The sequence below is a fragment of the Protopterus annectens genome, chromosome 3.part1 (genome assembly GCF_019279795.1).
Source record: "Protopterus annectens isolate FY-2018-M chromosome 3.part1, PAN1.0, whole genome shotgun sequence".
NCBI classification, from domain to species: domain Eukaryota; kingdom Metazoa; phylum Chordata; order Ceratodontiformes; family Protopteridae; genus Protopterus; species Protopterus annectens.
The window spans coordinates 824,818,369-824,890,457 of NC_056732.1; positions in this window are offsets into that span (position 1 = coordinate 824,818,369).

The window sequence follows — 72,089 nt, forward strand, 5'->3', positions numbered from 1 at the left end:
CAGGCACATGGCATATGATGCATTTTATCTGCAGCCGCAGTTATGCTACCTCTGTACTTGGCTGTGCTATTTTGGTTCTTTGCTCTTTGCATTTCTACTACATCCCCTACTATCTTTGCACTAATATGCCTCCCCATTCCCGTTATGCAGGAGTCTGCATGCAGAGTTATCAGCTGCTGGCGTTTGCCCTTCCTGCATTGATTGGTGTTGATTGCTCATTACGGCTCCATTTACACTGCTTCCGCATTTCCTCGTATTCTCCGCATTACCTTCCTATATCCGTGGTTGTTGACAGTGAGGCCGTCACATGACTGGTTTAGGGAACGTAGTCATCCTCGTGCACATGCATCTGTACGCGCATTCTGTACTCTCAGCGCATCTATTTCCTAACACGCCAGTCCTGATGCTGTGATGTGCATTGTACAGCCCAGATTTGCTGACCTCCAATATCCTTCCTCCTACAGTGGCACACCCCTCTGTGGTTGACATGTATCTCGTGTAGGCCACTCCTCGGTGTAGTACCGCTCGCGTTGCTCCATCCTTACGCCGCGCCGTTTTGCGATTCACTATTATCTGCCTCATTTGCATGGAATTGACTACTAATACATGGTTACGGCGCCCAACACCGCCACCACTCCTTGACAACCATTGCGCTGGGGTTGAAGCTTTACATACATACTATGGTGTGTGGTGGCTGTGCAGCTGATGTGCGTTATACTGCTCTTTTAGGACATTGTCATATTATTTCATTGCTTTGCAACTTCTGTGCACATATCCCGGGGTCTGCTGTACTTTCACGACGTGCCATTTATGTCATTTTTACATTTTGTGCATATTTTCTTTGGACATTCTCGGTGCCTTTCCACATTGGCATATTGCACCTATATGATACCTGACTTTGACAGCCTTCCGTTACTCCTCCGGTATGTTTGGGTAAATGTAAACCGTTTTTTTTGGTTTACATTGCCGTGCCCTTACGCTACGCCTGCGCCACTTCGTGGATCGCTATTTGCCCTCATTTGCATGGTGCAATACCGCACACAGTAGTGTTTTGCATACCTACGCCGGGGGCGGAGACGGTCCGGCGCACGCCGGTAGTGCACGTGGAATTCATTCATACCTGAATCGCTCAGCAGCCATATTTGGCGTTATAACGCCGACGCTATGCTGGCGCCTGGCGCAAGGTTCATGAATCCCGGGGTCTGTCTATAAAGGGCATTGGTGTCCTTTTTCCGGTTTATATCATATGTATGCTCATACACCCTCTGCCTCAATGTACATTCAGTCTTTCCCACATAGTAGGAACCACATACCTTACAATGGGCTAAATAAATCACCCCTTTGGCATGACAGTTGAAATGCCACTGTGGGTAAAAAGTGACTTTTGGGGAATCCAATGTAAGTGTGTTTTGGTTATACATAAATGAGCATTGACCACACATACCACATTTATATGTTCCTAATATTCTGCCCATAGGTTTTGTATTTCCCCTTTCAAAAATATCCTTTAGATTGGGGTTTCTCCTGAGCCCAGACTTTAGTGATCTAGAAAAAAAACCTTCCAGTTTTTTGTCACAATGTTTTGAATCCCCTTAGTATCTTGGTTGTATGTCACTAGTAAATATATACCATCTGTGTCACTATTAACTGATCCTTGGTCCTTGTTTCTGTTGTTATTGTTACTTTCATAGTTTAATAGGGGTATATAATTATTTCCCCATCCCCTTAGAACTTCTTCTTTGATAGTTTTAACCATCCTATCAGGGTATCCCCTGTCACAAAACATTCCCTCAATAAAATCCAGTTCTTTCAACAAGTCATCTTTATTATAAATCATACAGGCTGCCCGTATCATTTGTCCTTTCACTATATTTTCCTTTTGTTTGTAAGGATGGTCACTTTCATAATAAATATATGAGTCTGAGAAACATTCATTTCTATATAATTTTGAAATATATTTCCCATTAGTATTGTCCTTCATAATGGTCACATCTAAATAATGTACTTCGATTTCTCTGGTTTCATGTGCAAACTTCAAAAATTCTGTGGTGTTATTTATGTATTCTATGAAACTTTGTATATTTTGTGGGGACTCTTTCCACAAAATAGAAATATCGTCCAAAAATCTGAAGTAAATCTTGATGTAATCTTTGTACTGTGACTCGAAAATAAAATATTTTTCCCAGTGTAATGGGACAATATTTGCAAATATGGGTCCACATGCCGCACCCATAGCATCCCCATCCATTTGGTGGTATAACTCACCCTGGAAATATATGAAATTGTTTTTTTTAATACCAATTCCATGCTTTCTAAGATAGTCCTAAAATCTAAGTGTTGCAAAAATTCAAACTCCAGTAACATTTCTTCAAACCATTGCAGACCTCTATTGTGGAGAATAACTGAAAACAGGTCATTGACCCTTTCCACAAAATAAAAATATCGTCCAAAAATCTGAAGTAAATCCTGATGTAATCTTTGTACTGTGACTCAAAAATAAAATGTTTTCCCAGTGTAATGAGACAATATTTGCAAATATGGGTCTACATGCCGCACCCATAGCAACCCCATCCATTTGGTGGTATAACTCACCCTGGAAATATATGAAATTGTTTTTTAATACCAATTCCATGCATTCTAAGATAGTCCTAAAATCTAAGTGTTGCAAAAATTCAAACTCCAGTAACATTTCTTCAAATAATTGTAGACCTCTATCGTGGGGAATAACTGGAAAGAGGTCCTTGAAATCGATGGTTATAAACAAAAAGTTATTGTTAAATTCTACTTGTCCTATCTTGTACAAAAACACCACAAATCTTCTAATATGTGGGGGTATAAATCATAAAAAGGTTTCAACTTGTTGTCAATGTATATAGCTAGAGGCTGTGTTTTTGCCCCAGCAGATGATACAATGGGTATGGGAGGAGGGGGGGTTCACATAGTTCTTATGAAATCTGGATATTCTAAAAATGCTTGGAATGTATGGTTTAGATACTTTAAAAAAAGTCATACAACTGTTTTGTTATGGCCCCTTGTAACAAGTTGTCCTCTAGAATAGTGTCTATTCTATGGTAGGCTATATTAACTTGGTTCCAGATACCTGGTTGTATCTACCATCAGTGTTTAACAAATCAAGCATTTTTGCTGAATATTCCCAGTGCTGCATCATAACTACCTCCCCTCCCTTATCAGGTTTCATAATACAAACCTCCTTATTATTACACATTTCTGACATAACTTCCTTCTCATCTTTTGTCAAGTTTACCTTGTTATGCACCTTTCTGCTATTGTAGTATGATCTGATTTCTTTGATACTTTTCCATTTCAAAGTTGTTTAATTCAGGCAACAGGGCGGGATTGTAAGAACTTTTCTTTTTCAACTGGTCCATACTGTCTGACTCATTTGTACCACCAAGTAATACATCCAAATTCATTTTCCTGGCAAACATTTTTATATCAAGTAATGCTTCAGCCATATTTCCTTTTTTGCTAGGAATGAATTTGAAACCTTTTTTGAACAAACTAAAGTATCTCTTATTCAGTTAAATACTGGTATAATTATAAATTTGAAAATTCCCCATCTTATTAATGGGACCTACTACTTGCAATTCATTGTCCATGTTAAAGTTCCCCTCCCTTAAAGGTAAGTTCTCTGTTATCTGTTCAAATAAGTCCTCTGAGGGTGAGGGTAAAACTGGTGTTTCCTCTTCTGGTTCCTCTGTCCCCTCTTGGTGGCTTGTGCATATGTAGGTTGTACTGGCAGATTCCGAATTCTTTCTGATCTTCTTACAGGACCATTGTCTAAAGGGGTGTCTCTATCATTGTTTCTATTATCAGATTCTCTATTTTCTTCACTATTGTACCCACCCATATTAGTATTTCCTCTACCCTTGCATGGGTAAAAATGTTGCCTTAGTACATAAGCTGTGCCCTCAGCAAAGTGTTTAGTATCCTCTCTAGTTTACCCATTTTACTTTTCCAGTTTTTTGCATCCAAAACTTCAACATCTTTAAAAATATAAGGTAAAAAATAAATATTCCTGTATTGTCAAATTCAAAGCTGTAATATCATTCTTTAACACATTCTTTAATTCATTTTAAATTATGCTTAATAATAACCCTCATAAGGGCTAAACCACAGTCATTAAATACATTTACTACATCTTTAAAAAAATCAGTTCCCTCGTAAACATTATTAGGAAATTTACTAATTCTAAGTCCTTTAGGGACTTGTTTAATGCATTCATTTAAAAAACAATTATCAGCCATTAAACTTCTAAATTTGCACAATTTTTCTTTTAACTTACGACACATACCAACATATGTTTCATTACCTTGTGGAGGTGCTGGGTTAAAATTAAAGTTTGTTCTGCCTAATCACGAGTCCATATTAATGTCCAAATACTGCTCTCAACCACTCACTGAATTAGTGTTATGGACGAAATGACTCTGAGTCCAATGTAAAGATTCTGTTCCATTTCCCTGACTAGAAACAGCTCCATGCCTTTCCTGCTGCAGTGTGCCTTGTCGTTGGACTGGAAGTGACATCATCGCGACATGAAGTGACATTATCACACCTCGATTTTCTTGGTTACAGAGTATAGAACCCTCCAGATCTAGAGAAATGCTGTTACCATCATTTTCTTGTGAAAATTTGTTAGTGAGCCTTGTAAGCTCACCCACAAGAGTTTGATTAGCTCTACCAGTCAGGCATACAGTCTGGGACATTCCTCATCTACTGGAAAAAGCCATTCCACTGTAACAAAAACCACCAAGAATTCAAGTGAAATACTGAAGTATAAAGATACCAGTAACCAAATATTCACTTCAGTTGCTGCTCCAGTACCAATAAAGGACTCCCAGTCAATCAAATTCAACACTTTAATATCCAATAAAATATACACGCTTAAAGGATTTAGCAGTTTCGTTTCTAACACACCAGAAACTTCTTCAGAATCACCTGACATTTAATTTAAAGCCATTTAAATATACCCAGCACCTATCTGATTGGCTGTTACATAAAAAAACATACATTTTTAAAAAGACAACACCGACTTCAAATATGTTTAAAAATTCAAGATTTTCATGTCATAACATTTTACACATATAACACATATACATATGTATAAAAAATTTAGAAAATACTTAAAAATTGGTACTGCAGCAGCAACTGAAGTGAATATTTGGCTACTGGTGTCCTTACACTTCAGTATTTCACTTGAATTCTTGCTAGCTACGTTGTTGTCTTTTTATATGGTGTAGATTATTAATGGATTGTGCCTGTCATTGTCTGTGTTTCATAGATGCTAATTACAGGATAAGCAGCTGAATTGCATGCTAATCAGCCAATCTGGTGGAACTATTCAACAAGCTATAAAGCATCCATGTAGACTCCAGGCTGTTTTTTCCTGCAGATTTCAAAACTTTTGGAGTACAGACATGGAAAGTTTGCACAGACAGAATGTTAGGAGTGGCTGTTGCTTTAATCCATTTGTATGTGTACATGCAGAAGTCAATGCTGCTGCTGCTGCTACTGCTGCTACCAACAGGCCTAGGCCAAGAAGGAAAAGAGTTTTCAGGTCCTGTTTAACTTTTCACAACCTACATGATGTGGAAACTGTAGGGCACTACAGGCTGAATAGGGACACACTACAGGAACTCTGTGACCTCTGCTGCCCTCAACTCAGAGCCAGAGCCATCTGAGGGGAACCCATCCCAGTGGAAATTAAGGTGTATGTAGCCCTTAAAATCTTAGCTACAAGTACCTTTCAGAGACAAACTGGGGACATGCTGGTGGTGTCACAGGCATCAGCATCCAGTATCCTCCACCAATTCCTGGATGCTATGCTCCAACATGCCAGTGAGCACATATATTTTCCCTGTAGTTCTGAGGAGAGGGCCAGAAATATGCAATACTTCTACAAGGTAGTGCACTACCCTAAAGCACTGTGTGCCATAGATTGCACCCATGTAGAAGTTAAGGCACCACCTGTGGAACAGGGTAGGCTCTGCATTAACAGAATGTGCTACCACTCTATCAACTGCCAAGTCATGTGCAATGCAAAGGGAATCATCTTGAATGTGTGTGCTAGCAACCCTGGCAGTTGCCATGACTCACATATCTGGCACACCTTACAATTGTACCAGATGTTTGCTAAGAGGGATATCCCACATGAGCATTTACTGGGGGATACAGGCTATGCACTGGAACTGTAGCTGATGACACTCATCAGAAATGCACACACACCCATGGCAGAACACCATAATGATGCAGACGCTCAAACCAGAAATGTCATAGAGCATGTGTTTGGGCTGCTGAAGTCACGGTTCCACTCCACAGATACATCTGGTGGAGCCTTGCGGTACACTCCACAGACATGTACAGAAATCTTCACAGTATGTGCCATGCTCTGCAACATAATCCTGAGGAAACAGCTACAGCAGGATCAGCAAGGGGAAAGGGCACATGTCCTACCACTAATGCCAAGGTCACCACAGCCACAGGTAGATGAGGAGTCAAAGGGGGAACCACCAGTTGCTGTGGGTGTAGGCAGAAATAGGCATGCTCAATATGTCCTTGCATTGGCTAAGAGACAACACATAGCACACTCATGCACCACCTAGGGGCCTAATACCTTCCTCCTACTCACATACATATAGTAACATTGATGCCAGGCAACTCATACAACCTTTACCTTCCCATGTATTGGCTATGTACTGCTTGCATCAGACAGAGTCAGCCCTGAACCAACACTGTGGCAACTGCTGCATTTACAAGGCAAGTCCTGAACCTGGAGTGTACTGTTTAATAATATTATGCATATCCTTGTATTTCATCACTTGGCACAGTAAGCAAGTAAAAGGTGGGAGATTTGTACATAAATTACCTTAACATATGACAGCAGATACTTATTTGACATATATGTGCCCATTAGTAAGTAATAGACCTTAGGCATCAAAGATTCACACAGTTATACCTCTCAAATGTACTGATGATCACTGCATGCCCTCAGTTTAGCACCATAGGTTTGTACTGGAAAATCATTAAAGAGAGAAGTTAGAAAGTAATGATACACTTGCTGTTTCTGACTTCATAACCCTCATGAGATCAAACAGCAGACAGGATGCAAAACAAGGACAGTAACAAGAACAACATATCCTTGTTTGTGCCGGAGCAACTCACGTTTGTTCACCCCAGAACAGTCTATGCTTGTTTGTGCCATAACAGTAACTCAGCTCTGTTCCCCCAACAAAAAACAGTGTACCCTTGTATGTGCCATAACAGTAACTTACCTTTTCTCCCCCCAAAAAGAGCAGTCTATGCTTGTTTGTGCCATCCAACCTGCCCTTCAGTTGCTGGCAACTGCACATCATATTATTCCCATTTAACACACATTTTTATGGCCAATTATATAGAATGGATTACATACAGCATGTCTCAGAGTACTGGTCAGGTAACAGATGAATGACCAAAAAACACAGAAAGGTAAGGAAACAGCTGTATATTTGCAAGTTATAATCAAAACAGGTGGTGTGATCACTAAGTACACTACATCCAAATATAATAAATATAATAAATGTACATATTGTGAAGATGTATGAAGGCTGCCAGCCTAGTTAGATATAATTTTGTAGATAATTCTATATCTTTGTAAATATTAATAAAAGCCATAGGCTTCTTCTCTTAAATATGAGAAGACTGTATTGGATGTTGAACTGCAAAAATGTAACAACAGAGCATTCTGCTGTAAGAAAGCTAAGTCAAGCATTTTATGACTGTTTGATCTCAGGGCTTGGAGCCATGGTGTCTGAACCAGCAGATTATTTCTATTGTTTTGAGACCAGAGTTAATTGCTATATTTTACATATATAATGTCTTTAATTTCAGTGGTTTCCTGACCAGGTGCAAGCTTACTAAGAAATGTAAATGTAGAGTTTCTGTTAGCCTGGGAAACCAGAGAATTATTAAGAATGATGTAATCTAAAATGTGTCGGTAGGATGTATTATCAATTTAAAGGACTTTCTCAGAAACAGAGAGAGAGCATTTTTGGATTTTGTCTAAAGCTGACAACAACTCACCAGTACTCTGCTTTGCTCTATATGTAAATTTATTTAGAACTGTGAAGAAAAAATAGGATAAACGTTCTCCAGAGGTATAAATGCACTCCCAGTTAAAACCACAACCGTGGTTAGTAGAACAATTATCGTAAAATACTGGTAAAGCAAACCAAGGCACAAAATCAATGAAAATATCATAAAAACATTTCATTTGTGTGAGCGCTTTCACGGCTTAGACTTGTCGCTTCATCAGACATTCTAAAACCATTTTGACTGTTACATTTTAAAGAATTCTCTTGCCAATGGCAACACATTAACAATCATTGTTTAATTAATATATTAAAGAGACATGCCACATTTGACAAGCATATATATATATATATATATATATATATATATATATATATATATATATACTAAAACATAAATAAACTTGTGTACATAAAAATTTAAGAATATACAATAACAAAACACTTCATAAGAACTTAACATATAAACCATATATTCTTTTATTTAAGCCCACTATTTTTTAAACCTCCTGTTCTTTAAAATAGGCTTGATGCATATTTTATCATTCAGCCCTCTACCTTTATTACCTCTCATTCTAATGATCCATCTCAGTTCAGTGGATTCCACCTTATTCTCTATGTCACCCCCACGAACATTGTCATAGATTACCTCCAAAACCATAAATTTAAATTTATGCGATATATCATTTAGTGTAATATATTTAGCCAAAGCATTAGTGCATATAGAATTGTTTATACAATAAATATGTTCTCTTATTCTGTCATGAAGACAATGATCTGTTTTACCTATGTAAAAACTATTACAGGTCTGGCAAATAGCTAAATATACTAAGTGGGTGGTGTTACAATCAGCTCGGACCTGGAAATGAAGAAGTTTTCCTGTATGAGGATATAAAAACTGACTCGAACTATCAATAAACTTACACCAGTTGCAGTTTTTACAAGGGAGAGTACCATTTACCTGATTTAAATCAGTATGTGTAGCTTCTTTGGGGAAGCATAATAATCTTTTCAGATTACCTACTCATTAGGTTTTTTAAACCTGAGGAAGAAAGATTATTATCATCGGTCATGAGTTTACAAAATGAACTATATAACAAGTATCCTGTTGATGTGTTAGATGTAAAGTTTTGTTACATCTTGGATTCAGTGACAGCTTTTGAGCGTAAAATGCTCCATCAAAAACAGAAAAAACTGGATAGAGATGCCGCCGATATTGTAGGTGGGCATGTCTTTGCTTGGCCTAAAGCATCAATCAGGCAACCACAAGCACCTGATAATTAAGAAGTTCAACAGCCTAATTTGAACAACTCTGATGAAATGGTAGTAGGAACAACTTTGAATACGGCAATGACCTCTTCCACTTCTTCCATGTCAACAAACATTTTAAAGAACAATGTGGATGCTAGAAGCAAAGTTCCACCCTTAAATACAAGCCATGTTAACAGTGTACATCCGCTTGTTTCTTCAGTGAGCAGTGTCACTATTGAACAAGAGCTACATGGAACTGTTAACCAAAACAAGAATGGCCATTCTTTCCCTTTTCCAATAAACTCTCCTGCCGACAGACGTTCGTTCAGCAGAGGCAGGTCGAAACACAAACTGAATTCAGACATCGACAACCATACCTTAAAGAAAATGTGGCAGAAACCAGCAAGCCCTTAATTTGGAACATTTCTTCATATATATTGTCAGCAGAGGAAATTTCTCTGCTAAACAGAGGTATGAGTTTTATATCCACTCAAGTGACTGATATTACCGATTGTATTGTTGATTTAAAAATGTTCACACGTAATATTATCTTAAAAGTGCAATATAAAAATAATGAGACTGTTGGAAAGGACAATACTCAGTTTAGGAAACCTAGCATTTATATACCAAGTAACATCGCAGCAGTAGAAGTCTTTGAGAAGAAATGTGAAAATTACATTCTTTCATTATTCAACAACAGGAACATGGGGAAAGTCAATTTTAATTTAAACAGTTCAGAGCGCTTAGCGCTTAGAAACTTATCTTCTAATACTTCAATAATTATTAAACCTGCTGATAAAGGAGGTCCAAAAGTGGTGATGGATAGAAATTATTATGTGAGTGAGATGAAGTCCATGCTCAGTGATACAGGGACTTATAGTCTCATTAATATGGCAGACATTGATGTTATTATACAGAGAGTCAATAGTACCCTGAATGATTGTCTATTAGGACGCAGCATTACCATGGAACAATATAAGTATTTTGTATGTGATAAACCCACTATTCCTTGTTTACAAGGATTGCAAAAATTCATAAAGATGCATATAAACCTCCCTTTAGGCCTATAGTATCTGGCAGAGGCTGGTGCACAGAGAACATCCCCAGGATTCATGAAGCTCGGCGCAAGACCGGCGTTAGGCTTGCACCGACCATGCAGCGTGTAAATGGCACAGTAGCGCCATATGCATATTAATGAAGGCGTGCTGCCGCCACAGCCACGTGGATAGGAAATGAGTGCGAGTGCATGGGGCGTGTCGAAGTGCTGCAGGGAGGTGTGGAAATGTCGGCTGTTGACGTGCAACCTAAAATGCTGAATATTACAGTCTGCCTGCAATAGTAATCACACCTGTAAGTGTCCGTGGATACTGAAACATATGCAAAAAATGCAAGACAGTTCTTGCGAACACAAGAAGCAAACACAAATTCACATTAGCGAATATCGAGTCTCCATTCCTCGAACAAATGACAATTAAAACCGTGTGCCTGTAGTCCAATGCAGTGTACATAGTTATACCAAGTGGAAGTGAAACACATCATGTTAGCGCACCAACAATAGCTACATCTAGTGCAATGGTCAGAGTTACCACCTGTCCCACATTGTGAGGGATAGTACACAGCTGGGCAGTTGTGTGCATACCAAAACCATTCTAAGTGTAAAATATCCTGCGACCGTATGACATAATTATGTCCCACATCACATGTAATAGTCACGTACAATAGTAATATCCATATGTAACATATCACGTTACAATAAATAGAATAAGCAAGTATATGAAACAGACGGAGCATATAAACTGCTACAACAATAAGCCAACATGAAGGCATAAAACAAAAGTAGTATCCGTAGTACTGACCGTGGGTATCTGTTGTCCTGTAGAATCCGATTTGTGTCCGGAAAATATCCCATGCTGGCAATATGAAAAGGTGGTAATCCTACCAATGGTCAGAGCAGTCAGCCAGATGGTTATTTCCTTGTTCAATTTTTGGATATCCCTCATGGGATGCGTATCCTATGTAAACAGCAGACCTGGTATCACGACACGATGTCCACTCCTGTAGACATCTGGACAGAAGTTGTATGTGCAGTAGTGGTTTATGAAACTGTTCAGCCTCTAGATGGTCATGCAGAACCTACTACCCAGGATCAAACACCTGCCTGTGATGCCCGTCTCCCCACAAGAATTATCGAGAGAATATATTGTACACAGTCGCATAGTGGCACTTGGAAATAGGGTGATTAAGGCACTGACATAAGCAGGGTACCACCTGACCCACTGTGTGAGGGACAGTCACTGTTTGGGTAGGTGTGTCCTGACCAAGAATGATACAATGGCAAATGTCCTGTGATTGTAGGAAATAACTATGTACCATACGTCATGTAACAGTTGCCTAAAACAGTTATTTCTGGATGTAAAATACGTAAATCGGACAAGAAACAGAATAAGCAACTAAAGTGCTACAGGAATAGGCTGTCATCTAGGAAAATAATGAATGTTCTAAACACTGTACTGACCGCGGGTATGCGTTGGCCTAAACAATCTGGTGTGTCCAGAATACAGTCCATCCTGGACATATGTAAATGCGGCAACCCTACCAATGGTCAGAGCATTTGCACAATAACTGGCCAGCCTCTGAATCACCCACAAAACCAGTGACCTTTGGAGGAAAGGTGTTGAATGACACTTGAATTACCAATGACAGTAATTAAGAGTAATAGACGCATTTAACTGCAGAAAACAAGTATTAATACATATGGCTCTGAATCTGTCAAAACGTTTCTAGTTAATAGTACTAATATTGTAGAAGTGTCCATGATTGTCCCTGATTTGTCATTGCCTTGTCCCTGTCACTATTACAGAGGTCCGTACCCATATGTACACCAACCAACTGTCACATATGTAGACAGAACTATTGCATACCTGTAGGTTCATAGGTTCATAGGTTGGTACTAGGCTATCAGCCCTAGGGCCTATACAAGCCTAGCCATAACAATTCCCTGGCTATTTCTTCCCACATTATTTACTTTCCTGGAGCCCTGTCTAGCAGGGTGACTGATGTGATCCCTGGGGTGAATTTCCTTTCTCCCATCCAATCGTCAAGGTTCCTCTTGAAGAGGTCCAAAGAGGCACTCTGCTTGACATGTATGGGCAATCTATTCCAGAGTCTGGGGAGTCTCTGGGTCAGGAACCTATCCCTCCAGCATGTTTTGTTTATTGTGATGACAAGGTTTAGATCCCTGGAGCGTGTAGCTCTGAGGGATTGGGATTAGTGTAGCATGTCCAACAGCTCTGGGTTTGACATGGCCTTGTATGTTAAGCAGAGATCGCCTCTGAGTAGACGATATGCGACAGAGTATAGCTGGAGTTTTTTAAGGCGGTCAGCGTAGGGCATCTGCTTTAGGCCTGTGATTCTTTTAGTGAGGTATTTCTGAGGCCTTTCCAGTTGTTGCAGATGTCTTGAGAGGTACATACCAAATGGGGCGTTGTATTCTATAATGGGTCTAATGAGGGATGAGTACAGTGGGACAATGACCTCATTTTTTCTGGATGAAAAGCCCTTCGTGATGAGGTGTGCCACATAGAAGGATTTCCTGACTGTTGTAGCGATGTGGTTATCGAAGGTGAAGTCATAAGTGATGTCCAGAATAATATTCATCGTATATGTGACTGAAATAGTCAAATGTAAATGGAAACACCAGTGGAAACACTCCCCCACCCTGTATTATGTAGTGGAACCACCCCCTCACTGTATTATGTAGTGCCAACATAATAATCTGGTCAGAGGTGGCCAAACCCCTGCATCTGTAAACACAGGTAGAATGTTAAAATCGGGACCAACTCCATCCATGTGCTAAGTGTGACATTAGAACAGGGTTAGGGAAGTTCCAGTCACCAGTCGGACAAGCCTAAACCCGGATCACCACATGAACACCCTGACAATCAAACACACATATGTGCCAGGACTATAAGCTTTGGAGTTCTGAATATCCTTGGAGTGAGTAAACATGCAGCATGGGTCCAGAGCAGTAGGGAATAGGGAATGTCGTATGTGTAGTAACGTGGTTTTCCCAGCAGGAGAATGAATGCTTGCTGTGTAAGTGAAGCGGTGGGGCATATGTTAAGGTAGCTATGAACCATGGTTATACATATAAATGAAGCAGAACACCAATAGTGTAGTGGTTAGAGCATCCGCCTAACGTAAATGCATTCCCGGTTCAAGTACGACTATAGCACATATCACTTTCTTGTGTAACGAATGCCTCTGTGCTGTAAAGCCAACATTTAAGCACGTAAAGGTGAATGTGTGTTTCACATGGGGACATTAACCGGATTCCATCAATCAAAGTGGAACTGTCATAATGAATAAGGCACACCTAAGCACAAAGAAGTGGCAGTAAACATATGTAAATCACAATAAGGATATGCAAGTACGCCTGCGCATGTGTAAGCAGCTCCCAGCATAAGAAATGTATGTTGTTTTGTTCAGATGTAACTTATATATGTATATATAGCTATATAGATGTTTGTATAGATATATATCCACAGACATAAAATAAAGAAATACATGAAAAGAAATAACAATTATATATATATATATATATATATAGAATGAACGCCGAAAGGAGAAATCATACACACTGGTTGTGAAGGGAATCTAGAGCAACTAAGGTATTATACAGTGCTTGCAGTGTATGTCAGATAAAGCTGCCCAAGAGTGAGCAGAGCACCGCTATTCACACCAGAGGCAGGGTTATACCAGTGAGCATAATATCGTTGAACTGCTACGTCAACATTACACACAGATGGAATGTAGTTCATGTTGTGACCACCTACACTTGTAACCCACAAATGGCCATAATCCATAACATCAGGAAAGGCATGTATGTGCAAATAATACACGAGGTGGTACAAAATGTGTGTAGGGCCCCTAACGCTCTGGAGAGGGCAATGTGTAAAGGTGTGTCATGGCTGTGATATCATGTTGATAATGGCTGTTACGTGTGGAAACTCATCACGGGTGGGTTGGAGGAACTATGGCTATGCCATTATGGATACAGGAGTGCCAGGGTTGGTTGCGCCGGTTCCAATGGAGCAGCCCGTGTAGGTCAGCTAGTACGTAGGTGCGATTCTCAGCTAGACCGTCTTCTGCATGGAGACATGTGTGAATGGGCGTACCATCATTGAAGGTTGTGCGTCAAGGCTGGCAGCTATGCATGTAAAAGTCTATCAGCCAATCAGTAGTGGACTGGAGTTCCGCTGTGGCAACCCATAACTGGGAAAAGCTGAAAGACACAACAGCATGCAGACATCAATATGTTGATGTACATTCTCTGAAACACATGCACTCCATTTATTGACATAAATAATATGAATGTGCACAGACACAAATACAGTAGTAGGCATACTAGGCTGTGTAGACGAGGAATAGGTCAAATGACACTGTATCACATCACACTTATCAGCGGTACTCCATACATGAACAAAGTGTGACATCTGTCTGCTGTATAACGTGTTATATACCAATTACAAGTTAACCAGAGTGAAGTGTCGGTGTCATAATGACTAAGGCAATAGTATGCTGTTGAAGCAGAGATAAAACCCAATACGCATGTGTAAGTATGTTTGTACGGGAAATGTATTGGTCAATGGACACACAGATGTGTATATATATATATATATATATATATATATATATATATATATATATATACATATACATACATGCATACATACACACACACATATACAAATATATATATATATATATATATATATACATATATATATATATATATATATATATATATATATATGTATATATATATATATATATATATATATATATATATATATATATATATATATATATACACATACAACATTTATTGATATATTCACATATACACAAATTAAATATATATATGTCATTGTAGATATACACATGTACATAACTAGTTCACTGTACAGCAAGCAATTACGGGTAACATATGTTCAGACTGGGCATATGTTACTGGGAGGTCCAATAAACAAACGTTTACCACCCACACTGCACAGCTAGACCGGTCAGACATGCAGACATGCAATAAAGATAAATACACTGCTGCTTTCCAAACCACCAGCAGGAAAGTACCATTGGGAGAGATCTGCAAGGTCTACACTTTAAACATGGATAATGGGGTCCCTTGCGGGACACCAAAAATTCACTATACAAGCAGCCTATGGTCATTGAGGCGAGCAGGATGTAGCTGTATACAGAACAGTAGGTTGTGCAAGTGTGATAACACATGGGTTGACAAGACGTACGACATGTGTCCCGAGACGGGGAGAGTGGGCAGTGTGTAGGGGTGTGTTCATACACCAGCTGCGCTCACAGTAAGTATGAGTCATGAGTGCTGTAGAGGGGTGTCAGGTAGGTGAATCATGGGTATGCAATAATGGGCCTAAGTGTGCAGGTGTTGGTTGGCAGAGATGTAGTAGGCATGCCCAGCGGAAGTAATTAATATTCCTATGTGGGCATTGCTGACGATCATAACTCCCAAACATGAAGGGCATATCTACTGGATAGTCCGTAAGCCATTTGGGGAACACATAGGGATTATATCAGTGCCCTGTACCCAATGATCATGGATGTCCGTGATTACGAATCAGAATCCAACACAGTCCTAACTAAACCCTCCAGAACTAGTGATATTAGGTCAACAGATGGCAGAATAGACATAATGCCTGACAGCATATCTCTCTCTATAGGTATATATATATATATATATATATATATATATATATATATATATATATATATATATATATATATATATATATACATATATATATATATATATATATATGTATATATATATATATAATAACATATATATATATATATATATATATATATATATGTTACTGTAGATATACAGACCGGGCATATGTTACTGGGAGGTCCAATAAACAAATGTTGCCCTCCCACACCACCCAGCTAGGCCGGTCAGACATACAGACACGCAATAAAGGTGAATACACCGCTGCTTTCAAAAACACCAGCAGGAAAGTACCAGTGTGAGAGATCTGCAAGGTCTACACTTTAAACATGGATAACGGGGTCCCTTGTGGGACACCAATAACTCACTTTACATATGAACCCATGGTAATCGATGCGAGCAGGATGTAGCTGTACACAGAACAGTAGGTTGTGCAAGTCTGATAACACATGGTTTGACAGAATGTACGACATGTGTCCCGAGATGGGGAGTGTGTGCAGTTTGTAGGGGTGTGTTCATACCCCAGCTGTGCTCACAGTAAGTATGAGTCATGAGTGCTGTAGAGGGGTGTCAGGTAGGGGAATCATGGGTATGCCATAATGGGCATAAGTGTGCAGGTGTTGGTTGGCAGAGATGTATTAGGCACGCCCCGTGGAAGTAATTAATATTCCTATGTGGGCATAGCAGACGCCTATACCTCCCAAACCTGAAGAGCACATCTACTGGATAGTCCGTAAACCTTTGGGGGAACACATAGAGACTATATCAGTGCCTTGTACCCGATTAGCATGGACATCCATGATTACGAATCAGAATGTAACACAGTCCTAACTAAACACTTCCAGAACTAGTACGTTTAGGTGGACAGGTGGCGGAATACACGTAATGATTAATGAATACATGTATGAGTCATGAACAGCATGTACCTCGACAAATGTGAATGAATACATATGCCCTGTGACTGTCAATGTGTCAGGTTAATAGAACCAATCATCTAAATCTGTCCCTCAGGGTGTTATGCAGTGTCCCTGATACAGTGTTCATTCTCCCCCATTCGTATGTGAGGTCTGCTAGTGACAGAAAGCGCATATTCTGCCAACCACCTTAGGTAGATGATAGCATAATAGTGTGGGGTTACCACCTGTCTGCCTTTGTGAGGGGCACTCTACTCTGGGCAGTTGTGTCCTGCAAAATGAATGTTACGGCACATGGCCTGTGATATCGGGAAAAGAGTTCATATATTGTGTGTAGTGGTGTCATAAAATGATATTGTTGTATCTGAAACAGGTACATGTTATAGGAAACAGTATTAGAAACTATAATGCTACAAGAATAACCTTAACGTATGCAAACCGGTGAAGTAGTCAGTATACTACTAGCTGTGGGTATGTGTTGCTTGCCAAATGTGACAGCTCTACATATAGGTCCTATAGGGCTGCCACCTTTCCAAATGGCCAAAGTGGGAGCTGCTCTGTAGAAATGTCAGACGTACCAGGTCAGAACATACCTACAGCCATGCATAGTACAGACATATACATAGTCACACAAATCAAAGCCTAGTCTAGCAGCAGTCAAGTTGCTTATGCTACTTCATCGCACAAATTAAAGCTTAGTCTAGCAGCAGTCAAGTTGCTTATGCTACTTCACATAACATATTGACGTGTCATGTATACAATAACCGTTGCATGCAACTATTACAGACACGTAGAATATAATATTGTCCTGTAATTGGGACATTAGCTATAGCTAGAGTATTGTCACATGACACATATGCCTAATGAGGGACTGCCCCATGCAAAGTGGGAAAGGTGTTACGCCTAGAATGTGGACAATCTAAAAGGTGGAAATCCTACAATAGGTATGCGGTAGCATGACCCGGTTGAAAGATGCGTTTCTCAAAACACATTTACATGTCAGAATTGCAGAGTATCAGTTCCCATGTATCAGCCAGATGGGAGCAGATTGTATGGGGAAGACGCATATCATATGATTACGTCACTGGACAGACCGCCGAGTCCGTACAGTCAAATGCCTGCCGTCACCTAATGTTTAGCCATACCTGATACTGTAATCATGTAGTCTGATGTAGTAGGCATCACAAGGGATTGTGCCCACCCAGTGTGAGTGACAAATGGAAGCACCAATGTCGGTGCACGTGCAAGTGAGTGAGCGAGCGGGTGTATGCGTGTTTGTCTACCAGTGTGCGAGTATTGCACTGTTAAAGAAATGTGGAGTCTAAACAAGTATAAGGAGCTGTAACCAGAGGTCAGCAGTGCTTAGCAATGCACAAACCCATGCACAACCACTCCCACCTACTGGAATGTGCCTTACCCACTCCGTATCCAAAGGCATCGTTCTGGACAAAAATAAAGAACCGTCCTTTGCACGTGTTGGTAGCAATACCCTGCGCACACAGCTCATGTGAATTGCCAATACACCATGGCATATATACAGACAATAGACAGTACCACACACATACCATGCAGCACAGTCATCCAACAGTATAGCAAGGTACTGGCAGATATGTCCGGACCACTAGTGTTTGTAGACCTGGTCGTTCTGTGTTTCAGTGTGTGAGCATGCCCAGTATGACTGTTACGCATGTTGTCGACTGACATTACCGTCATACCGTCATGTGTTTGAGCATGCCCAGTATGGTCAACTAGATCGCATGTGTCACATGTCCATATAGTCAGTACTGTGGTGCCGACCCCTGCGTTGTACACCGACAGGTGGCATGCTGTATCTGCAGGGTAGCTAACTGTCATGTGGCATTGACTGTTGCTACATTTCTGCACAGTGTGGGGGGACATTCAACTGCATCTACAGTCCTACACAGCACTGGGGGTGGCGCACCTGACTCTCACATGTGTACGTTGGAAGGGGGGCACAGCTGACAGTTGTACACATTTGCGACTACTGTACTGGTATGCCAGGTACTACATTTCAGTGTGTGGACCTACCTAAATTGCTGGTTGGAGGCAAACCAGTGTACATCAGATCCTAGCTTGAATTACCAGCATAGTGGTTTCAGACGTCCTAGCCTTCACAACCTGCATCCAACTGGCTGGCCTGCTGTAGTCTGTGTGTGTGTTTGTGGGGGTTGGGGTCATCCATTGGGCATCTCCAGAGGCCCTTGTATAGCATTTCTCTGTAGTGGTCTACACCTGTCCAGCTGTATGAGACTTGTGTGGGCTGTATGGACAAACATGATGTTCAGCCCATAACCTGCAGTGGGTTAGGACACCCTGTGTACTACTGGCTACTATTGTGACCCCGGTTTGTGCTACAGATGTCATGGTGCCACTATGGGCATGCACTGTCTGCTGCCCTAACAGTCGGCCACCAAGTTCCATTGTATGCTCACATCCATACCATAGCTACAGGTAAATACACATTCTAATACAACTGCCAATTGGTAGGTTGATTGACTTACCTTGGGGGTATTCCAGAGTTGAGGATGGTGCTGGAGGGCTGCCTATGTCGGATGCACACAGTGCACTTCCTGTACATGGCTGAGCACAGGTAGTGTCATGTTTGGCATCCCTTGTACTGTCTGTGCGAGTCAGAGAGGGTAAAATTCCCTGGGTACCTACTGTGTCAGTGCATATGCCATGTGTTGCCTCCTTGCCAAGGGCAGGTCATACTGTGCATGCCTCCTTTGGCCAACTGGGTCCAGCTCAGGTAGTTCCTCCTCCAAGTCACACTGTGCCTGTACAGGCCTTGGCATTGGTGGGGGGCTGTGTGGCCCTGCCCCATGCTGTTCCTGCTGCAACTGTTACCGCAGGATCATATTGTGTAGCATAGCACATACCATAACAATTTGTGTGCATGTAGCTGGTGAATACTGCAAGGCTCCATCGGATGTGTCCAGACACTAGAACTGAGACCTCAGCATCCCAAACACATGCTCAATTATATGTCTTGCTTGTGTGTGTGCCTTAATATGGTGTAGTTGTTCAGGTGTGTGTGCATTGCTGATGGGTGTCATCAGCCACGACTCCAGTGTTTACCCAGCATTCCCCACTATGTGACTGTAGGGGATGTCCATATTGCCAAAGGTGTGGTACAGCTGTGTCAGATGCCATATATCAGAATCGTCATAGCTTCCAGCGCAGACAGCACACACATTCAGTTTAATGCCCTGTCCATCGCATACGGCCTAGCTGTTGGAGGGTATGCCCCTGCAGTGACTGTAGGCCCTACCCCGCTCACCGGGTGGTGCTTTGATTTGTACATGCGTGCAGGCTATAGCGCCCAGTACCCCAGGGTAGTCTGCCATTTGGTGGGAGAGACGCATATTGCTGGCCAACAAAGCACATGTGTTGAGGACATGTACGTGTTCACTGGCACGTGGTGACATGGCGTCTGTGAACTGGTGCAATACTCTGGATGCAGATGCCTGTGAGATCCCCATGATATCCCCAGTTGTGCATTGGGAGGTACCTGTGGCTAGTATACCTAGGCCAACACATACCTTGGTATCCACTGGGATGGGTTTCCCTCGGCCTGTTCGATGTGTCAGGTGTGGCCAGCACATCTCAACAAGCTGCTGTAGGAGGTTTCTGTCCACCCCATAGTGCTCCATTATCTCCAGCCCATGTAGCCCCTGGTAGGTTACCTTGGGTCTGTAAAGTGTTCTGTCACCTCACTAAGGGTTGTTCAGCAGCATTCACATCCTCACCACCCTCAGCCTCTTGCACATGTTGGTCCATGTTGCCTGCTGTAGGCCCTTCTCATTTGGTTGGATTGTGTCGAGAAATGTCCCTGCATGTATACACCGGTGGTGTAGAGTGTGGGAGAAACCTGTGTGTATGGTGCTTGGTCACTTTACCGTACTGTTCATGGGCGGGCAGGCCATGTAATTTGCTGATTGTGCTAATTATCACCTGTCTGTGCAGCCTGTTCACCTTGACTACTCCACTACTGCTGCTGTTCCTCCCAATTTCATCAGGCAGGTATAGACACACCCCTAGCTTAGGCGTGCTAAGGCAGGAGCAATCCCGAGGCACAGGGCTCCAATGTACATACAGTATGCTTAAAACCCCTCCCATGCCTTCACCTATATTCCAGTAGTCCTGCACCCGGCTATCTAAACACATACACTCTTGGGATCTGCATCACACCCTGGGGATAAACGGGATTCACTATTGTCAACCTCATTTGCAACTGGTTAAAGGTGACTTACTATCACCATATTCGATGTCCCTTGTTCTTCCCATCAACAAGATAATCAGTCTCTATACGACTAGAAACCGGGACCCTGTACACCACAGATGATGCGCTTTACCACTAAGCCATGGCAGATATACATAGATCCGAGGTGATCACGTACAGATCATCCAGCACAGACATTCAATAGTGCTAATGTCCATCTATATATATATATATATATATATATATATATATATATATAAAACTATCTATCTAGCTATAGATATATATATATATATATATATATATATATATATATATATACATATATACACATATATATATATATATATATATATATATATACATATATATATATATATATATATATATAGATATATATATATACACACATATATATATATATATATATATATACGCACACACACACACACACACACACACACACACATACATATACACACACAGACGTAGATATTGAATTTATATCACAACAGCAGACCACATGACACCAAAGCATTAAACAAGAATGAAAGGGAAACCACATGTGCCACCTGCATTATGTAGTGGTGTTATTATCAAGGCAAGTGTGTTACATTGCATCACACGGGTCAGATTGTAGTAAGGGTAAGAGTAGAGCTGCTGACATTTACCCACCAGACCTATTGGCGAATGTATGTGTATGTGTTGACAGCCCAGTCTCTTGGCCGATTATGACATTTGCGGACACTATATAGGAATGAAACAAAACACAATCAACACATCCTAGAGCTAGCCACTCACAGATACCAACACATAGGATATGTCTGCCAAACACACGCACCTGTCATGACTTGGAATCGAACACTTACTTGTCTATTCTATCACACTACAGCATTATGCAGTTACAGAACGCACTACCGAGATTACTCGAACACAGCCCTCACAGAGGCATACTTCTAGGTGGGTGACATCATCAGCAAAGGCAAAGACTCTGATAGGGAATGTATGGAGAGTGAGCAGTCTAAAAGCATTACCCTGTCCTCAGGCAACTGGAAACACACACTTGGCAGGGCTGGGATTAGAACATACACCTAATTGCCTTATCACACTACAGCATTATGCAGTTACAGAACGTGCTACTGAGATTACTGGAATACAGCACTTCCAGAGGCATACTTCTAGGTGGGTGACATCATCAGCAAAGGCAAAGACACTGATAGGGAATGTATGGAGAGTGAGTAGTCTAAAAGCATTACTCTGTCTGCAGGCAGTTAGAAACGCACACACACACATGGCAGCGCTGGGATTTGAACATAGACCTACCTACCTTATCACGCTACAGCATTATGCAGTTACAGAACGCGCTACCAAGATTAGTGGAATGCAACACTCCCAGAGGCATACTTCTAGGTGGGTGACATCATCAGCAAAGGCAAAGACGCCAACAGGGAATGTATGGAGAGTGAGCAGTCTAAAAGCATTACTCTGTCCCCAGGCAGCTGGAAACACACACACACTTAGCAGGGATGGGATTTGAACATAGACCTAACTACTTTATCACACTACAGCATTACACAGTTACAGAACACGCTACCGAGTTTACTGCAACACAACACTCCCACAGGCATACATCTAGGTGGGTGACATCATCAAGAATGGAACAAACGCCGATAGGGATTGTATGCAGTGTGAGCAGTCTAAAAGCATATTACTGTCCCAAGGCAGATGGAGACAAACACACGGCAGTGGTGTGAGCAGGACAACTGCCTATCTACAGAGCACTATTACAACACTACATAGTTTCTTTCAACACTACATAGATCGAGACGCGCCACAGACAGTACACCTTTCAAGACAGTCAACCAGTGTGTTCAATGTAGGAATCCATCCTGACGTGGGGTATGGACATCTGTTGCCTGGATGACCACTATCGCTATACAGGATTACAATGGTCATGCCCATATACAGAGGCACATAACCGACACAAGATGTCACTGGGCATGCTCACACACTTAGTAACACACGTCCGTCTGGAATGTACTATGTGTCCATCTACACAACGGCGTACTGGGCTTGCTCACACACGTAGTAGTACCGAAGGGCTGTCTTGTATGCACATGGATTCTAAACACGGAAGGGCACAATGTGTCAATAGTCAACATTGTTAGCACGAACGCTGCACTACATATATCTGACACCGGTCTTCAGTGCTAGATGTGTAGCGTTCGTAATCACAGCTGACAATCCAGATCCAACAATGGGGAATACAGACATCTCTGCAGTGAGGAACACCTGGCATATGGCACAGTTGTGCACAATAGCACTACCACCGTATACCTCAGATACAGACATGTGGGCCATAAGACCGTTACGGACCGCTCCAGGTGTTAGTGTCCCCACATACATGAAGGCCACTCACATGTACTGACCAGTACAAACTCAAGAGCCATCACAGATGTGTCAGGTGCAGATCACAGTAGTAAATGCCGCATTCTACTATGTAGCCCTCAGACATCACCATGTCTTTGGACCAGAAGCACACATCCATACAGTAGTACAACACCATGTTACTCATGACCAGTGGACTGTACATAACTCTACAGCAACTGTGCAGACTACACATGTACTGACAGGGTTCCATCATGTGTTATGCAATGCAATGATACCACTGATCATAACCAGGTCAGCTCTACACATAACAGGGTCCCTGGGTCTTATACAGCTGTAACAGATAACTGTTGCTGTACACCAAAAAACACACTCATGTTTGGATATGACATACATATAATTGCCGTGGATATGTACATGGCCCACACACACACACACACACACACACACACACACACACACACACACACACACACACACACACACAAAATACATATGTACATAGCATAGCTTTTGCTGTCCTCCATGCAGACAAGTGGCTACAGTAATCACATGCATGCACATGGAAGGTAGGTCCATGGCTGTTGAATGCTAACAGTACATAAGGTAGAAATGTTGACTGAGGTAACATTCCCTCTGTACTAGTTACCCATGACAACTATCATATCATACAACAGTCCATGTGTCATGTATGTCATCACACATGTCCACCAATTGCAATGCATACAAACATAGCTACATGACAGGAATGTAGGGCCAACACACATGTACATGTAGTGGTGGTGTGCATTCAGCTACCATGCATGTGCAGTAGCTGATGTATGCAGTTCATCTGTGTCTAACTACAACATGCAGTTGCAATGCAGCCCCATCATTGACACCTGTATATGGTGAAATACTGACAGTACGGTAGGATGTACATCAGGTATGAATGGATGTGTGTACATAAATTGCCGAAGGTAGTGCGGTACACATAATGCGGGCAATACTGCTGCATCTCTGTCAGACGTATCATCATATAGCAGGTGTTTGATTCACAGTACTGCCATGTGTGTTTGCTTGTGTGACCATATATGCCACATATGGTGGGGAATACATCCCAATTGTTACACACCCCTGTACAGTGTTGTAGAGATCTGTACTACTGCAGTGTAGAAAGCAAGACATAGGCAGGGGTGGTGTGTGTATCACACACATTAGCTATCTATATGTGAATGACATTTGTGGACTCCACAGTGTGTATGTGTATGTATGTATGGCTGTCTGGTGCATGGAGTGAGGGTGTATGCTACCATACAGAACAGATAGGATCCGTAACCCCTCATGGTGATGCAATCTACTACCCTGTTGATGCCGTCGGTCTCAGGCATTACTGCCTACCTGTACATGTTCATTCTCTGTGTCGCATCATGTGGGTGCACAGTACTGTGAAGGTGATTACTACATAGGCAGGGGTCCTCACCTTAACACTATCGAGTGTGCGTTATAGTGTCATTGACCCCGTGAGTGTGGGCATGTTACTGTGTGTGTCTCTGTATGTCTGTGCATGTTCTCATCCTGTAATGTGAAAGTGTATTACTGCTACACAGTGAGGACTCATGCTATCAACTGGCCTCTACCCTTGACATCAGCCAGACGGCTGTGCAAACCCCCGCACCATGTCACTGTACCTGTGATGTGACCCAGTATGGATGTCACGTCTCTAGCCACTGTAGCCTAGTACACAGCTCACATGCTTCTGGATCAGTAGATGTGTGGACATCTGTGGAATGTTAGCCTTTCTAACAGTGAGGTTGATGCTACGTATAGCATGCTGGTATTGCCATACATGCCTGTGAGTACTCCACATTTACACATGGGAAACTACAAACACTGGTACTTATTGGCACATGCAATTAGACCTTAAGGAGGGAAGCAGGGCATCATTACCAATATGCTGTTACTGTTGTTACCAAGACACATACTGTGAACATACAACAATGCATTCTAACTGCAAACACTGTTACGTAATGGCACATGCAATTAGACCTTAAGGAGGGAAGCAGGGCATAATTACCAACATGCTGTTACTGATGTTACCAAGACACATACTGTGAACATATAACAATGCATTCTAAACCTGTACTACATGGTATGTCTGCTGCGTGTCAACAGTACACAACAAATGTAATATACACTTATCTCACTATTCTGTTCACCCTGTGCATCAGACCATATGAACATGTCCCTGCACCAATGGTGTGGATGACAGGGATGCGGCACAGGCATCATCATATGCACATGGTGATAATGTTTGCCAGGGGCATAGGCTGCACCAGTGGATGACATCATGTGTGTGGGTTAGGGCCGGTGATCTAATTGGACATGTGTGGTTGTTATGCATGTGGGTGCTGTGGTGCCCTACAGATGTTTCTGTTGTGTGTGTGTATGTGTGCACACAGTTCTGCCATGTGTCTGGCCTACACAGGGGTATTATTGACAGCCCCAGATTGCACAGACCAAGCTGTACAGCTCACTGTGTCCAGCCACGTCCATGTGACCTGCACCTGCCAGGGGTTGCACGGGCACTACCAGGCAGAGGTACAGATTGGCTACTGTCTGATGACACATGTCCACTGGAACCGTGTCCCCACTGGGAACATCCAGGGCCATGTCCATGTAGCCTGCTGTGTCCTGGTGTGGACAGTGCAGCACCAGCTGCACTGCTACTGCTACCGGCACTATGGGAGCAGGCATGTGATGTAGCTTGCTCACGTAGACCTGCACCAGGTGGTGTAGCTGGCCTATGTCCACGTGGCCTACACCTCACTCCTACCAGATGTTCCAGCACAGACAGCTCACACTCATGGATTGCCATGCCACGGTCAAGGATTCCAACCCTGTCACCCAATCGCCTGTCCAAAACATCAGCAATCTGCTGTTGAGTATTTGCCAATGCCTGGATGTTGTCATTTAGAGAATGGATAGCAGCCCTCTGAAGCCTCTGCCCTACTCTGTTCTGCCATTCAGCACGTGCCTGTGCCACCATTAGAGTCTGAAACATGCATCTGGTGACACCAGCTGCTGCGCTCTGTCCTGCAGGTGCATATCTGCCAGAGGTCCTCCTACGAGTAGCACTGGCCACATGCCTGTGTGGCACATCTGCAGTCATTTCACTGACACCATGGTGTGAAGAAATGCCTTCTGTAGCCACCACACATTCCTGTTCCAAGCTAACACACGCTGACTGTCCTTCCTCTATGGCCACTGGTGATGGGGTATGTGTTGGCATGAGAACTGTGTGCGGGGAAGAGGGGGATATAGCTGGGATGGCAACCATTGGCACAGATTCAGCCCCTGACAACCCTGCCTGTACCTCAAGCATATGTTCATCACTGCTAGAGTCTGTGGGGACACTAACATCAGATGGACCGCAGGAGGTAACACACCTACATCACCTGTGAATGCAAACAAAGATTCTACATTACAATAGAGAGCCACACACACAGACAGAGACACAGGCACACACACACACACACACACACACACACACACACACACACACACAGAGACAGGGACAGAGACACAGATACACACACAGAGACAGAGACAGACAGAGACACAGACACACACACAGAGACAGAGACAGACAGAGACAGAGACAGACAGACACACACACACACACACAGAGACACAGACACACACACACACACACACACACAGAGACATAGACAGGGACAGAGACACAGATACACACACAGAGGCAGAGATAGACAGAGACACAGACACACACACAGAGACAGAGACAGACAGAGACAGACAGAGACACAGACACACACAGAGACAGAGACACAGACACACACACACACACAGAGACAGAGACAGACAGAGACACAGACACACACACACAGAGACAGACAGAGACACAGACACACACATAGAGACAGAGACAGACAGAGACACAGACACACATACAGAGACAGAGACAGACAGAGACAGGCAGAGACACAGACACACACACACAGAGACAGAGACAGACAGAGACACAGACACACACATAGAGACAGAGACAGAGACACACAGACAGAGACACAGACACACACACAGACAGACATAGACAGACACAGAGACAGACACAGACACACACAGAGACAGACACAGACACACACACACACACAGACAGAGACACAGACACACACAGAGACACAGGCAGACACACAGAGACACAGACACAGACACACACACACAGAGAATCAGAGACAGGCAGAGACACAGACACAGACACACACACACACAGACAGACAGAGACACAGACACACACACAGAGACAGAGACAGACAGAGACAGAGACAGGCAGAGAAACAGACACACACACAGAGACAGAGACAGACAGAGACACAGACACACACATAGAGACAGAGACAGACAGAGACACAGACACACACACACAGACAGAGACAGACAGAGACACAGACACACACACACAGACAGAGACAGCCAGACACACAGACACACACACAGAGACAGAGACAGACAGAGACAGGCAGAGACACAGACACACACACACAGACAGAGACACAGACACACACATAGAGACAGAGACAGACAGAGACAGAGACACACAGACACAGAGACAGACACACACAGACAGAGACACAGACACACACACAGACAGACACAGACACACACACAGACAGACACAGACACACACAGAGACAGACACACACACACACACACACACACAGACAGAGACACAGACACACACAGAGACAGAGACAGACAGAGACACAGACACACACACAGAGACAGAGACAGACAGAGACACAGACACACACACACAGACAGAGAAAGACAGAGACAGACAGAGACACAGACACACACACACAGAGAAAGAGACAGACAGAGACAGAGACACACACACACAGAGACAGAGACAGACAGACACAGACACACACACAGAGACAGAGACAGACAGACACACATACACAGAGACAGAGACAGACAGAGACACAGACACACACACACAGACAGAGACAGACAGACACAGACACACACACACACACAGACAGAGACAGAGACAGACAAAGACACAGACACACACACACAGAGACAGAGACAGACAGAAACACAGACACACACACACACACAGAAACAGAGACATACAGAGACAGACAGAGGCACAGACACACACACAGAGACAGAGACAGACAGAGACACACACAGACACAGAGACAGACACACACAGACAGAGACACAGACACAGACACACACAGACACAGACACACACAGAGACAGACACAGACACACATAGAGACAGACACAGACACACACACACACACACAGACACAGAGACAGACACACACGCACACACAGACACAGAGACAGACCATGCATGTGATTTGACAGAAGGCATGCAGCATGCATGTGATACAGCAGATGGCATGCAGCTCAGACATTAATAGTGGTAGTTAGCATACATCCCTGGGTTGCACACAACAGCAAGCAGGTGTCATATCAGAAGCCATGCATTTCACACAATCATGGTAGTAAGCATGCATCCCTGTGATACACCATGTGGACCAGCACAGGTTAACAGTGCACATGGCTGATGTGACCTTCACATTAACATATAGTATGACATGCAATCTGCTGATGTGTGCATTGACATGCATACATGTTTGACACAATGGTGTCCTAACACATGTACAGTGGTGTAATGGGTATCACATTGCAGTGTTGTCTGTATGCCCTACAGATAGAATGCACTTTTAGCAGATGTGCATGAGCATTGAAGGGTAGTATGAGGTGTCTACATTGCTATACAGTGTGAAGTACAGACACAGTGCCATTGCATGGCATCATGAGGCGCCTATATTGCTATACAGTGTGGAATACACACACAGTGCATAGCCATGACTGCATGCATACACATTACATAAATACTGTGGATTGTGACCCACGTCGCTGAGGTATATACACACTAAACCATGCTGTGTCATGTGACAGGTCACCGGAAGACTTACGGATGACACCCCTGCACAACTGCTAAAATCTCTTAGCTGCCTGGCAACCGTGTCCACACATGGCAGACTTGTCAATACACCATGTCCCACATGACATTTATGTACCACACACAAGAGGTGCACTGCTGACAGTGATGTCCAACAGCAGCAAGGGAAATGTACGGTATCTGTGGCCTGATGTGGTGTCTATGTCTGTGGAAGCTGTACAGGTGACTACTGTCATGCTGTGACACAGTCATGATGTTCAACACATCTTATGTGTTTGAATTAAGTGACACCTCCACAAGCTGTGCACAGGCTTTTAGGATGTCCAGTGTTCCACATCAACTATATAACCATTCAACAAAGGCTATAGTTGGACCATGTGTGGACAATGTGCAACAGGGTGTGTACACATCACATCTACTGTGTGTTGCTACATGTCTCTGGCCATCCTCCATGGCCATGTGTGAACATGTGTTGGCCAAATGTTTGTGATGGCCATCTATCTCACATGTCTGTGTTGTCCCATATGACATACACCCATAGATGTCAAATACGTCACTGTCCACAGGGTTATGCAGACAAAGGGTTGTATGTTTGGTATGTGGGGTATGTTTTATGGGATAGTGAGACAATGTTGCAGCCAGAACACTACATGTCTGGGACATGTCAGATGGCACATCACAATGTGTGCACCCATTGCAAGGGCATATTCCACAATGGTGAATCCTGTGGGCTGCCCATATCCCAGCTCACTGTGTGGTACTGTTTGCGTACCACACATGTGTTGTTCCAATGTATAGTACATATTCCTGCATTGAACAACACCTCCACCGTTGCATGCACAGCTGCCCACACATCTAGCAATGACAGATACTGTGGTTTCATATTGGTGTTTCATTTAGTTTGTATATATTGCACATGGGTAGCCAGTGTGATTGATGACAGATGCGACCTGTATATCGTGACTGGACCATGCATTATGTGTACATGTGTTAACTGGCCACATGGTGAATAGATCTATGCATTAATATGCCTAATGCCAATAACTGTCTCACCTGCAATGGACTGCTGTCTGTGTGGCACACCTGAGGTACCTGTATAGGGGTGACACAGCAGTTTGATCATTATCCATGACTGCATGACAGCTACAGGGTGCACTGTGCATGTTAACACATTCGCTTGTACAATAGCATATAGTATGCAGTATGCACATGTGTGCATACACAGGGTAGCATACTATAGTATGCGGCATGTGTGTAAACATACCTTGCATATGATGTTACATTACATATTGTACAGTGACACATGCAACTAAATGGGATATAATAGTTATATGTGCAGTAGTGACTTACCAGGCAACTCCAGGCTCGGTGGTTGGGAGACACCCACCTCCACGATGGCAGCTAGTGTTTATGGATGCTGTTCTGAGGGGGTCCTCAAGCTGGCCAGTAGCTCCTCGGTAGGTGTGAGTGGGGGATGGGTTGGTGGCCTACCACCTGTTCTACCTTGTTCCCTGGTGACTGCATTGGCACGCTGTTTTGCATGTCGTATCAGGTCTGTGCAGTGTCTGCGCACCTGCTGGTAGGTGCGGTTATGGCCACCCACATCTTTAACCCTCCTGCGAAGTTCCTGCCACAGGTTGCCACACTGCTGGGCATTCTGTGGCACATGACTGAACAATACCTCATAGTTATCATGGAGGTATGGTATGAGGGCATCATCCTCCAAGCGGCTATATGCTGGCAGGCATGATCGAGGCATTATCTGGAAGACATAATGATGGAGACAGGTCACAGTATCTCAGAGATGCACAGAGATACAGCTGCACATACATGTGTATTAAATCTAGTACATATGAATAGTTATCTTTGCAAATCGTCATGACACTGACATGACTGACATGTTTGTGTCACACACATGTAACACCCGTTGTGCATTGGATATTATCACCATATATGTGTGTCACCTCATTACATTGCTCATACTCCACGTGAATGCTGTCTTGATGTGGGCAAGTCTGTTTGCCTGTACTGGTGTTCTTACCTATCAGCACATTCCTGGATGTGTCCACAGTAATGCTGTTGACCTTGATGCTGTATATATGTCACATATCACCACATACACTGCCTTAATGGACATGAGCAGTGACAATGCAGACATGCGCATGGAAACCTTTACATGCATGTGTTTTGCCATATACATCTACATGGCACTGTACATTAGTTCAACATCCTGCCACGTATCGCTTGTGTTGCACATGTGATACACATGGGACAATGGCTAGCCGGATGTTATTCGCAGGGATGGTTATCAACTATAACATGTACGGACAAGGTCATGCAGTAGTGTGTGTATGCCCTTGGCCATGTATGGGAATTAGGATGTGAGGTTTTCTAGCTGTATCCGACAGCCATGTTACCACCGCCAGGTGCATCAGTGCCACATTACTGATCCAGACAGTTAATGATACATCTACCATGCGGTCATTGCACCATGTATGACAGAGATGACATGTGCAGCTTTGATGGACAGGGTTGCATGGTATGGCAGGAGTATGTAACATGTGTGGCACAGGGATCTGTCCAGCATGTGGTAATCCTTGTAGTAGGAAGGTGGCTGTCCATGACATATTTCTTTCAGATCAGGATATGTACGTGTAGCATTTCCAACATCACAGTGTTGCACATGTCTTTATGCAGGGTAGCCAGCATGCTGCATAGTGGAGGTGAGGATTTTGAATGCTGGCGTTGCCCATCCATGCATGGCCAATACCCCTTAAAGGTGATATGTCATCCGATATTGGTGCTGAGTATGGCTGTCCAATGATCTCCATGCTCATGGATGGCACCCTGTCATGACTTGGGTGCCTCGTATGGCTACCTAATAGGCCTGGAGACGTCACCAGCTCAGGGAGGTAAACTGCACAGCACCATCCCTTACACACAGTGTCCATAATGTTGACCGCTGCCTAGGTGGTAGTTAATGCGTACAGGGTTATTAACCTAGCAGTGACAATGCAATAAGCAGCTGTCAGATTATGCACATATGTCATGCACCTCACCCACAAAGCCCATTCTGTATGTTGTCCACAACACTGAGACAGCTATTGCTCCTAGGTCATGGCCATTCACATTCTTACATACGCAGATGCCTCCCATTTGTCTGTGTGGTATGGGCAACAATGAGGGGGGAGTACAAAACATTAATCCTGTTTTACTGTAGCTGCCACTAGTGTGATATGCACATGTCACTCAGACACCTTTTGTAGTGTTGCTTCTGTCAACAGGCCACTGGTAGAACACTCCTTTGACATACAAAGGTACATCTAGTATACTCAGTGTAGCTGGAACACAGTATGGGTGATGATGTCCTATGACCTGTCACAGGTATGCTATGCAGTGTGAAATCATCTGTACTGTCATCTACATCTGTACTGCTAACATCTACATTGATTAAGGTTCATGGACTTGCAGACCATACTCAGCAGGGTAATAGTGCAGTGCCTCCCATTATGACTGGCGTCTCCACTTTGTGGGTTGTGATGACTGTTGCTGTGCTCCATTCAGTGTTTTCACAGACTGACATGAACCTATGTTTTACATGGAAGTGTATGTGTAGAGCAAACTGTTTTGCCATATGTGTATGATACGACCAGGGATGTGGACAGGTCACATGCAGCCTGAGTGCACCTTGTACCATCATAATTATGGTTACAGGGTTTCTGTAGTGTTCATGAATATGTGATTGTGTACCTGTTGAGGGGGCAGTGGGTTTATATTATCCAGCACCCTATCTGTATTGCATGTTCATGCTCAGCACTTGTTCAGAACATGTAAGCACTTCATGAGCTACTAATTACTATAGCACCCATTCCAACTCATTTCCTACAAGTACACTGTTTGTCCTTACATTTCCAGCTTGCTTACAGTACAACAGCTGTTGTACACTTGTACCTCACATATCTTGTGAGACATGGTTGAATATACAGGCATGTCCAAGTATCAATTACCAGTGTTATTGCCTGTCTATATGATGAATATGGCAAACATGAGGCAATATAGCAATTGTCTCATGTACACAGTCAATGCTCACCTCCTAACATACGACACTACAGCCTGTGGGAGATGCACACATGTAGCCATGCTGGGGGTAATGCTTTTTCCAACCCAGGCTGAACCTGACATTCATGTGGGGATGTTAAACGTTTGCAACACACCGCACTCATCACATAGTCTCACTAGATCTCCACCACCACAGGCCACAAGTAGTATGACTACAACATTTGCGGAACCTCTCCATACTCTCTGTGTAGGCAACAGAGGCAGCCCCCATCACCAAACACAACACCAATCACTTATAGCCCACAGACTCATGTGTGCCCATCAACTACAGCCAATAGGGTGTTATAACATACCCAACACACTAGTCTTAGGTGACTTTGTAGGCGGTCACACTGATGTCCCACTCAGCAGGCTACACAAGGCAATAGTCGCTTTCATCTGGCTGTCGGGTAACAGGATCCGCAACATAACCTATGCACTCATGCCACTCCTCACCAGGTACAATTTGACTGTCATTCTCCATGTTAGTGTGAATGCCCTGAGATGTAACTTCCTGGACTACATGTACAGGGACATGCAATAGCTCTCCGATCTTGTAGCCCAGGAAGGTATCGCCCAAGCCCTGAGAAGCATTCTGTATTCATCCAGACTGATACCACTGTACAACGACTGAATGTTTCACTTCAACAGTTGCCTATGCTTCTGCTGTCATTCCACAGGCAACCAGTATCTGTCTGCTTTGAATGACATGGTCAACAAAACACGATGCTTTGGCACAGATGACCTGCACCTGTCAGCCCTGGGATTACGGATAACATCTAAGGCTCTTACTGCTCCTATACTGCCTATCTTGGACAGTTTCCAATAACATATTCACCACCAAAACAGGAACAGGCAAGCAAAACCTGAGGGTAATGTTACTCAATGCTTGACATCTTCATCTCTAACACACTCAGGCGAGGCACTCCTTATAATGGACCACTTCGATATCTCTGCAGTGACTGGGACCTGCTTCTAGGCTCCACAGAGCACCCCTGCACTGACAGGTTATACACAGACCACACCTTTCAGTCATGTAACCAGGACCGGAACACCCATGGCGGAGGTGGTTCCATATTTCACAAGGATGTACACTCCTCCAGGCTGGTTACTTAGCATAATGCATCAGAGGTAATCCAAGTGCAACTAACTGTGGCCAGAACTGCTATTCACATTGTAACTTGCTACAGATTCCACACCATACCCCACAGTTAACGGCCCTCATTTCCTGGTGTACTGGACAGTAGGGTTCAGACAGGAACTACTGATGTGAGACTGACACTACCCCACACTTAACTGGGATACCTACTCATGTACCGACACATTAGGTCAATGCTTTCTGGGATTCATAACCTCCAATCAGTTGGATCAACCTATACACACCACCACCAAGGCCAACAATATCCTAGACATGGACATTACCAACATGTGATTGGTGTTCCACACCTGAGGTTATCCTTTAGTTGGTTGTTTCCAAACGTATGCTAATCACCCTTGTTATCCACATCCCGGCACCACACCCTTCACGGAATACACAGTACAATATTTCTACAAGGCCAACTTCAGACTTCTTATGACAGTGGTAGTAAATGTCATGAAACCCGTACAGATGGACAATATAGTTACAAACGCTGAAACATACACAACTGCACTTCATTGGCACTTACACGACTGCATGGATCATGCTATCCCAAACAGAGTCATGATGGTACCCATCAGATAACGGACGCCACTCTGGGGGTCCAGTTCCATGGACATAATGTACAACAAAAGGTGGAGGCTGTTGCAAAGTGGAGTACAATCCCATGGGTGGGGTAGCTCCCTGGTCAGCCTCAGTAGGAATCCGGGATCCCTTATCACATCCTCCAAAGCTAGCTACATAAACATTACTGCGACACATTCCAAGGACTACCACAAAGCGTTATGGAGGTATGTCAGTACTCGATGGCAATACCCACATCTGCTCTGACATATGACAGTTAGGCAGGAACATTACAGAACCAACTGATATTGGCAACATCCTGGCAGATAGGTTCAATGCTAACTTTACATCCCTCTCACACCCTACAGGGCCCAAATCTATACAGGAGCAATGCAGAGTCCCTGCGGTCACAACTACGCAGTTCCAACTTGCACTCTCTAAGGCCTGGAACACAGACTCCATGTGACCGTCCAACATACCAGGCTGTGATTTATACAAACCTCAGAACGACATGGCTCCCCACTTAGCCACCAAATTCACTAATAGCCTTGTATCAGACATTGTGGCCCCTGAATGGCACACAGCAACAGTTATCACACTCCACAAAGGAGGCGCCACAATGGACCAGAGGGACTATTTCCCTATACACCTGACTGGACTGTTCTGCAAGACTATGGGGCACATCATCATGGAAGTCATTCACAGAGACATTGGTGGGCTCCAAACCTTTGATACCACAAAGGTTGGATTTGTTAGGGCCAGACCATGGCTCCTACACCTGGTGGACTCCTTTGATACAGCTACCAAGATAGTAGATGACAGTAAGGAGGTCCACACAGCCTACCTTGTCCTCTCATTTGCTTTCAGCACCGTTCTCCATTCTGGTATTCACAACATACACATCCAACTGCACATCGACCGCTACGTCTTGAGATGTTATGCAAAGTGGCTCACGGACAGGACCCACACAGTGAGGGTAGCATACCGTAGTACCTACTGTAATTCAGTTACACTTGGCGTACTCCAGTCCTCGGTCATAGGGCCCCTCATGTTCGGTATATGCTTCCCTGAGGTACAGGCTAGCACAGAGAGACTTTCCCTGAATAGGTTTCCAGACAACTGCAAACAAGGAGCCATGATTGATTCACCAGCTGATACAGACACCCTCCATAAGGGTGTCACTGTGACGGATACCTGGTGTCGATAACATGGCCTCAAGCTGCATGACACAAGGTGCATAGACATCCCCTTTGGATTACACCAATCACCCACTGACTATCACATAGGTGGTAGTCCCTTACATACATGAGACAATATACGGGATCTTAGTACACACGTATATAGCACCCACTCCTTTGATAACCATATTGCAAATGGAGCATGGATATCCTTCTACGTGGCCACCCTAATCTGTAATGGGTTGTAGCTGGAACAAAGGCACCAATTGTACCTCTATACTCCTGACGTATGAAACACGTTCAAGGATACAGCACCCCTTTTGGGGTGTACCTTACGGAACAGCAATGGCTTTAAATACCACAACATTAACACACCAGCAGGATTACTGACCTCAGAAGGATGACGTATGCAGCACAACTACAGAAACCCCAGCTGTAGTCATTTGCATACAGCATACGCAGAGGTGACCTCTGCTGAACATATAAGGCCCATGTCCACAACAATATTGATGGATATACTCCACATAAGCAACATAAGTAAAAGCCACTGAGACCAACATGGTCAGGGATATGTATCCAAATGCAACGATGAGTGGGACATGCTTGAGGGATACATTCCTGAACCGGACACTCACCATGCTTTGGAACATGATTCCTATGTACATCAAGCAGGGACCCCCACTAGCACTCTTCATGAGATACCTCGATGGGCGGATGGGAGACAGACATGTATGCCAGGGATCACTGCAGTGGCTGTACTGTATACAGGTGCAGGTAACAAATGGCTCTGCTGTTCACAGGCACAGGACACTACCCTAGGGAGGTGCCGCCAGTGAAAACACTGTAGTTGGGCTTACAAATGGACTTGGCCAGACAGCATAGCACCTACCTATGAACCTGTGAAGCTATTACATGTCCTTTGTGCATTGATAATTGAGTATCTCTTCCATTTCAATTAGCTATCATGCTGTTACACTGACCCGTGACTACAAGCCATATGTATCCTGTTATTGTGTATTATACATGCCAATAGACATACCTTTTGTTTGCATGATATAACAGTAATGCTATGTAAAATATCTGACATATCTCCCTACAATACTGAACATTACACATATTTTAAACATTATCCCATAATGCAAAGCATAATTGCACAGCAGGACCACCTTAGGCATGTTATTCTCATTATATGCCCATACACATGCCTACTGTGACAGTATATCAACATATACTATCCCCTGTTATGGCACGTACTTGTTTGACAAACCCTACCACTGACAGCGGCTGGTGTGGAATTGTTGTGTTTAAAGCCCTTATGTAGCACCCCTTGTGGTGTATGAGATGTTTACCTTGTGGCCCACAGCAGGACACACAATTTCTACAAGCATTACTATGCTCAACAAGACATCACTACATAATACCTTTTCCCACTTTATGCATTGCGTTCACTTTAATTAATACAGAACAGGCACTACATACACTAACATACTGAGTGTTCTACATACCTTGTTAGTCTTCGTAGATATCTGTCTTACACCTTTCCTGTTTAAATGGTTCTATGATATGAGCATACGGTTTGAATGTATGGCAAGCCATCCTTTTATACGTAGATACCTGTAACGTGGTATCCTGCCACCAATTGGTGTTCCTGAGTAAATTCACAAATCATGTGTTGTTTCTTCTGATTCTTCTTCTTCCGGCATTTTAAAGAAGAACCAGGGAAACTTGAACAAGAAGACAGTGTTTACTCGCAGTCGGACTTTTTTGGGGTCCAATTCCTCGGGGGACGAAGCGTAGTAGAACGCTTGGACTTTTTTAACATTATTAACTTAACTGATTTTGTTTTTTCTGACATTCAATTAAAAGTTTTGAAATTGGGATTAAATTTTGTTCCTAGTAACAGGGCTAATTATAGTAGAACTGTTATCGATATTAAAAAAATTCACTAGGAAGTTAAATTTATCTTATTTAATGCATGACTTGCCAAAAATCAACAAGTTTTTGGGAAAATCTTCTACTGTTACCCCAAGGTTACATCATACCATAAGGGTTTTTGAAGAGCTATGCATTCAGGATGTTGATAATTTATTATTAAAAAACAATACTAACATCCACCATAACATGACAGCACAGGAGAGAAAGGCATTATTTGAATTACAAGCTTTAACTAAGAAATTTAGATTCATGAAAAGTGACAAGGGTGCTAACATTGTCATCATGGGCCAGGACAGATATAAAACTTGTATGTTAAAGATTTTAAATAATGTCAATGAATATGAACAAGTTTCTTTACATCAGATACACAAACATTTTTGTTTAATACACTCCCATTTATATGAAGCCTTCATGTCAGGAGATATTACTCCTGAATTATACGATTTTTGTGTAGTTTCAGAGCCCAAAATAGGTGTGATTTTTGGCATTCCAAAAACACATAAGGACCTAAGCAATCCGCCTTTCAGACCCATTGTTTCTTTACCACATTCTATCACCGAAGGGGTGTCTTTAGTTGTTGATTCAGTTTTGAGTTCTTTACTTGCCAATGAGCCATCCTTTGTTAAGGACTCCTGGCACGTTTTAAGTAAACTAAAATGTTTTTTTGAAACTACTGTTTTTGATCCCAAGCGGCATATTATTTTCACCATTGACGTAGTGTCTTTGTACACCTGTATCCCTCATGATGAAGGTGTTGAAGCAGTAAGGAATTTTTTATGTAGGAAGAATTATTTTTCTGTTAACATGATTAACACTATTTGCATGTTTTTAGAACTTATCTTACATAATAATTTTTTTCTGTTTGATAAAACTTATTATAAACAAAAAAGAGGTGTTGCAATGGGTTCTCCGGCTGCTCCTGCTTATGCCAATCTGGTCATGGCATGGTGGGAATTTGAAACCACAACTGTACACATTTACATACTGCATACGCAGAGGTGACCTCTGCTGAACATATAAGGCCCATGTCCACAACAATATTGATGGATATACTCCACATAAGCAACATAAGTAAAAGCCACTGAGACCAACATGGTCAGGGATATGTATCCAAATGCAACGATGAGTGGGACATGCTTGAGGGATACATTCCTGAACCGGACACTCACCATGCTTTGGAACATGATTCCTATGTACATCAAGCAGGGACCCCCAGGTTCATTGATGACTTGATTTTTATTATTGAAGGTAGTCCTGAAATTGTTGAAAATTTTGTTTTGGAAGTTAAATCACTTCCCAGTTTTTTAAGATTTACTAAAGGGGACGTAGGTTTAGAAATTAACTTTTTGGACATTCATTTTTGGTGGGACCTGCTTGATCATAAGTTTCATAGCCATATTCATCGGAAAAAAACTTTTACCAATGGTTACCTACATTTTTCAAGTGGGCATCCTAGACATATAGTTAAAAACATACCTAGAGGTCAATTTATCAGGGCTTGTCGCATGACCACTAAGGATTCTGATTTACTTGAAGAATTTCAGTTTATTATTGCCCTGTTTTCTCAAAGAGGTTATGATGGTTTGATGTTAGATACATTGGTAGTGAGATTCTTAACAAGCGTTCCAGCAACTATCCTGCAATTTTGACTGTACCATTTGAAAGTAGTAACATTTTTTCTCGTGAACAATCTACTGATCAAATTGATTCCAATTTGATTTGTTCCCTTGAGATGAGTAGTGATAGTTTCCATCTTAGATCTATACTTGAAAGAAATTGGAGAATTATTTATGGTAATTCTGAAATTTATCAGATATTAGGCCCTAAGCCACAATTTGTTTTTCGTAATAGTTATAATGTCAAAAAGATTTTAGAAAACAATAAGCGCATGACAAATTCCATTGTCACTAATAAGAAAGGCATGCATTGTTGCCATCAGTGCAAAGTTTGTAGATTTATTTCCATAGGACCTTATATAGCAGTTACTACTGTTGACCGAACCTTTGAAGTACCCGGTTTTGTAAATTGTAATACCAAGGGTGTTGTTTACATTGCCTTATGCTCTGCGTGTCCTGCATTTTATGTAGGAATGACAACCAGGAAGTTAAGTACACGCATTAAAGAGCACTTGTATGCCATAAAAACTCATGATTGTACTAATGCTTTGTACAAGCACTCCTCTGTTTGTTCCTTTTTTAAGAAATTTTCTTTTTCAGTATTAGAGGTATGTTCCACTGATATGAGGGACGGTGATTTTAAAAATTTTTTAGAGCAAAGAGAGGCCATTTGGCAGATTAATTTGAAATCAGACAAAACACCAGGTTTAAATGAATTTATTAATTTAAAATGTTTTTTGAAACATCGTAAATTATGCATTAATAATAAGTCACAGGTAGCTTCCCTTTTTACATGATTTTTTATTCTTATTTTTAATATTGCCTAATTAAACATGTAAATTCATTTAATTGTTTTATTGGTTAATTTTTGTGTGTATTTAAGGTTGAGATTTTTTACTGTGTAATTATTCTGAGGAAGTCGTTTGATGAAAGCGGACAAATAAACCTGTGGTACGCTATTGTTTGAAGCTCATTGATTTGCCTTTGCTCACCTCCCTGTGGAGCCTTTTGCATTTATTTAGTTTGATTTGGCTTTATTTTTTGGACTTACACCTTTCCTGTTTAAACGGTTCTATGATATGAGCATACAGTTTGAATGTATGGCAAGCCGTCCTTTTATACGTAGATACCTGTAACATGTGGTATCCTGCCACCAATTGGTGTTCCTGAGTAAATTATTACATGCACATCAGCTGTGCAGCTACTCCATTCACCAATTACGTGGCAACAGTGGGGTATAATTGAATATTCCACTTGGGCGTTGGCCTTTTGCCCTTCCTTCGAGGGAGACAAAGGTCTGTGTGTTTTGTTGTGAGGAATTGCAACTGCTATTTGGAGAGACACGGATATTTTGAATTCATGTCCCCCGTGGATTGTGTGTGACGGCTAGAGTATGTGGTTCTACATGTGAGTGTACCTGTCATCTCAACCATTTGATACAGGACTATTGCAAACAAAACCTGTAACATTGCCGTCTGTTCCATTATACAACAGCTACGATTTCACATGGCGCCATTACAAGTGTGTCTCTCACAAGGTATGTTAACGCTTCTGCAGATGTCATTGAGTGAGTGGATGTTTGTGATGTTATTACAGTCTGTATTGCAATTGCTTCGGGTGTGGGGGAGATGTAGGTGGGTGTACATAGCATATACAGGTTTGTGGGGACTGCATTTATACATATTCCATATGTGTGTGTGGGCTCCTTCCCTAATTGAAGACCTATCATTTAGTAGACTAAAACTATGGTTGTTGCAGGCTTATTCATTGAGCTATTGTTAATTGGTTCCTATACAGCATGCAGGTGAAGTTGATACTTTAATCCCTCCGGAAATACATCGATATGTAAGGGAATGTTACTACATGAAAGCTGTCTCGTGTATTTCTGTCACAGATATTTCCACTCATTGCAGTTGTGTTGGTGACTGAACCTCTTTGGCTTGGGTTGCCACCTTTTCAAATGGCCATAGTGGGACATTTGCGGGACACACATCGGTGTTTAGAGGCCGACACATACCCACGGTCAGTACACAGGATAGAACATACTTTTATCCTAAATACATCCTTATTCTTGTATCACTTTAGCTACTTATCATGTTTCTTGTAACATTTACGTATTATAGATACAGGAATAACTATTTAATGCAACTATTACATAATATATGGGACATAATTCTGTCCTACAATCTCAGACATTTGCCCTTTTTAATATTTGTTGTCAGGACACAACTGCCCAAGGAGGGACTGTCCCTCTCAAAGTGGGACAGGTGGTAACCGTACGCCTAAGGCCAGCTATGACCACACCTACCATAATGATCTATCTCCGAGTTAGTACTAACAGACACACAATGCAAACACACACACACACACATTACAGTCCCACGGAAACGCACATGGCACCCTCAACCCACACTTACACAGACTACAGCAATCACAAACACACTTGAACACAGTACCTACCTGGACCGCAGCACCAGCAGCGATAACTAAATGTCCCTTAACATCGTGATAATATTACTCGTGGTTCTAGTGTTCCGGTACTGTGGTCTTTCAGTCTTTAAGCCTCGTGATTACACGTGTTGGTATGTAAAACATTTGGTAGTTGGCAGTATCCTATTTATTTGTACCTCCATGGTTGTGTACATGTCGTTAACCTATCTATATATTTGCAGATATAGATGAATCCATATATATCGACATATATCTCTCTATCACCCTTTCTATCTCTATTTTATATATATATATATATATATATATATATATATATATATATATTTATAGAGAGAGAGAGAGTGAGAGGGAGAGTGAACACACCTTTCGTTGTGTACATGGCGGTGTATACTGTTTCCTGACCTCCGCACATTTGTGTTTTAACCTGTCACAATACACACCTGCCGTTGGTACATCTCGGGTAGCTTAGTGGTAGGTGATTGTGTACATGGTTACATGTTCTACTCCTGGCAGTGGTCGTTTTACCTTTCAGAGCAGGCACTATTAGTATAGGGGTGAATAATGCTAGTTTCACCTGTTCTGAACATCGTTGACCGTGACCTGCGTGATATTCAGCAAAGCTTAGCCCTGTTTCATGCATATCCGTATAGTTATGTTTAAACAACGCTTACCAGCACTTGCCAATGCATGAACCCACTAATATGTGCTAAACCTGCTCTGATGACCTGCATCCAACATCCATTATTCATGCCGGGATTACGTAACGGCCCTTGCAGGACGTGGAACCGGGAACATGCACGACAGTCAGTGCCTTTACCACTTGGGCATCTGGGATTTGTACACGTGTTATGGTGTTTTGTATGTGGACTGTACTATGGCTGTTACTCCATACTGCAATCAAATGTGTAACTCAGTTAGTTTACATATGGATGAGACCTATTAATGGTATGTCCAAGTGATGTTTAATGGATGTGCTCCAGCATTGGGAATCTATGTCACAGTGAGCCACACACTATAATGTGCTACACCTTCACACAACCATAAGTGGAGCATGCTTGTGTGACAGATACCTGTCATGGGTACTCCCCATGCTTTGGCACTACATCCCTGATTACATTATATGGAGCCCCTCATTAACACACCAGGGAATCCATGCAGAGTGTGTGGAGAACAGTGGTTACACACATGGATCCCGCAATTGGCTCTGCTCCACTGAGGGACAGTTGGTTAATCGATGTGGTGGCAACAGCAGACACTGTTTGCCTGGGGTGATGAATGGCCTCTGACAATCGGGCATGTACCCACCGATGTACCTAGGAACTTATACATACAGTATCAATATATGCTGTTAGGTTCATGTACTGTTCAGGTGTTGACTTTCCTTGTTCCAGTAGCTGTTGTGTGTGCAATGGTTGAGGGCTGCCTATGTAGGATTCACACAGTAGGCCACCTATACATTACAATTTACAGGTGGTCGTGTGTGTGTGCCATCCAGTTTACTGTGTGCGCAGGTGGAGAAGTGTGTCAGTCCATAGGGGCCTACACTGTCAGTGTATGCGCTATACGTTCCCTCTTTGCCAAGGCGTGGGCATATTGGGCACACCTCTGTCTGCCTACTGGGACTGGCACAGGGTGTTCGTGATCTGAATCCCTCTGTGCCTGTGATGGCCTTGGAAATTGCGGTGGGCTGTGAGGGCATTCACCATTATGTCCCTGCTGCAGCTGTTTCCGCAGGATCATATTATGTAGCATGGCACATACTATGAAGATGTGGGCACATGTGCCTGGAGAGTACTGCAAGGCTCCACCAGATATGTCCAAGCAATGGAACAGTGATTTCAGCATCCCAGACACATGCTCTATTATGATTCTGGTTTGTGCGTGTGCCTCATTATGGCGTTCTTGCATGGGTGTGTGTGGATTTCTGATGGGAGTCATCATCCACGGCTCCAGTGCATAGCCAGCATCCCCCACAAGGTGGCCATATGGGATGTCCCCCTGACAAATACCTGATACAGCTGTGAGGCATGCCAGATGTGGGAGTCATGGTAGCTTCCAGGGCTGCCAGCACACACATCCGTGATAATGTCCTGGGCATTGCACATGACCTGGCAGTTGATGGAGTGGTATCCCTTACGGTTTATGTAGTGCCTACCATGCTCACAGGGTGGTGACTTGATATGTATGTGAGTGCAGTCTATCGCACCCAGTACCTTTGGGTAGTGTGCCACATGGTGGAAGAGATGCATATTGCTGGCCAACTCCTCCTGAGTTCAGGGGAAGTATATATGCTCATTGGCATGTGGTAACATGGCATCCAGGAATTGGTGGAGTACCCTGGATGCTGATGCCTGTGAGATCCCCATTATATCTCCAGCTGGCCTTTGAAAGGTACCTGTGGCTAGTATTCTCAGGCTTGCACATACCTTCGTGTCCACTGGGATGGGTTCCCCTCTGTTGTTTCTGGATCTCAGGCGTGACCGGCACAGCTCAACTATTTGCTGTAAGATGTCCTTGTCCACCCTGTAATGCTCTACTATCTCCAGATCATGTAGCCCCTGGTAGGTTACCCTTGGTCTAAACACTCTTCTCCTCCTCCTGGGCCTGCAGTGGTTGTCAGCATCATCCTCCACAACACCTTCAATCTCCAACACATGGTGATGAATCACAGCTATGGCAGCTCCCAACAAGTACATTGTAAAAGTTCCCCATCTGTTTACACCGATGGTGCAGTGTTTGGGAATACACAGGTGTGTGTGAGGTGCCTTCACACTGTATACTATTGTGCTTTGAACACTGATGATGTCATAGGGTGTGTATGTGCAATTGGAGCTGCAGGGTATCTTATGTGTACTGCTATTGTGGTGCCTTTGGTGTTGAATTATATTTAGCTGCCGTGGATTACCTCTTGCCCTTTCCTTAACATTTCTTAACATTTCCCCTCCCATTTTCTGGCATGCACCCAGCAGCCTGCTTTCTTTTGTACTTTCCAAAACCTGGCTTATCTTGTGAAATGTGTTCTATGGCCGATCTACTGCAGATTTGCTTTGCTCTGTGGTGACAGTTCTCTTTTCTTTGCAATCCGACACCTCCCCTATCCTGTTCTGCAGGTTGCTGCGAGCAGACTTGTTAGCTGCCATCAGTTGCCCACTGTGAATTGATAGGTGTTAATTGCTCAGTTGTACTCCAATTACCCTACTGTGGCATTTCCTTATTTTCTTCCCCTAACCTTCCTGTTTGAGCTGTGGTGCATGGTGCGTGCATCTGCTTACCAGGTTTCGGGCATGTTTTTATCCATGTACACATGCACTTTCGGGCACCATGTGTGCTCTCAGCTAAACGATGCTATACCTACATCCCCACCCCTATCCTGTGGCTTTGCTTAGCAATGGGCAGCCCAGATTTGCATTGCTCCAATGTGCTTACAGCTACGGTGGCACACCCCACTGCTGATGTCATGTATACCTCCAAACCACTCCTCAGTGTTGTAGCACTGCGCCGTATGGTACATCCTTAGTCCGGCGGGATGTTTGTGATTCACTATTACTTGCCTCATTTGCATGGTATTGACTACTAATTCATAGTTACTGCACTGAACACTGTCACAGACCCTTAGCAACCATTGCCGCTTGGTTGTGGTGTACCATGCATACCACTGACTATTATGGTGAAATCATGATTTGTATTACATTGCGATTTTATGACATTTGTATATATTTCCTTGTGTTCCTGTTTGCGCACACATGCTCTGCGGTTGTACTTTGTGTTACTGTGGACATGACATTAAATGTTTTTTAGGTGTTGTGCATCTTTTCTTATGCCATTGGCTGTATATTTAGCCATTGGCATATGTTAACTTTGTAATACATGAGTCTGGTCCGCTTTCATAGCTCCAATCTTCTGTTTGGCAAAATGTAAACCATTTTTTTTGGTTTACATTTCTGTAAGCTTACGCTACACCTGCACCACTTCAAGAATCGCTATGTACCTTCATTTGCATGCTGCAGTACTGTGCATGGGGTGATTAGCATACCTGAGCCGAGGGCTGCGCAGATCTGGCATACGCTGGTAGTGCACGTGGAATTGGATCGTACCCGAATCGCTCGGCGGCCATATTTGGCATTATACCGCCTACGCTACACCTGTGTCTGGTGCAAGCTTCATGAATCCCGGGGCAAGTCTATTTTCCTTGAAAAACAGCTTTGGAGTGTTTTAAACAACAATAAGTATGTTGTAATTGATACTAAAATTTTTTTATGTGATTTATATTCTTTTGTGAAAGACAAAAATTGTACTTCTTTTTTATTAGTCACTTTAGATGTTCAGTCTTTACTTGCATTTCAAATGATATAGGTATAGATTAAAGGAATATCTTTGCATTAATAGTAAATTTAATGCTACATTTATTGAATTATTATGTTTATTTATGGAAATTATTTTAGAGAATAATGCTTTTACTTTTGATGGTCAGTTTTATTTGCAGAAAAAGGGCGTAGCTATGGGCACCTCTAGTGCCAATAGCTACGCTAATATTGTTATGGCCCAATGGGAAGTTGCAAACATACTCACAAAATTTTCAGAAGTTGTTTTTTATAGGAGATTTGTGGACGACCTTTTTCTGCTATGGGATGGTGATTTAAATTAATTTTTGAATTTTTATGAATTTTTAAATTCATCTACTTCATTCTTAAAATTCACCACCAGTCATTCTATGAGTTCTATAAATTTTCTGGATGTAACCATTTTTAGGTTACCAGATAATACATTTTCTACCAAAACTTATAGAAAGAGTTGTTATAGTAACAACTATTTACATAGAAAAAGTATGCATCCACCACATATTTATCGCAATATTATCAAAAGCCAAGGCCTTCGTGCATCCAGGTTAAATGCTAGTGATGCAGACTTTAACAAAGAAACTCTCTCCCTTTCAATGCAATTTTAGTCAAAGAGGTTATAGCCAAAGAGAAGTTTGTAGAGTCGTGTAGTAATGAGGGGAAACCATATTTTTCAGATAGACTAAGAGGAAATTCTTCGCAGATTGTCAGAGATGAACATCGGTTTATGATGCCTCTTACACATTCAGGAAACATCCGTAGTATAGAGAAAGTTGTAAAAAATAATTGGTCTATACTAACCACTGACTTAGAAGTAGCGTCCATAGTGGGCGAAAAACCTAGGTTTACATATAAAAATAAAAAGAATCTGAAAAGATTATTATGCTTCCCCAAAGAAGCTACACATACTGATTTAAATAAAGTAAATGGTACTCTCCCTTGTAAAAACTGCAACTGGTGTAAGTTTATTGATAGTTTGAGTCCGTTTTTACATCCTGATTCAGGAAAACTTCTTCATTTCCAGGTCCGAGCTGATTGTAACACCACCCACTTAGTATATTTAGCTATTTGCCAGACCTGTAATAGTTTTTATATAGGTAAAACAGATTGTCGTATTTGTGATAGAATAAGAGAACATATTTATTGTATAAACAATTCTATATGCACTAATGCTTTCCTTAAGTCACACTGGCTATGCCCCTGTTCTGAACCAGACTAACCTAAAGATCTCATATCGCCCGAGTCTCACCTCTTTCTCAGAGATTATAATCTCTATCTCTCGGCTTCTCAACGTAACCATGTAATCCTTGTTTTAGACTATCTTCACATCATGTGAATGTCATACATTCAGTATGTATAACCTGTTGTTTTCTTTCATGTTTATGTTAATCCTATTTTTATGTATGTAAATGTACCATGTCTTCACATTATCTTGGTGCTTTTCTCCCCGGGCCTCTACTGAAAAAGGACATGTATCCAGCTAGACTAGCCCGGTCAACAAATGTAAAATAAAAATAATAAAATAAATAAATAAATAAAGTGTTGCCATTGGCAAGAGAATTCTTTAAAATGTAACAGTCAAAATGGTTTTAGAATGTCTGATGAAGCGGCAAGTCTAAGCCTTGAAAGCGCTCACACAAATAAAATGTTTTTATGATATTTTCGTTGATTTTGTGCCTTGGTTTGCTCTACCAGTATTTTATGATAATTATTTAGAACTGTGATTGCTCTTAGATATAGATAGAAAAATAGTAAGTTTAGTCTATCTGTTTTCTGTATTGATGTCAGAACAATTCCACTGTATTATTTTAAGCATTTTCCTGTGATCTCTGAACTCTTGACTAGCACTATGTAGTAAGAAGTATTGTCTTGTGTTTTTGTTATTTATTATTAAATATTTTTAACCTTTAAACTGTGGATGTTTTGTGTAGAAATAATTTAAGCTCTAGAGTACATTACACGTATATAGTGATCCTGTCCAAGCCACTTCAATAGCTTTAGCCCTGCTTACACACTATTTGGATAATAATATTGCACAGTAATAATTGGACACCCTTTGGTAAGGGCCTTTTTAGTAGCTGATATTAGTGGTTGGTGGCAGCTGGTACTAACTTATAGACTGGCAGGAAGGGGCATAGCTGAAGAACCTGTGCCAGCCTTCCCCAGGAGTGGCTGTGTGTTTGCATATAACTCATATCTTAAAGTGTGTGTGTGTGTGTGTGCGTGTGTGTGTGTGTGTGTGTGTGTGTGTGTGTGTGTGTGTGTGTGTGTGTGTGTGTGTGTGTGTGTGTCAGTTACTAATGCAGGGACACAAAGCACTGGTTGGACAGAGAGGATGCTGGAGGTTTTAGCTTGACCACTAGGCTGAGATCTGGACCCTATAGCTGTGCCAGTGGGGAGTCTTATTGGGGATCTGGAGAGAAAGAGAGAAACCAGCCCCAGACTGACTGTGATCTCTGTGTGCTCCTAAGGGAAAATGCACTTTACTCTGAGTGTATTTGTTATCCTCCCCAATGTGGACGCCCCTCACTGGTGCTGGTGGTGAGGACTGAGGCTCCTTGATTACTGGGCCAGAGCATGGGCATCACACATATAGCAGTTTATTGTTTGATATCAGTGTACATTCTGTTGCAATTGGCTGTGTGAAGAATGACTTCAGTTCTTCACTGCAAAGCTGTTTGTGTGGCAAAGAGGGATAAGGCACCCATCCTCTTTTCTGAAGGCACATTGGAGTGAGAGTTGAAATCCAGACCTATGTATAAATATCTCATTTGTACTAACATTTTCTACTGTGTATGTCATAGATTGCTTTTCCTCATTTCAATTATTTCTCCTTTGTTTTTGTTTTAGCCACTGTTTGTGCTGTGATGCTTAGTGCAAACACAGGAACTGGAGAAAAAAGATTATCGGGTTTGGCTGTGCTTATCTCATTTGCACAAAGAGCAGCAGTTCACAAACTGGACCACCCAGAAAGTAGACAGCCAAAAACAGAAACTGGTTACATTCAATTAATGCTATTGCGCATCACACAAACCCAGTAAGAGGCATTGCGCGACAGTTAACAGAGAGACCTTAACAGTGATTACAGTAAAATTGGGGACATTGTGTAACTAGTCCTGTGGCAACAGGTATAAATGTAGGGCTGGAGTACAGATGTTCCTGGGTTACAGTACAGAGTTTGCAACTTTTTTTTCACTGTTGCGACATTGCAGTTTATGGCAATGAACTGAAACATGAACAGCTGGTATTTTAACTCTCTTGTAGCATTAGGTGTAAGTGGAGGACTGCCATACACATGGTCCTGGATTCAAATACAGCATATTCCATCACTCTCACTTATAACACTTGACACAGTGAGATGATATTAATTATATGTATGAGGGCTGAGACACTAATATTGTGTCAGTTATTCACTTATTTCTTTATCTATGTATTATTACATTTATTATTAAATGCATGACTGTGGTTATACTGTGCACTATGTTCCTGTAAGTATATTTCTGCTATCTGGACTGGCATGGACTTCACATCTGCATAATGTAAATGCTTATCATCGCACAAATGCGGGGCTCGGGGGTGTACACTGCCAAGCACTGTGTTTGTATGATGGTAAGCAGTGTACATTTTCAAACAGTGTGTGCACTCCCAGTAAATGTGATAACTGAAACTGGCAGGAAACCATCATTCTCCATTGCTCTTGATCAATGGTAGAGATGGCAGGCTTTCACAGACAGGGTGTGAGATTTATGGCTCAGAGATGGGGTGTCCAGGAGTCTAAGATTTTTGTTGCACTCCTAGTGAAACATCACAATGCCAAGCAACTGCAAGAGGACTATTCTGGGTCCCGGTATAAGTCAGAGGCCTGGATAGTTTGGTCCAGGCTGTAAGCAGTGCCACTGGCATCTACCACACCAGTGACTAATGTAAATATCACCAGAATAACCACCAAAGGAGGAAGAATGTAAATATTTTGTCCAAACACTGAAGTTAAAGGTATTGTTTGAGAATAATGCTAATGATATCGCTACTAATAGGTATAAACATTCTAGTTTATCTGTCCCGCATAGTAATAATGTGATTCATGTGTTTGAAAGAGCTGGAGAGAAAGAAATCTACAATTTATATAGGGAGCAGAATATGGATCTTCTTCTTTCTGCTGCTCCCGTAAGGGGTCGCCACAGCAGATCCGCTGTTTCCATTTCTTCCTGTCCTCTGCATCCTGCTCTGTCACACCAACCACCTGCATGTCCTCTCTCACCACATCCATAAACCTTATCTTAGGCCTTCCTCTTTTCCTGTTACCTGGTAGCGTCACCCTTAGCATCTTTTTCCCAATATACTCTGCATCCCTCCTCAGCACATGTCCAAACCAATGTAATCTTGCCTCTTTGGCTTTGTCTCCAAACCTTCCAACCTGTGCTGACCCTATAATATACTTATTCCTAATCCTGTCCATCCTCGTCACACCCAGTGCAAATCTTAACATCTTCATCTCTGCCACATCAAGCTCTGACTCCTGCCTTTTTGTCAATGCCACTGTCTCCAACCCATATAACATAGCTGGTCTCACTACCCTCTTGTAGACCTTCCCTTTCACTTTTACTGGTACCCATCTGTCACAAATCACTCCTGACACTCTTCTCCACCCACTCCATCCAGCCTGTACTCTCTTCTTTACCTCTCTTCCACACTCACCATTACTCTGAATTGTTGATCCCAAGTACTTAAACTCATCCACCTTCACCACCTCTACTCCCTGCATCCTCACCATTCCTCTACCCTCCCTCTCATTCACACACATATATTCTTAGTCCTGCTAACCTTCATTCTTCTTCTCTCTAGAGCATATCTCCACCTCTCCAGGGTCTCCTCTACCTGTTCCCTGCTCTCACTACAGATCACAATGTCATCTGCAAACATCATAGTCCACGGGGACTCCTGTCTGATCTCGTCTGTCAACCTGTCCATCACCATTACAAATAAGAAAGGGCTCAGAGCTGAACCTTGATGTAATCCCACCTTCACCTTAAAAGAATCCGTACCTCCCACCGCAGACCTCACAGCTGTCACACTACCCTTGTACATATCGTGTACCACTCTTACATACTTCTCTGCCACTCCCAACTTCCTCATACAATACCACAACTCCTCTCTAGGCACCCTGTCATATGCTTTCTCTAAATCCACAAAGGCACAATGCAACTCCTTCTGACATTCTCTGTACTTCTCCATCAACGCTCTCAAAGCAAACATTGCATCTGTAGTGCTCTTTCCTGGCATGAAACCATACTGCTGATCACTAATCATCACCTCCCTTCTTAACCTAGCTTCCACTACTCTTTCCCATAACTTCATGCTGTGACTGATTAATGTAATCCCTCTGTAGTTACTACAGCTCTGCACATCACCCTTATTCTTAAAAAGCGGTACCAAAACACTTTTTCTCCATTCCTCAGGCATCCTCTCACTTTCCAAGATTTTATTAAACAATCTAGTTAAAAACTCCACTGCCATTTCACCTAAACACCTCCATGCTTCCACAGGTATGTCATCTGGACCAACAGCCTTTCCATTCTTCATCCTCTTCATAGCTATCCTTACTTCCTCCTTGCTAATCCACTGCATTTCATGATTCACTATCCGCACACTATCCAACCTTCTCTCCCTCTCATTCTCTTCATTCATCAGCTCCTCAAAGTACTCTTTCCATCTGCTCAACACACTCTCCTCGCTTGTGAGTATGTTTCCCTCATTATCCTTTATCACCCTTACCTGCTGCACATCTTTACTAGCTCGGTCCCTCTGTCTAGCCAATCAGTACAGGTCCTTTTCTCCCTCCTTAGTGTCCAACCTTTTATACAACTCATCATACGCCTTATCCTTAGCCTTCTCCACCTCTCTCTTTGCCATGCACTTCATCTCCTTATACTCTTGTCTACTTTCTTTATCTGTCTGACAATCCCACTTCTTCTTTGCCAACCGCTTTCTCTGTATACTCTCCTGTACTTCTTCATTCCACCACCAGGTCTCCTTGTACTCCTTCCTCTTTCCAGATGTCACACCAAGCACCTTTCTAGCCATCTCTCTTACTAGCTCAGCTGTAGTTACCCAGCTATTCCGTAACTCTTCACTGCCACCCAGTGCCTGTCTTAACTCTTCCCTGAACATCACCTCACAATTACCATTTTTCAATTTCCACCATTTGATCCTTGGTGCTGCCCTCACACCCATCCTCCTCTTCTTTATCACCAATGTCATCTTACAAACCACCATCCTCTGCTGCCAGAATATGGATAAGTTTTATAATTTAACAAAAGGAGAGCAGTTAGGCATCACCTTGCTTTTGAATAATGATAGTATCATGATTAAGAATACAGATAAAGGTGGGGGTTTGGTTGTACTGGACTCCTTATTTTACTTAAATTCAATGTAAAATACGTTAAACGGCTCTGACTATGAGAAGATCACTAGAAATGAATGCAATCTGATAATTAGCAGAGTATGTAATTTTCTAAGTGAACTGCACACTCAAAATAAAATGAATAATGAGTTATTGAGCTGTTTAAATGTTGAAGCACCCACTGTTCCAATCATTTATTGTTTACCCAAATTACACAAATCTATGGTAAATCCCCCTTTCAGACCAATTGTGGCTGCAAGAGGATGGGTAACAGAACCGACATCAAAATTTCTAAAAATGCAGATATCAGTTGGTTTTAATAAAAGAGGTACAATTATAAAGAATACCACTGATTTCTTGCAACAAGTTTACATCTTTAGACCAATCATTGGTCTAAATATGCAGACTTGAGTGATTGTATATTTGCCACGCTAGATCTGGGGTCTATATTAGAACATCGAAGTCTTGAAACTTCGAATGTTCTAATACTGACCCCTATTCAGTGAACGCTGAAAATAGTGAAGCTGCAGAACACCGAATTTTTTCCTAGGGAAAGAATTCAATTGGCCATTTCTGTGGCTTCGCTATTTTCAGCACTGTGGTGGAAAGTTACCGGTCGGGTTCAGGTAAGTGTGCGATTTTGTGGACGTGAGGGTTAGGGCAAGGGTTAGGTGAGTTAGGGTTAGGGTGCGGGTCAGGTACGTGTGCAATTGTGACGGACGTTAGGGTAGGGCAGGATAGGTGAGTTAGGGTTAGGGCGCGGGTGAGGTGAGTGTGTGATAGTGACAGACCTTAAGGTTAGGGTTTGGGTTAAGGTAAGTGGATAAATAGTAGTGTATGTACAGTTTAGTGTAGGGTTAGATGTAGGATTTTAAGTGTATGTGTGTGGATTGCTGTTTTTTTGGTGTGCTTGTGTTGTGTGTATGTGTATCAGAACAGCAATTTTTTTTCCCCTGGGAAAAAAATCAGTGTTCTGCATGTTCGATATTTTAAGCATTCGCTGAATAGGGGTCAATATTAGAACATTTGAAATTTTGAAACTTCGGTGTTCTAATATAGACCCTAGGTGTGGACTCTTTTTTCACAATAATACCTAATGATACAGGTATTAAATATGTGAAAGAATATTTATTAGACTTTACTGAACACACACAACAATACATTAATTTACTCTGTAGTCTACTGAAGTTAGTATTAAGTAATAATGTATTTTTATTTCAGAAACAGCTGTTTAGACAGAGAAGAGGGATAGCAATGGGAACGCCTGTAGCTAATAGCTATGCAAATATTTTGATGCATGTTTGGGAACGTAAATTTGTGCTGTGTATAGAAATTTTTTTTAAAGAATGTTGTTTTTTATTTGGAGAGGGAACATGGGAAGTTTTAATGAGTTTTATGATTATTCATCAGAAACAAGTTCGTTCTTAAGTTTTAAGAAAACAGTGTTACTAGAGAGTATTGACTCTTAGATATCACAATTTTTATGAATGGTGATGTACACTTGGCGCTAAGTTATACAAGAAACCTGCTAAAAGGAATGCATATTTACATAGAAGTAGCATTCACCCACAATATATGTTTGACAACGTAGTGAAGAATCAGCTCCTTAAGGTAAGCAAAGCTTAATACTGTGGATGAAACTATGAATATACAGTTGGATAATGTGATTTCTGATTTCATTGAAAGAGGATATAATAAGAAAACAGTTAACAAAATTTGTGATGACATTAAAAGACAAAGGAAAACAACAGCTAAACCTATTTTCTCAGCAGAATTAGAAAAGCGACGTATCACTAAGCGTGCACAAGATAAAATCAGATGCATGTTGACTTACAACAATGATGCAACTAAAGTTAAGAACATAATTAGTAAATATTGGTATATTTTACAATATGTACCAGAAGTGAATTTAAATGATGCACATAACCTAGTTTTGGGTATATAAATAGTCAAAATCTGAAACATCTACTATGTTATAAAGAGCAAACATAAATTAATGGATACACTAAGATAAATAAAAAGGGTACATTTAAAGTGGTAGGAGTATTTACTGTAGTAGATTTATTTGTGAAGATGACATATTTATTCTTCGTATAACTGGCAGAGGATATAAGCTTAATACATTTGGTAACTGTGAAACAAAAATCTTGTGTACTTAGCTAGATGCAAGTTATGTGAAGCGTACTATGTGGGGAAAACCAATCAGACGTTCAAAGAACGTATTGGAAATCATTTTTCAGAAATTAAAAGAGCGGTGCTGACAAATGCTTTATACAAAAAGAATAAGGAAAACGGTTTTAATCATGCTTTTAAGTTTTCTATATTAAAGGTTTTAACTGATACAATACGTGGTGGCAGTATTAAAGAGCGTACAGAAATGAAAGAGTCTTACTGGATACTTCACCTAGGAGCACATAGCACCAGCTTTGAATGGAAGGGTTTCTTTGAAACCCATGCTTCGAGAGTTTAAGAAATGAATGTAATTAAGTAAGATTATCATGTGATTATGATAATTACATAAATGCTTGTTTGTGAGTCATTCATTCATTATGCCTATGAAGAAACCTGACTAGATGAAAGCTTTGGAACTAACTTTTATTAATTTATTTGTTTGTTAATAAATACATATGCAGTGAGTGGTTTGTGGTTCCAGTGACTTTTTTTTGTTTTGATTTTTTTGAGGAAGAGGGGTACCCTCCATGCTTGGATTGAGGAATACAGAGAGTACATGTAAGACATAAAAGCTGATAATGGTATTCTGTTCTGTTTTGTTTTTTTTTCCACAGCTGCCAGGGAAAGGGAGGTCAATGTGAGAACCCATGGTGCTATATTGGTGAGGGCAAGAGAAGCATGTGGTATATATGCAGTTGAACAGTACTGTTACTGTAGCATTAAAAGTTAAAGATAGCTGTTTGGTATTTTATAGAGTTTTATCAACTTAAGTTTGCATATTTCAATTGTAATAGCAAGTATGCAGGCATTAGTTTGTAGCACAAACCAAGAGTACAATATTAGAATGTAGTCAGAGGTTGTGGGTTCAAATACCACACTTCCTGTTAATACTGCAATTATATTTAAATTAAATTAAAACCTCTATAACAGTGGCATAAATGACCTTCTGTAAAGTGTAATCTGTATAATTGCAACACTCATATGTGCAATATATGTACATGTCAAAGCGTACTTGCTGCAATCTGTACTATACTTTGCAACTGTTTGGAGCTGGTAGTCTTACAAGTAAAAGTTATCTGTTAGGAGGTGATAGTCTTAAGAGTAGAGGTTAGTATAATAGAGTCAAATAACTGTATAAATGCATTGTATGTCACATATGAAGGGACTAAAGTGATTTTTTTTTCTCTCACCCCCAACGCTTATTGCTCTTTTTTATTTTATTGTATTATATCTTATTTTTTTATTTTTTTGTTTTATTTTATTACATGTTGTCAAAATGTGTCCATGTCATCCATGTGTACCACATCATGAAATGCTCCACAGCACAGTGGGGTTGGCTTGCCCCACAGGATCCACCTGCACCCACTCCACCAGCTCTGGCACCTTTGTCCAGCACATCTGGAAGCTAACCTGACATCACCCCCTCTGCTGCCCCTGTACTACCTGCCCCTCAAGTAGTCCTGCCCAGTAGGATAGTCCAGTGGTTCCCTGAGGGAGGAGTGGCAGAGGTTGTGAGTTTATCACCCATGATAAACTGCCAGGTATGGGCTGTAGGGCTGTCTCCTGCACTGTCAGTGTATGCCTATGCTAGCTGGAGAGACTGCTCTCCCTCATTTTAGTAATACCAGAGGAGGAGATACAGAAGTCAGGCACTCCAGCCACTGGTAGAGTGAAGTGACAGTGATGACAGTCCAGTGGGTGAGGACTTGATTCTCACTATCACCCAGCTTGATGACCATAGGTTCTCAATGTCCCCACCCTCACCCCAACCATGGTGTCTACCAAGCTCTTGTGTCCATCACATCTCCTATGTCTTGTCTTGCCTGTATTGTCTGTCTGTGATTGCTTCCTCACCTACCCAACTCACCTGGCTCAGACATACCTACGTCCGTTCCCCAATATTTCTCTCTCTCTCTCAAAAAAAAAAAGCATACATGTCCCCCAAAAAAAGTCCAATACAGAGTTCCTCATTTCACACACATGTCTTCTTTACACACTTGATTTGGTCCAGTTGGCTATACAACATGAATGTGTTGTGGTCACCCCTCCCTCTGAAGGTGACAGCCCAAATTCAGCTAATATTCTGCACATATGATCAATTTTTACTGTTGAAGAAATGGATAGCTATGGTTCTTTCCAACCTCCCTCCTGCTCTTCCCTGTATTGTTTCCCTTTGTTCCTGCTCCTGCTTGATCCCCATTTTACCACTGTCCTATCTTCCCAATTTCTTTTCTTTAATGCATTATTGGGTGATAGTGTGCATCACACACCATTGTGCAGCAACGGTAATGCAAAAGTAGCTAAAACTATTCGATACAGCTGCATTCGAACCCAGTACCATCTGGCCCCAAAAAGGAACATAACACTACATTAACTGCATTAACACTTGCTGCCACCAAGTTAGTTAAGTAGAAGGTATATTCCACAGACTCATACTTTAGCAACGGTGATCAACTACATTGCAGTGACCATGAAACAGTGGCAGACCACTTTGCAATTAAGCCACGATAAAGGACAAATTATTATCCCGGGGATAAAAATTCAAAGGGGGATATTCCAGGGTGACTCTCTGTCACCGTTGTTATTCTGTCTTGCCCTTAACCCATTAAGCTGTTTACTTAACAGCTTAGGCCATGGCTATAATTTGGCTCCTAGAAAACAACAGAGTGTAAACACTTTTCATCTTCTCTTTTTCGATGATTTAAAACTGTATAGCTCATCAGATGAGGAACTGAAAGCACAACTGCAAGTTGTCAAAAGTTTTTCAGATGATACAAGAATGTAATTTGGTCTTGATAAATGTGCAAATGCAACCTTTAAAGAAGGAAAATTGCAGCAGCAGGAAAATATAAGTTTGGAACAAGAATGTAATATAAAAAAACTTGAGCAAGAGGGATTGTATACATATTTGGGGACAGATGAAGGATCAACATCAACAATAAAACATGAACAAATGCGAATAAAACTTAGTATGGAATACTTTAGAAGACTTAATCTTGAAAACAGCATTAACATCTAGGAACAAAATCCAGGCTATAAACTAATTTCCTCTTTCTGTCCTAACTTACAGTTTTGGAGTGAATGACTGGCCACAAAACGTGTTGGGTAGATTAGATAGGAAAACAAGAAGAATGCTTTATGCTCACCAGATGATTTACAAAAATCACTGCATACCAAGATTATATATTCTCCGTTCTGAAATTGATTACATGTATAGATCTTCAGTCATGGGATTCCACACATATCTGCTGACCTCACAAGACCCAAACATAGTGAAAGTTTTGAAACATGTGGAAAATAAATATAAGATGACTTCTCTGCTTAATCTAGCAGAAACATATTGGTGTCAAGCAGGAATGGAAATCAAACCAGAAATAGATAAAATGCAGGCAGCAACTGAATGTGCCAATAAACAAAAGAAAGAATATAAGGTGAAGGACCAGATGAGAAGGCAAGAAATGTGGAAAATGCATAAATATATTTGCAAATATAGAAAACTTCTGGAAAAACTTCATGTTGATCAGGAATGAATGCAGGAATGGTTAAGGAGAGGCAAATTCAAACCAAGAGATGAAAGGTTAATACTGGCGGCCCAAGATAGTGGGCTACGTACACGTTGGTTTACAAAGTCCATTGAACATGTGGGAGAAACAGACAAATGTAGGTTTTGTAAAACCGAATTGGATACAGTCACACACCTTGTTACTGGTTGTGATATACTAATGGCAGAAGGACGGCATACTGAAAGGCATATAAAATGTGTCAAGACTGTTGCCCTGGAGATTGTGCAAACATTATAGTATTGAAGTGGCTGAAAACACTAGAAACATGAACCACAAAGCATCATAGAAAATTATGAAGTTTATATCACATGGGATCACCCATTACCAACAGTTCAAAAGATAGATGCTAGAAAACTCGATATAGTGGTCCATGAAAAGAAGACAAAAGTAGCATTGATCATTGAAATCTCCATACCGAGTGACTACAGTGTGCTGCATACAGAGAGACACAAAGTCATAAAATATCAGGATTTACAGGCAGAAATGAGAGCAATGTGGCAGAAAGATACCCAGACAGTTCCAACAGTACTATGAGCAATGGGTCTTATAAAAAGAATCTACAATTTTATTTAAATATGTCACTAATCCATGTAACCTCATACGAATTGCAGAAGGAGTCATTACTGGACACATTGTGGGTGCTGCAAAGAGTACTTTTGGCTGAAATCAAAGATTGAAACAATACTAATTTCATGATCTTTAATCATACTTTTACTTAGGAATGGGGTCCACTCTCATCATGGTATTAGAAACCCCAAAAATTTGGAGAAATTAAAAAGGGAGAAACCATAATAGACATATTAACTATAATAAGATTTTGAATTTCCTCAAATATTTTTTTCTTTCAGATTTATTTGTGTAGGCATACACTACTACTGTTCTAAATACCTTCTGCTGTTTCTTACATCATACACTAAAACTCCCCCTGCTACCACCACCATTATATCTAAGATTTTAATGTCTTGATTTTTTAGTAATACTGCAATACCTGAACATGTATTACTCCCTACAGCCCACTGCACTTTTCTTTTCCACATCAACTCAAATTCCACCCTTTTCCATTTATGTATACATCTTATATCAGGTAAACTAATTACCCCTACATCTATTTTTTCACACCATTCAAACAGCATCATCCTTCTAGCATCACTTTTCACACTATCCACGTTAAGCAATGTTATACTTGTAGTAACCTTTTCCCTTTTTAGATTTTTTTTTCAGTTCATCTTTTGGAATCCATTTTCTTCTTCTCACCCTTCGCCCAATAGAACCTTCTGCATTTCTTTCCTAACTCAGAGCTCATATTTCCCTTTTGTCCTCCCTCTGTTTCTAATATGCCAAACCTGTTTTCCATCTCCATAAGTGTATCGTTTTATACATTAGTTTCTGGACTTCATATAGTGCATCTTTTTCTATATTTTTATCTTATATTTCCTTATCCTCACCGCACCCCCATCCCTATTCTTCCATCATTCATTTCCACCCTTTCTTCCCCCTAATTTCCCTCACTTTGTCTGTCTTCATTAATTCGTGGACACTCAAACCAAAAATGCTCATCACTTCCTCATTTCCAACAATATGGTTTACAGTTTTTTTCTGGAATGTCCAAACTCCCCACACTGCCCATACTTTATTTTTTCACAATCCATGATTAGGTGTGATTCATCCCCATAGAAAAAAAAAACATGCTTTTGGCTGCCCCCAATACTTAACACTTCCTTTTTTTCCCATGTCACACTATCACATTAGTCACATGCTGTAACTTATTATTTTCTGTTTTTAAGGTTACATAAACTTCTCATCCTTTAGTCCACACTTTCCTGTCATCCACAAAACATGTTTACTACATTTTTTCCTTTCTCAGTTGTTCTAAACTGCAGCAATAGTTTTCTTTTTAACTGTATGTTTAAATTTGGTGGTACAGCAGTAGCGTTGTTGCCTCACAGCAAGAGGTTCTCCTGTTCGATTCTCGGCTGGAGTGCCTTCTGTGTGGAGTCTGCATGCCCTCCCCGTGGTTCAGTGGCCTCCAAAAGACATGCTTGAATGGGCTAAAGGTTGGGTGTCGGGCTGGCAACTCGGCACCATAAAAATCTACTGCCAGTCATTAGCGGACTGGAGTTCTGCTGTGGCGACCCCTAACCGGGAAAAGCCGAAAAGACCAACAACATAGTCCTCCCAAGGAGATATGTCACTTCTATTTTCACATTCATTAGTAAATTTTTCTGCTAATGCAAATATCTCAAAAAGTATTTCATGAAAAAATTCAGTTCCTTTAATTATTAATGCCCTAATGTCAGACAAACTGAATTCTAAGAGTATAACAACATTGTCTAAAACACAGTGCCTGTTTATTTGCTGTTCATACTTTGTTTTCATCCCCACAACATATCTTTTCCTCCAACTCTCTACAGCTCCAGACTTTCTCTTCTGCACGTGCACATCCTTTTCTTTCTGCAGTCTTTCACTGGTACCTGCAATTGCTTCTGCATAAGTCTTTACTCTAGAAACACTGCTGTTAGTCTCTGTGTATTTACTGCTGTCTGTTCCATCTTCACAAAGTCCAACACAGAGAGCATGCCTTTAAATTCAATTATTCCACTGGTCAAATATTCCCTCTCTGTATCCACACCATCATTTACAGCATTCTTCAATCATTCTGTCATTTCTCCACTGCCAAATATTTTGTCTAGTACCGCACTCCACCGTAAGGCCACTGATTCTTCTGCTTCTGCTTTTTCCATCTTTTTTTTTTTTTTTTTTTTTGTAAAACAGAGTCATCCAGACCCCCCCCCACCCCGATGCCATGATATTCACATCCAAAACATATATTTCCTTCTGAATTACAGTTTGTTTCTCTAGCTCATCTCTGCCAGCCTCAATTTTAGATTCAGTGATCACCGGTAACAGCCCCCTGATGCCACCTAGTGATCACTTCACAAAGAGTAGGGGCTTTATTGATATATACACACATTAGAATTAATTTCTAATGTGTGTATATATCAATAAAGCCCCTACTGTGGTGGTGGTGCTGCGGTAGCATTGTCGCCTCACAGTAAGACGTTGTCCGGTTCGATTCTCAGCTAAAGCGTCTTCTGCGTGGAGACATGTGTGAATGGACGTACCTTCATTGAAGGTTGTGCGGCAGAGCTGGCAACTCGGTATGTAAAAATAAACTGCCAATCATTAACGGACCGGAGTTCCGCTGTGGTGACCCCTAACCGGGAAAAGCCGAAAGACACAACAACAACAACACACATTAGAATTCATTTAACATCATGTCAAATATAACAAAAACAATTAACTCTTAATACAAATTGTCATTTTGTTTCTTTTTCTACATACATCAAAACATATAACTTAATATAGAAAATAGTAGCATATGTTATCCTCCCATCCTTTGTTCTACAGCCATTCATCTATTTTCCTTATGATGATTGATGAATTCCGTAATTCATTATATAACAATTCCTGACATCTCTTATTCTGTAGAATCCATAATATGCTAACAAAATATTCATCTAATCTGTCTTGATTTTTTTTTATTACATTGCTGGCATATTCCATAGTTAATCATATCCAAACTCAATTTAGATAAACATATTTTATGTACTATTTCACATATAGAACAGATTTCTCTAATTCTTGAACAATCTATAAAAAAATGTTGCAAGCTTTCTTCAACATCACAATAATTACATTTTCTATCCTCGATTCGTTTATACTTTATTTCTGCCTTAACAGGAATCTTCTGATTTGATAATCTCCATACAAAATCTTTCATTACTAATTCACTCCTAAATCTTTGCTGCCTTTTTAACACTAATTGAACCTTTTTTCCAAGGATAAATGTAATAAAACATTTCCATAATGCCCTTGTACCACAGTTTTCTGAATTTATCATTTTTATCCCATTTTAACTTCATCTTCTCATGAATTCATAATATATTTTCTCTTCCCCTTATAAGTCATTCTTATCCTTTCCATATCTCATAGTTTGTATATCCATTACTGACAATTTTAAAAGCAATATCAAATTTTTTCATCAATCTTCTACATAATCCAATGTATATACAATGATGCTAAAAAACTATTAGATTTTTTAGACCTAAATCTCCATTTTGCAGTCATTATATACAACACCTCTTCTAATTGGGTTCAGTTTTGAACCTCATAAAAAATAAAATACCAATTACAGTAAACCTTCTTCTAACTTAATAGGATAACTAAAAACATTACCTAAATGTCCTAACTTACCTAAAATAACATTGTGAATTAAACAAACTTTTTAGACAATGATAATTTAAATATTTCCACATTTTTATTGCTTGTTTAATATCATTTAAGACTTTATTCTATTGTTCTATCTCGCACTCATCTTTTCCAAATGTATTTCAAAATAATGAAATATAAGCTTTATTAGAAAGTATACATGCAATATTAAATGAATCTCTATAGCCCTTACTTTTCTCTTTATTTATTTTTAGACCTACATTTGTCATCTAATGTTCTATTTCCAGTAGAGTTTCTCTTATCCAACCCTTTCCATTGGCTATTATTACCAAGTCATCTGCATAAGCTGAATAAACTGGAATAGTTACATTGTGTTTAAACACAAGTGTTCCTTCTTTAACTTTTTCTTATCACTGTGCTCACAAACAAAGCAAATAATAGACTACTTAAAGGACATCACTGTCTTAATCTTTTTTTCTTTACTAAACCATTCCTTGACAACTACATTAATACTAAAATTAGTATATATAGATTTAATAAGATTTATAAACATTTGTCCCAAACCAATTTGTTCCAAAATATCAAAAATACTTTGAAGTTTCACATTATCAAATGTTTCTTCTACATCACATGTAATTAATGTTATATTTTATCTTCATTATTTATATATTTAGTAATATCCTTAGCCATGATTAATAAATATTTGGGGTTTCTTCTTGATATTCCATGTATATCTTATCAATAAACTCTCATAATATTTTACTTAATCTCTTTTGCATAATGTTCATGTAAATTTTATAATTTAGATTAATGTAATTGGTCTCCAATTTTATGTTATTTTTTGCCTTTTTTATAAATAAAAATTAATAAACCTTTACAAATTCTTTCATTTTTATTCCAAAATTAAGAAAATAATCTAAAACCTTTAAATACATCATTTTTCTAATATAATTCATCTCTTAAAAAATCATACCCCAAAACCATCTGGCCCAGGCACTCTTGCCCTAACTCTTTTTAACACATTATCTAGCTTCTCTATCTTAATCTCTTTTTCTTATTCAAGGATTTTAGCTTTCACTATTTTAATTAAGTCCAAGCTTATTCCAATTCTATCTCTACCATCATCATCATCATAAAGCTCTTCAATAAATTCTTCAATTACTCCAGTAATACCATCCATATCTTCCTTTTCTGTTCCTCATTTATCTAATACATATTTAGTTCTCCTCTCATTACTTTTTATAGTTTTACATAAAAAAGCAAGACTTACTCACTTCCTCCTTGTAGAAAATGCCTCTGTTTATATAATAAACTGCTGATTTTCTTAATATCTACCTTATATTATATATCTCTTTTTCTTTTTCTATTCTCATTTTTCATCTCCTTTAGGAAACATTTCATAGTCATTTATAATAATTTTGTAAATTTCCCTGTCTACTTTCCAAATCCATTCTCTAACTTTAAGAATTCCTGTTTATATTTTCTTTATGTGCAACTTACCAATCTTCAAATATATTATAAAATTATAACATAATGTCATGTTCATACCAAATTTACCTCATATGTTCTTGAAAATAAGTTTCTTTCATAGCTTCTCCTAACAAAATTTTATTTCCTTTATCTTCCTAAATATGTCCTTCCTTAATAACAAAATCAGCTTGCATTGCAAAATGGTCTGAAAAAATTACATTTATGGTTTCAATATTTCCTTCTCTTAATCATATGGAAATAACATATAAGCTCTCTCAGTTCCTATTTTTTTCTATGAGATAAGTAAACTCTCTTTTATTACAAAATGGCTATTTTCCTATCCTTACCATTTGCTTACATACTTGAATGTTTCTGTTCATTTTTCTTTAATCTTTCTTCAATTATAATTCATATCCCCTACTATTATGTCCAGATTTTGAAATAAAAAATGTTTCAATTTTTCAAATTATAATTTGTATTTATCATGTTTGTATAAATAGCTATTATCCTCCAAACATTCTATAATTTCTTATATCAATAATCTTAAATCTACCTGGAATTATAATGGTAAGATCAATAGCCTAAATATGTTCCTTCTTTAAAAAGGCAATACCAGAGAATGTATCTTCTCCATATCTCTAACAAATTTTATTTCCCCAGCAAACTTCAAATTGATGTTCTTATTTTTTACTAAACTGTCTCACAATTATTTCACAATGTTTTTATTTTATATTATAATGCATTTAATTTTCTTTTCTCATTAATTAAACTGTTCGTGTTTAAAGATAACATTTTCAGACTACCTTTTCCCTTTCTTAGGACTCTCTTTATCTAATTGTATTTTTCCTTTTTTTAAATCTTTTTTCCTATTATTTCCTTTGTTTTTATGTCATCTTTTTCATTTAACAGATTTTCAAACTTATTCTGAACATCAGTATTAAATTATCTTCTTTCTTGTCTTATTTCATTTTCTTCATTGACTATTTCTTTTATATTTTCATCAAAATAATTACTTAATGACCTTTTATTATTTGTATCACCTTCACATTCACTCAAATTAATTTCTGTGCTTACATCTATTTCACAATAAAACCAAAAATTTTGATTACTTCCACATCTTTTATAATTATTTTTCCATGGTCCATTTCAACACATTGCCTACATCTCCTATTTTCAGAATTGTTAATTAAATGTTCATTAAAACCACAGAAAAAGCACATTTTAGGTTGTCCCCAGTACTTTAAAATACCCGTTTATGTTACTCACTAATACAGATGGATGACATACCTCCTCTTCCATAATGTCCAAACAAGCATTAATTTCTTAATAACTTTGTATCATAAAACACATTTTCACTTTAAATATTTTTTTTTACATTTTGTGTTCAAATAATTTCTTATTTCAGTCTCTGAAATGTCTGCTATTCTGAATTGTATCTTTATTTTCTTTCTAAACATTCTGCTAGTTCCTTGCATTGCATATTTGCTCCACGGGTCACAAAAAGATTTGATTTCACATTTGGCTAGAAAGTTTTCAGCTGTTTCATAAGTCTCAAAGGTTAATTCACAAACGTTTTATTACCTATATGAATGAAAGCTTTAACTTCTTCTGGTGTTGTACCAAATTGTTTAATTAAATTATCCAATATAAAATATCTTTTTATAGGGTCACTTGACTTAGATTAAATTCTAATTAACAATTTGTTTTTATGTATCATTAGCTTGTTTCACAGCACTACCATTTTTTCTGCCACATTAGTGTGTGAATGTCTTACTTCCTTTTGCTTTAACTTAACATTTTGAATGTTGTCCATCAGCAACACTTTCCCTCACTGGTACACTGGTGTTCTCTTCTACCATCTCTGCAGTTAACTTATTCAGCCTAAACTGTATCCATGAAACACGTGGTCATGTGCCTCATCAATCATTTTTTTCAAAACTTCCTTTTACAGACCACCACTTTGTAGTTCAGAGACAATTAAAAGTGGTTTTCCACTGTCCAAATTATTTGTTATATCCATAACATCTTTAATAGCCAAGGCATTTTCTTGTTGAGAAAAGGCAACTATTGTACCTCTGGCGCAAACATCTTCCTTCTGGTCCATCTCACTAAACTGGAAGTCACCCTACAGCTCACCTCCACAAAATGATTAGGGGAAATTCCCGATGCCTGGCCAAATTTCTGCTAGTAGTATAAATACCATCTTGGGTCTCCAACTGAAAAGAGGCTACTAGCCTAGTAGGACTGAGTCAGTCAACTAAACAAATAAATATGTGCACATACAATGACAAATACACACACACACACACACACACACACACACACACATATATATATATATATATATATATATATATATATATATATATACACACACATATATACATATGTGTATATATGTATGTATATATAAAACATACACACACACACACACACACACACACACACACACACACACACACACACAGACACACACACATACAAACATATACTAACCACATGGTCACACAACAGTGGGAATAGGAGAAACTTCACTGCTGCAAAGCACACTACAGTCATTCACAAACTGATCCATGCTTAACAGTCTAGCCTTCAATATATATTGCAGTATAAAGGAGTTGAAACACCAGTTATTCCATAGCCAGGCAGAGTTCAGTAATCTGTAATGGCCTGTAGGTGCAGCCAAAATATCTCTCCTGTAAAAAAGAGTCTGGAAGTTAGAAGTAAAAGAGATGTTTGCCTCGCTCTGTAGTTAGATTATAGAAGGATGTAAACAGGGGCTGGTCTGTAGACGTTATGCAGGCCTGCTACTCATGCAAGGGCCTCTCTAAGAGTTACAGAGGTGGTCCTGTCCAAGACAAGAGAGGGCAGGGATTCCTGAAGGAAGATAAACTGACACAATGCCAGAGACATAGGTATGGAAGACCTTTTCATTCATTATCAATGACACTGAGGAGAGCTGTGAATTACAGATTTTAGTGACCTGTTTTAGTTCTGTCATTTAAGTTTAAGAATTACAATATGTTTGAAATTATTTCAAAAAGTTATCAAACTTGTACATTGCTGTTACAAGTTTACTTCAGTAAAGCCCTGATTTAAATTCATAACCACAGCCTTTATATGTTCTGTGAAAGTTAACTATTGGTAATTAATGTACTTTATACAGTAAAATGAAGGAAGAAAGATGAAAAATGCATGCCATTTCCCTAATGTGCATCTTGAGGGGGTCAAACTGCTGCAGCGGTGTTCTAATGTGGGAGAGTGAATAGACTCTGCAGAGTATACATTAAAGTGGGAATAAATGCATGACAGAAAAAGAGAGATAGAGAGGGAAGTGGAAACCATGAAGTTGCTGAAATTCCAAAGCTTCAGTTAGTGTAGCTGATGCACCCAAAGGGAAAGGTTGCTTGATTGGGTGTTAAAGGTACCTGTGCTAAGAAATTCACACTATGTTAAAAAAAGAAAAAAGGGGAAGAAGATTTATTTAATTTACTTGACTGTATGATTGAAGGAAGGTTATTTGTTAGCAAAACAGTACTAAAATATACTCCAGAAATGCTTGAAACTGTATGTGCAATGACTGAAATAACAGTAACTATGCTGAAACTGCATTGGAATGGGTAAGACATTGAAATGGGAGTGGAGAGAGCAACCCTCCAAAGAAAGCATTGATGAATGAGAGCTTTGCTGACTTGCCAGCTCAGTGGCATATTTTAAAGAATTGTGATTACAAGTTATGAGTTTGGTTTGTTGGAACCATAAAGCAGTTAAGCAAATTCATAATGAAAATGCAAGTTTTATTTGGTGCTTGTTAAGCTGTGTTGTGCTGGAGCAATAGACTTCCATGGGCTACACCCAAAAAGGTGAGTACAATAATTCTTATTAAACTAAGTTTAAAATAATTACACAAAACAGCAGCAGAATGTTTAACAAAGTGATATGAAACTTCTGCCAGATTGCTTAATAGCAGTGGGCATAATGAATGTACTAAGCAACTGCAGCTGAAAGAAATACATTAGAAGAAATTTTCTGAAGTAGGTAGTATATGCTGAAGAAATTAACGAAGCTGAGTATGTGCGTGCGCGCGTGTGTGTGTGTGTGTGTGTGTGTGTGTGTGTGTGTGTGTGTGTGTGTGTGTGTGTGTGTGTGTGTGTGTGTGTGTGTGTGTGTGTGTGTGTGTGTGTGTGTGTGTGTGTGTGTGTGTGTGTGTGTGTGTGTGTGTGTTATAAGAAAGTGTTGCTAACATATGCATAATGAGAAACATGGTTTGATTAAAGATTCTGAAACAATAATTCTACTAAAAAGAACGTTGGGCCATAGAAAATGAAAGATTTTGCAAAACGTTGCTAACGGTGTTTGCACTCATAAGAAGGTGCTTGTGTTGGCATTTAAAACAAGCAGACTGAAAGTAAAATGAAGGAAGAAAGATGGAAAATGCATGTCATTTGTGTAAAATCCCTAATGTGGGGCTCAAGGGGAACAAACTGCTACAGTGATTTTCTAATGTGGGAAAGTGAATGTAATCTGCAGAGTGTATAGTAAATGGGGAATATAAGCACGAAAGAAAGGTGGGGGTGGCAGTAACAAACAGCAATGATCTGAGCAAATACTGCTTTTAATAAAATGTGATCTAAATATATAGTTGTTATTTTACTATGAGGGAACAGCCAGCACATAAATGTGTTACAGATGCTATTTATGTTGAAGCATTGTGTGCACTACATCAAATTAAATCCTGTGGTCATTTCCTTGTGAAAGTAATCAGTGCCTGGAGCAGAAATAAGTACTGACAAATTTAGTGACATAGTTGTGAACTAAAATAAGATGTGTATGTCGTGGCCTGCTACTGAAATCAAACTGAAAAAAAAAGGCAAGGTCTTTGATGATGCAAAACTAATCCAGAAGAAATGAAAACAAAGTGAGATGCTAATGTGTTTGCATGGACTGATACAGAAACCTAATAAATGTATGCAAATGTGAGTTGAAAGACACTGCACTGATAAAATGAGAAATAAAAAAAATAAAACAAGTAACAATACTTAAGTGAAAGGTAAAAATGTATTAGTACCTTACAAAGACTTAGGTGTTAAAATGTAGTAGATGGGTGCTGCTGTTGAAACAAAGTTGTGTAATACTGACTTACGTCAGCATGTTCTGTGTAAGCTTCAGACTGGCAAAGCTGAAAGACTAATTCTACCTGAAATCCAAAATTAAATCAAGCACGGTGCTGATAACCCACTATGTATATCTGAAACTGCTGCTAGCCTACAGCAGAATGATATTGTGAGACAAAATGCATTTCAATATGATGCTAAAAATTAAACAGCATGCTTACTACTCTGGGTATTATGGAAGTCAGAGACTTTGTCAGAGAGTATGTTAACTACTTAAGTGGCTTTACAACAGTATGCAGAAATACTAGTGCTGGTTTGAAAACCAAAATGTTATGGAAAAAAGATGCAGAGACTAGAAGGGGTACAAAGTAATGTTTAATGTATTTTAAAAGCAAAAGAAAATACAGTTTAAAATCCATGTGAATGTTGAATGCGTAAAATGTGAGAAAATATGGTAAGAACTGCTAACTGACTTTGATTTATTAAATTTCTCACTAAAGATGGCATAACAAAAATTAAAATGATATTGTGGGTAGCACAGAATTTAAAAATGTTGTTCTCTCTCTTATATAGTTCATGTTTTGGTAATGAGACTTGATTTTGTGATAATATATCAAACAGTATTTCAGAAATACTTACCCTCTTTAACAGAGAAAATCTCAGGGATGCAGAAGGAAAAACAAAGGGCCAGATTCAGGAAGGCTTACACGGAGTTCAAGAGTAGTGTAAGCCTCCCGATTCAGGAACAGCCCAAATCTCCGTGTAAGAGACAGCTAACACGTCTCTTACACGGACTGGGCGTGGAAATGCTCAATACCTCATTTGCAGCTCAAAGATATGCAAATGAGGTATCTGAGCGATCCACGAAGCAGAAACCAGTCTGTGTAACGGACGTGTTAGCTGCAGAAATGTACTCAGCTGACAACTGAGTACATTTCTGCAAAATTAAAAACGGAGCTATGTCAAGTCCAAATAAAGGGTGCATATGTTGCATTAAGCATGCCAATGGCCAAATATGTGGCCATTGGCATGAAAAACTGTTGCAAAAATAAGTTATATAACTTTTTTTTTTTTCACGGGATTTTTGGGTTTAACTGCAGCACACCAGCATAAGCGGGTGCGCTACCTAAAACTGAAAACCGAAGCTTATAAGCCCACAATTGTGGGATTTATGTATTACATTGAATGTCAATGGAGGGACTTGCAGACCAAAAACAATATGGCCTCCGTTTAGTGGTTGTCAAGGGGGGGAAGCTCCGTGTAAGACATGTAACTAGTCATTACTAGGCAATCCTATGTAAATGAGGGTTACAATACTGAATCACACTGTCACATAGGTAATGAGCACTGTCTGAGTAGTGTAAGAGTTAGAGGCGGGGAGGAACAGAGTAAGAGGTAGGTGACATCATGGGGAATGATAGCAATAAATGTACCAGATTGGAGGGCAATGTAAGGTAACAGATGACAGACAGACATCAGGGAGGGAGGTGTGTCCCAACAGAACACTAGGAAAGTCAAGAAATTGAGGGTATACGCTATCCCTACACTCAGAGTTTCTTGAAATACGTGCATGCACTCGTGTACGCGCGTGTAAGGCAGGTTCAACATGTGGGGCGTGTTGCAATCCGTTTACAACGGTTTGCTGGCGTGTGTAAGGCAGTGTCTTGCGCATTTTAGCATGAATCAGCCTAGTTCACACCGTGTAAGGATGTGTCTGGCGTGTAACACCGTGTAGGGATGTGTGCGCGTGTTTAAGTGACTGTGAGTGTGTTTAAGCTGGTGTGCACATTGCTCCCCCTTAGGAAACAGAAAGGAAACAGGAAACAACTAAAATCCAGGGAAACTGCCAGAAGATACTACTGGAGTTAATTGGTGGAAACAATTAGAAGCAGGCAATTACACAGGCAGATTAGAAGCCCAACCCAGCACTTAAAACACTGCAAAGAGCAGTGCAGGCTGTTTCTCACAACAGATACTGCCAGAAACTAAGCTATCAGAATTGAAAACTGAAAAAAGCTGGACTCAGAGCAGAAATGCTAGGGGCTACCATAGCTATTATAATCAGGCATAGGTGAATTGCTGAGGGTGGTGACAATGCAGATGCTGACAGACAACCCAGAGTGAGGAGAAGGAGAAGAGTATACAGGCCCAGGGTCACCTACCATGGGTTACATGAGCTGGAGATAGTAGA